This window comes from Coptis chinensis, chromosome 9 (genome assembly GCF_015680905.1).
Source record: "Coptis chinensis isolate HL-2020 chromosome 9, ASM1568090v1, whole genome shotgun sequence".
Taxonomy (NCBI): domain Eukaryota; kingdom Viridiplantae; phylum Streptophyta; class Magnoliopsida; order Ranunculales; family Ranunculaceae; genus Coptis; species Coptis chinensis.
The window spans coordinates 72,464,784-72,536,872 of NC_141464.1; the positions used below are offsets into that span (position 1 = coordinate 72,464,784).

A 72,089-nucleotide genomic window follows, 5' to 3' on the forward strand; every position below is an offset into this window, starting at 1 on the left:
ACGTAGGCAGTTCGCTCATCAACGAACTCGGTCTTATCAATATCCAATCCCCTTCCTCTTCCACCCGTATATGTAAGGGAAAAACACGCCTTTACAGGCACACTTGGTAAGCAAGTAAGCAATTGATCTTTATGGGAAATTAATACGTACTGAAGAAATGTTGATGCTAGTTAGGGTACGTGTGCGTGGAGATTGAAGCACTGAAGGTATTAGAAATAGCTTCGTTTGTACAGGTATTTTATTATTTGTTTCTATTTTCCTGTTCACGTATATAGTGAGGATTGATATCAATTTTAGGAATTTGTAATCTCTATATAAACCATTGTATGAGACCTAGAAATATATCAAGTAAATATTCTCTCAAATCATTCTCTCTCTCTCATTTATCATGGTATCAGGCTATTAGCCTAATTTCGATCTAAACCCTAACCCTAACCGTTCTAAGCCTCCGTCTTTTTTCAATTCTCAATGGCCAACGCCTCAAACGTACACCAATAATGACTCTCCTCCAGGTTCCGATAATCTTTTCTTTGTACACTACTCAATTAGTCCCACGGCTATTCTCGTCTCTTCTCTGTTATCCAATGACAATTATCCTACTTGGTTACGGTCTATCTATCTCCAGAGCCCTTCGAGCAAAGAATAAGTTTGGTTTTGTCGATGGCTTTGTCACACCTCCCACTACTCCCAAAGAAAAATCCAAGTGGTCGCGATGTGATGACCTCGTTACTCCAGATATCCGTGGAAGCATTCTCTATGCTAACTCTGCATCCGAAATCTGGAAAGATCTAGGTGACCGTTTTTCACAAACTAATGCACCCAAGGTCTTTCAACTGAAGGATCCCGCCACTCTTCTCAAACAAGACAATCGTTCGGTATCTGTTTACTTCACTTTGTTTTAATCTTTATGAGATGAATTAAATTCTTTGTCTACTATGCCTGATTGTACTTGTGGTCATGCATCTATTTTTGCCAAAGAGATTGAAAATGGTCGTTCTATGAAATTCATGCAAGGCCTAGATGCTCGTTTTCAATCCATTCGCAGTCAAATTCTCTTAATGGATCATTTTCCTCGTATGTTCAAGATTTATTCTTAAATCCGACAGGAAGAGAAGCAACAAGAGATTTATGCACTCTCTCTTCCTTCTGCTCTAGACGCTGCTGCTTTGAGGGCTTCTTCTTCGAAATCAGGCTTGTCTAAACCTCCGGGTTCGAATGCCTTACTAGCACGCACGCCACCGGATCAGGGGCAAGCGGCGCGACGCTTAGTCCATTTTGCAATCACTGTAACCGAGTTGGACATCATATTGGTACATGTTACAAACTGCACAATTATCCTCCCAAGCCTGCTCAAGCCAATTCGGTTGCTACGGACTCTAATTCTCCTATTTTCTCTACATATACTCAGCCGTTGGACATCATATTGGTACATTTCAATTTTTGTAGAGTTGGTAAGATACTCAGCGGTGTGTCTATTGTGTACAAATCCTTGTTTAACTAGTGTGTGTGCTACAATTTGGAGCTTGTACACGAGAGTTGTAGTACTTGAAGATTCAGTGATTTTAACGTCATTGCGAACTTTAATTCGTGATTCTGCACGTCTTCAGTTCTCATAGCGTTCCCCCACGTTTGACTCTCCATACGCTATTTTGTTGGGCTTCGTTGTAACTTGGAAAAGCCCAAACAATCATATTTAATTGGGCTTTTCCCACTTCTTCTTCTCCACTTAAACCTCTGCAAATGCTGAAGCTCAAAAACCTTCGACAATGGTGCCATTCACCTTTTCACGTCAACTTACGTGCACTGAAGCAATCTACCTCATCACTTGAAGAAGACATATATGATCCACCTTTTACTCCAATACACAAACCTTCAAAGCCCAGTAAAAAACCCCATCCTCAAAATCCCATCAATTCTTCAGAATATCAAAATCCCACTTTTCAATCTGACCTGCCCTTTGATTTCAGATACTCATATTCTGAAACTAATCCTTCTATTAAACCAATTGGGTTTCGAGAACCGCCAAGGTTTTCGCCTTTTGGGCCTGGTAGACTTGATAGGAAATGGACTGGTACTTCAGCTCCAGTGGAAGAAGTAGTGGATATGGAGAAGGTTTTGGAGGAAAGGAAGTTGGTCATTGGAGAACCATTGAGTGATGAAGAAATTGAAGTGCTTGTTGAAAAGTACCGGCATAGCGATTGTAATCGACAAATTAATTTGGGTAATACTCATTCTTATCACATTGTTACTTTTGGTAATTGTGTATGCAGTCTTATATGTTGCATGTGAATTGCTTTTGAGAATTTTCGTAGTCAGTATTCACACAACAAGGGTCAAGTAAGTTAGATTGATAGCTAGAGAAACAGCTATTTGAGAAAAATTGTGGTTCAGTAAAGCCCTTAGCGTGAAATGGGGTAAGTTGAATGAGTGTTGTGCATATAGTTTGTTGCTTGGCATATTTGTTGTGCAATGGTAGGTCTGAAAATGATAAGGATGTCACATGTTTTTTGCGCGAGATACAACTTTTTGCCACTCCTCTAATTGTAAATTTTGATTAGGTTAATACAGAATAGTAGCTACTACCTAATCTATGAAGAACCTGAAATGCTGTATTATAAAACTTAAAAGAGACTGATAATCAGGAGGTAGTTTCTGAGACGAGGATTTTAACTTTTAAGTTGTTAACTTCAAGAGTGCACTTGTGCAAGAGTATTTACTAATACTGATATTAGACTGCAATTGTTCGGGTCATGTGCAATGAGTCACGTAGAAGATACAAACACGCTGTGGAGTTCTAGAAGCATTTTTGTTAAGCACTAGTCGAGTAAGATGAGATTTGGTGATTTCAGTAGATATAAGAACATTTGGATCGAAAGACTTTCTTTTTGATTAACTCCATTGGTTACTCAGCCGACTAGAACTTTTTAGAGTAAGGTGTCTTTGTGCTCGTTCCTATTAACGTTTCAAACAATTGCTTGACTGCTATAGTAGACTAGTTTTATTTGGGTATGAACCAGTTTTGTGGTGTTTTCTTTTGCTTTTCATATGTTTTTTCACTATCCTACTCGAGGAAATTCTTGAATGGAATTATTGGATGAGTACAATGCTGTGTGGTTTTTAGGGAAGGGAGGGGTAACACACAATCTATTGGATGACATCCACAATCATTGGAAGAGAGCTGAAGCTGTGAGAATAAAATGCTTAGGAGCCCCAACGCTTGATATGGACAATGTTTGCTATCACCTTGAGGTAAGATACTTTTGACTCTTTCTTTTGGGTTCTTGAAGTGTTTTTCCCTGATGAGATTCCTTGGGTTATTTGTAGGACAAAACTGGTGGAAGAGTTATTTATCGGAATATTAATATTCTTCTCCTGTACCGGGGTCGAAACTATGACCCAAAGGAAAGACCAGTTATACCTCTGATGCTATGGAAGCCCTTAGCACCAATCTTTCCAAAGCTTGTGAAGAACGTTGCTGAAGGCCTAACATTTGAGGAGACAAAAGAGATGAGGAACAGAGGGTTAAATGCTCCTGCTCTAATGAAACTCAGTAAGTGGATTTGAGTTTCAAGTGCATCTTTATCGACCATTAGGAATTCCAGTTAATTGATCTTCTCCTCCTTCAGCCAGGAATGGGGTTTATGTCTACGTGGTAGCGAAGGTTAGGGAGGCCTTTAAGACTGAAGAGGTTGTGAGGTTAGACTGTTCACATGTGGAAACTAGTGACTGCAAGAAAATTGGAGTGAAGCTAAAGGCATGAAATTGCACTTGATAACAGTTTTCCTTTATTGCTGCTGTGTGGCATATTTGTTATTTCTTCTCAGTGTGGACATAATTTTACTGGATATACTGAATAAGTAAATGGCATAATGTGCTTCTTTTGGTTCTCAATTTCAGGAACTGGTGCCTTGTGTTCCTATCTTGTTTAAAGATAGCCAAATCATTCTTTGGAGGGGAAAGGACCAAGAACAGAGCGAGAACAAGAACCCGGATGCTCTGAAGGAATAAACCATCTATCTCATTGTTCTGGCCAATTGAGAAGCGTTGTTACAAAATTGGGGCGTTAAGGTGCACGACTGCATTATATTCTACAACAAGAAGTCGGTGAGTGGCTCTTTTATACAAGTATCAAAACGACGCACAGCCCAGGAGATTGGGAGATTGCGCAGATGGCTTCTTTGCTAAATAAGATAACGTTTGTGAGTTAGCCAAGGCTTGCGGTGTGGGGTATAAAGATGACATAAATGAGTTGGATTAGTTCTGTGAGCATCATGGTCTAATTCAAAGTAAATGCTCGAGCATCATATCCTTATTCACAGGAAATGCTCTGAAGTTAAACAGAGATAGGTAACTACTCTGCAGGTTGCTCCTGTTGCAGTGGCATTGTTAGTGTGGTTAGACAGAACCAACATCAATTTGAGAGGGTGTTTCAGCTTGTTGCGAGGTCATATTACTAATCAAAGGTCTTCTTATGTGTACTAAAGGATTTTGGTCCGACAAAACCATGTTTGCATTGTTTTAATCAAGGCCCAAAATTTCGATATCGGTTAATATATCGGTGTACCCAAAAACTGATATATATCGGATATATCGGTTTTTTTGGTGACCAGTCCAAAGTTTCTAAAATATCGGATATCTCACCGATATATCTCGGATACACCGATATATCTCGGATATATCGGATATTTTGGAAATTTCAATATTAAATTATTAACAATTGGTCAAAAAGTCAATTGATATATATCGATTATCTCGAAAATATCGATTATATCGGCGATATAAACTTTCATATCGGAAATTCCGATATATCTCGGAAAAAAAGGGGTTCAATATTCGGTGGATATATGTCGGAAATATCGATATTGGTGTACCAATTTACCGAGATATATCGGCGAGATATCGGATATCTCGCGGATATTTTGGGCCATGGTTTTAATTACACCAAACCATGTATTCAATACAATAAAATCATTTTTCAATCAATGGTTCTAATTTGTACGCAAAGTTCTTGGTGTTTTTATTTGCATAGGCTGTCAGTTGTTTTTTGCGATCAATAAACAAATGTTCCTCCCCAGGCATGAGGCATCATGAGTGCTTCTTATTTTTTCTGATCAAGTTTTGTATGTAAGAGAGTTTTGATCAGGGTATTGCTTGTTAATTTGTTACGTAGTAATTGTCTAAACCTTTGTAAATCAAACCCCGGCAGTAGAAGGAACAACAAAACATAAAACTAATAAAACTTAAAGAGACTGATAATCAGGAGGTAGTTTCTGAGATGAGGATTTTAACTTGTTAAACTTCAAGAGTGCACTTGTTGCAAGAGTATTTACTAATACTGATATTAGACCGTATTGGTTGGGTCATGTGCAATGTAGACACTTAGAAGGTACGTACACACCGAGGAGTTCTAGAAGCATTTTTGTTAAGCACTAGATGAGTAAGATGAGATTTGGTGATTTTTGTTAAGCACTAAATAAGAACACTTGGATTGAAAGACTTTCTTTTGGATTAACTCCGTTGGTTACTCAGCTGACTAGAACTTTTTAGGGTAAGGCGTCTTCGTACGTGCTCGTTCCTATTAATGCTTCAAACAACTGCTAGACTGCTATAGTAGACTACTTTTATTTGGGTATGAACCAGTTTTGTGGTGTTTTCTTTTGTTTTTCATATTTTTTTTCACTATCCTATTCAAGGAAATTCCTGAATGGAATTATTGGATGATGTCGCAACCAATCACCGCGACCTCTAACTTTACTGGTACTCCGCTCTATTTTGGATTGGCTACACTAATTAGATTGCCTACGTACTCATTTCGGGATCAAGCCGCCGTAGTTCACCTCTCTTTCCTCACCCCTTTCTGCCTCCATTATCAGCTCCCTCCTCTTTTTTCCCCTTTCTTTTATATCACTCTCTTAGGTTTACTCATGGGGCATAGTATGGTTCTGGGCCTATTCTCTGGGCCCAATATATACTATGGTCTCGGCTTTATCTCTTAGCCCACTACCTATACCATATATCCCTGAATATGGCTACTACATATGAGTAATTGAGTACACTACTGTGTCTTTTTTAGGGAAGGGAGGGGTAACACACAACCTGTTGGATGACATTCACAATCATTGGAAGAGAGCTGAAGCTGTGAGGATAAAATGCTTAGGAGCCCCAACGCTTGACATGGACAATGTTTGCTATCACCTTGAGGTAAGATACTGTCTACTGTATCTTTTGGGTTCTTGAAGTGTTTTTTTCCTGACGACGTTCCTCGGGTTATTTGTAGGACAAAAGTGGTGGAAGAGTTATTTATCGGAATATTAATATTCTTCTCCTGTACCGGGGTCGAAACTAAGACCCAAAGGAAAGACCAGCTATACCTCTGATGCTATGGAACCCTTGGCACCAATCTTCCCAAAGCTTGCGAAGAAAGTTGTTGAAGGCCTAACGTTTGAGGAAACAAAGGAGATGAGGAACAGAGGGTTAAATGCTCCTGCTCTAATGAAACTCAGTAAGTGGATTTGAGTTTCAAGTGCATCTTTATCGACCATTAGGAATTCCAGTTAATTTATGTCAACGTGGTGGCGAAAGTTAGGGAGTCCTTTAAGACTGAAGAGGTTGTGAGGTTAGACTGTACACGTGGAAACTAGTGACTGCAAGAAAATTGGAGTGAAGCTAAAGGCATGAAAACTGCAAACAGTTTTCCATTCTTGCTGCTGTGTGGCATATTCATTATTTCTTCTCAGTGTGGACATAATTTTACTGGTTATACTAAATAACTAAATGGGATAATGTGCTTCATTTGGTTCTCAATTTTCAGGAACTGGTTCCTTGTGTTCCTATCTTGTTTAAAGCTAGCCAAATCATGGGGAAAGGACAAGGAAAAGAGCGAGAACAAGGACCGGGATACTCCGAAGGATTAAAGTCAATAAACCATCTTTCTCCTTGTTCTAGCCAATTGAGAAGCTTTGTTACAAAATTGGGGTGTTAAGGCACCGACTGCATTATATTCTACAACAAGAATTCGTTGAGCGGCTCTTTTATCCAAGTATCAAAACGATGCACAGCCCGGGAAAAAAAAATAGATTGTGCAGATGGCTTCGTTGCTAAATAAGATAAATTTGTGAGTTAGGCAAGGCTCAATGGAATGCTTGATATAGTGAATGGCCTTGACGGTTTGTCTCCACCCAGTGTCTCTTTGGTTGCATCAGTCGAAGGGTATGAAGCTGGTAATGGTAATTATCTCGTGGCATCTTCTGATGACTTATGGAAGGTTGTTAGGTTTTTTCATGACTTCATTGAGGATTTGCCCGTGCCGTGCGGCACAAATACGCGCGCCTTCGGCGTCCACCCCTCGTATGGCACAAAACGCTGGCGGGGCCCCGGCCAGATCCGCCCGTCACGGCACAGATCCCGGCAAAACCCAGCCCAAGTCCACCAACTTAAAAGCCCAAAAAGTGTAAAAAGGCCTAACATAAAAGGCCCATCCCAAATAGTTATAGTGTCCATTCACAAAGTGTAAAGGGCCCAATGTTAAAAGCCCAGCCCATGTAGCCTTTGTTGACCAAATAGTTATAGAGTGACTTAACAAAGTTGCACACACTCCATCATCTTTTAGATCCTCCATGTCATAAAATTAATCCAAAGGTTAGGGGGAGGTGTGGTTGGTCCGACACCACCCTATTTTGTTATATAGATTGAGGATGAATCATATCGCTTTACTAAAACATTTAATGTTTTCAAACTAGATTTTAGTAAGTCCAAGTGGCAGGGGGTTGAGGATATAGGCAATCGTGCATTTTTTGTGGGCAATAATAATTCTTTCTCTATTGTTGCCTCGGATTTTCCAGGATGCAGAGAGAATTGTATCTACTTCTCTGATGATGATAGAGATTGCATTTACAGGGGTCATGATAATGGTATATTCAACTTGAAGGATGGTAGTATTGAGGCAATATCTCCAATTGACTCCAAATATGTTTGTCCGCGTCCTATGTGGTATACAGCAAACTGATGCCTAGTAAAATAGACAAATCATCGAATAAGTAAACTTTGATCTTCTTATGTAATATATGTTGTTCATGTATATATAATTATATATTAGAATTAGTTATGAAACCGATATATATTATAATTCTTCTCTAGGTCTCTAACTTTGGTAAAAGAAAAACAAACACAAGTCAATTAGATAAATAGTTAAATACAACTTATACAAGTAAAACCCACAATTCTGTTTTGAGTGAAATCAATGCACTTTTGCATGGAGTCACTCCATTAGAAGACAGTACAAACTAGATCTTCTCGATTGTCGAAATTACAAAGTTTGAATATCTTTTAAAAAAAGAATCATGTGTTTTTTTTCTTTTTAGATTTATGTTTAAATAAAAATTAGGTATTTAAGAACAATACGGATTTGAATTTAAGTACAAATGAAGCAAGGGAGCGAGGAGAGTAGCTAAAATAAGGGCTCTTTGCCCGATTCTTTATTATTGATACGTTGATAATTAAGTGAGTCATATCCTCCAAGATTGCAAGGAGGATCTATAGTTGAGTTTATATATGTAGCTCGTTGTATTGTGCTTTGTTTTTTTTTAATGCTTTAGTTTTGGATAAACATCCGTTACATACTCGGCCTGTGTTTTTCATCCACTTCAATTCGTTCCTATACCATACATTGCGTTCTTTAATTTTGATTTTAAACCGTAGTTGAGTTTTCATTCCGATATTTAGTTTAAATCGTGCATACATGTAAGTTGGATTTGAATTTGATATGAGTTTGAACTTTTTGAAAATTGGACTTTAATTAATTTCCATTTCGTTTTTTGTTTACTCTTTCTGATAATCGAATTTGAGTTACTATATTCAAATTATTTTGTCTAAAATTTCAAACTCGATCGTCTTCATTAATTAACTAGGCGATATGATTACTATACTTTGGTTAAATTTCATGGTAACTTCAAAGTCTGAAGCTACCTCAAGTTCAATCACGACCCATGTAAGCCTACATTTTTCAACTACTAACTATAGACACTACTTACTTAATTAGTTGTTTTTATCAATTTTTAATTTCGTAGGTCAAATAATATTGACACATGACTCTATATACATCGTTACATTAAAAGTTTTCTTATACTAACACAAATACACGCGATGTGATTGCATTACATCTTAACAATGTTAATGGTTGTTGGTAAAAAAAATTAATAATAACAATGCTAGATGGTCTTTATTTTTTTTTTATTAAAAAGGTCATAGATAAAGGTGTTTACTTTAGTTATATAGTGTAAGGAATACAAAGACAAGTCACTCAACCCCGCCGCTTTCAATCTAGTCCTCAACCCTCTCTTGTAATTCTTGAGTATTTTTCTTCTCACTATACGATTCAATTTCTTACTTTCATATATAGTCCTCAACCCTCTCTTGTAATTCTTGAGCCTTCTTCTTCTCACTATACGATTCAATTCCTTACTTCATAGATACCATACAACATGTGCCTTTTTGTAAGATTCAGGTAACACATAGATTCAGGTCACACCTTTCAAAAGAATTTGTTTTCGATTTAGTATCTCTATTTTTTTTTTGTCTACCCATAAATAGTTTCCTACATTCTATCCTTACTTTCATTTTCGCATTATATTATCATGTAGCATATTTGCATATTCGAGTGAAAACAACATATATAAACGTCAACACCACTCACACTTTAGAAGATAGACAACATTTACCTAGTAGTCTTTTAAATCTTAATCGATCTTTAGTCATTAAATATACCAAAGGTGAAATAATTAACAACTACTACCGTGAAAGACAATAACATGTGATGAGCTCCTAAACCCACAAGGACATAATTGTTTGCGTTTCTCTATTGGTGTTGGTGGGAGTGTTGTTATCACAAGTTCACAACACCTCATCCTTGTTTTGTCCGCAAATTAGTTATTTTATCTTTATTTATGATTTCTAGTAGTACGTTTAGGGTTAATTTCAGGTGCAAAGTGTTAGGTGTATAGGTTGTTGTGGGGTTTTTTCTAGTCACTTGTTATGCTTGTATTTGTTGGGGAACACACCTTTTTGGTATCGATTTCAATTTTTTTTCGGTAATTGTGGAAATGAGTTATTGCTTTTCTTTTGTTATTTCAATGTATTGTCACGGTTTACTAATTGAGATTATCCTTGTGCATTTACTTAAACTCGCTAATCACATGTCATATTATATTTGTTGTTTATTGCGAGTAACTATTACGTATTCAACCTCCATGAGGACGTGATTTGTTAGGATTATGAGCTCTCACTGGTTTCAATTATTTTTTAGGAAACATTCGTGCCATCTTTACATTTTTTTTTCCCAAACTTCGAATATTTTATAAGCTTGTAACTTAGTTTTGTGTGCTCAATGTTGTTGTTATTGGAGAGTAAAATAGTAATGGCAACATACTCATATTATGTTTACATGGAAAACGAATAGAGAGTGACCAAACAAATTAAACCTCCTTTACAGTTGGGCTGGTATTGGATCTAGCTTTTGGGGGGCTAAAATCATGTCAACGCGCTGTTATTTTTTATTGCCAATGTGACAGGTAGCAATTTCGTTTACCAACGCAGTGCCAAACACCTATTTCTATCTCGGCAATTGTTAAATTCTCAACCAAAATATTCAGAAATTTAGCAATTACTCACACGAGACAACTTTTGCCGTCCAGATGTTGGTCAGGTCAACTTTTGCCGTCCATAAGTTTTTCATTTTTTTTAATTAAAAATTAAAACGGCTAGATCTTGTATCGTTGAGCCCAACAGATATATTTAGATCTGTTGGACTTGTAACCTATATATATTGCATTATGCCTCACTCAATTTTCACCAATTCACAAAGGTCTAAAGATAGAGGAAATATGGGAGGTAGAAATAGCCAAAACCAAAACCAAGAAAATAGTCAACATACCCCTGTTTAAGGTCCTTCAAAAAATTTCACAGTCGTAAAAGATGAAAATTTATGTCATAGTTGGATTTTTTTTTCAAAAGATGTAGTTGTTGGAACGGGGCAGAATAGATTTGTTTTTTTCTTTAGAAAACTGCTGAAGAACTGAACAAGCGTATGAGCCAGCTTGGTTATGTAGGCCAACCACAAACTGGTGGATCGGTTCAAGCTCGTTTTCACCAAATCCAACATGCGGTAAGTTTATTTCAAGGTTATTATTATGATTAACAATCGAGAGTGAATGGTAGTGGTACTAATGCGAATAATACAGTGTCACGAGCTCATACTATTTATTTAATTGTTATAAATGAACCATTTAAATTTGAGCATTGTTATTGGTTTTAATTTTAAGTCTAAAATGAAATCACTACTATCAAGCTAGAAATGATATTGGTTCAAAAAAACAGAAAACCACTTCTAGTAGTGATGTTAGTGGTGGCGTCAGTGGTGGATTAGCCACTAACAATATTGGAATAGCCAATATTTCGTTAGATGAAGAAAGTCAACCATCAAGTGAAGTGCTCGCATTAAAAACACCCAAAAAGAAGGAAGTTTAAGAAAAAGAAATGTTGATGAAGTTGCGTACCAATTGACACAAACTCTAGAGGAAGTCGGAGGCAATCAACTTACAATTGTAAAATATCTGCAAAAACAAACAAACTTAAAACGACAAATATTCCTCTCAATGAAAAATGATAAAGAAGAGGAAAGATTGAGACTTGAAGCACAGAAATAACAAGATATCATGATGCTTGATTTAAGCAAGTTTAGTGGTATTCAACTTATATTTTGGAAACCTAAGCAACAATCTATCTATTGTAAGTGGCTTGAACAAGAACAAGGTATTCATACTGCTCCTTCTGTTCCTCATTATCCAAAATGTCCAACCTCTCCTACTCCATACACTCTAACCCCTCATACTCCATACATTCCAACCCCTCATACTCCATATATTCCAACTCCTCCTTCCCAACAGTTTGGGTCATTTTCTTCTTCTGGATCAACAAACAGTGTTAGTCAGTTTCGTGGTAGGCGAACCCGCTCTCCCAATCCATTTCTGAGGGATGAAAATGAAAAATATGAAGCTGATGATTTTTAGTTGTAACATTTTTAATTTGAAGTAAGTTGTAACAATTTTAATTTAAACAATGTGCAAATTTCTACCAAATTAACAACAATCATATTCAACAAATCACAATCTTATTTAAACAAAACAAATTTGATAAAAACACACTTAAAAAACACACTTAACAGAAAATACAGTTAAGACAAATCAAACTTAAACAAATTTATTAGTTGTGGTGTGCAGCATATATAACGTGCTCAATGATGTTCAACTAGATCATTATTCAATTGTTCATTAGTAGCTCCACAACAAATACTTATAGTCCTTGCTACCATGTTTTGCACAAGCTCATGCTCATTACTCTGCATCTCAACTTCATGTCGCAATCATTCATCTGAAGGTGGTTTCCACATTGGAAGTTGTTCATAACGCTCATTCTCAACAATCATGTTGTGAAGTATAATACATATCTTCATTATACGAGATAGATCTCTTCTATCCCATTGACGAGTAGGCTTGCTAACAATTGCAAATCTAGCATGTAAAACACCAAAACCACATTCCACATCTTTACAAGCTGATTATTGCGCTTTTACAAAGTTAATATCCATGGGACTAGCAAGAGATGAGATTGTTTGAATCAGTGTAGCCTATGGTTGATATATTCCATCAACAAGGTAGTAGTAGCCCATGTTGTAAGGATTGTTATTAACTTGATAAACACAAACTGGAGTTGTTTCTCGATCTGACTAAATTATCAAATAAATGAAAATTATTTAACACATTAAAATTATTACACGATTCAGCCATTCCAAAGTATGTGTGCCAAAACCATAGCTCCTTATCTACAACTACCTAATTCACATGGCCCAAATGAGTTCCATGCCACTCTGGACAATTTTTCCATACCCAATGCATGTCTAAACAACCAACATACTTTGCCAACCTCGTTATTCACCTACTGCCCAAGCAAGCCTTTTACATCTTCCACTCGCTTGGCTAAGCAATCATCTCCCGGGTTCTCTTCTCTGGGCTTGGTTCATAAACAGTCTCTGCGTGGTATTTCTCGTTCAAATAGATACTCTTCGATATCTAAATTCTCTGCCAAATGATGGCTACTAAAACAAGTATGCAGTTGAAGGAGTCGAAATCCAATGTGGAAAATAAGAGCATGAAGGTTACAACAATAACGGGTGGGGAATATGGTTTTGATTGGAGCGAGCTTCTTGAAGAACTTGTATATTCAATAAGCCAAAGATTTCTTCTTCCTGATATGATCCGTTTCGGTTGTGTATGTCCATCGTGGAAATCTGTTTCGACCCCGGCACTACGCCACAAAGGTCGTCTACCATGGCTTGTAGTTCCTTATATAGAAACGTTGGCGAATTTGACAACTACTGTCGGGATGGTCTTCTCGGGTTTTTTAGTATTTTAGATGGAATTACTTACAAGATAGAGACACCAGAATTACGTGAACGTCGAATTTTGGGAGGTTCCTTTGGATGGTTCACAACAGTTCATGGAAATTCAGAGATGCAACTTTTCCAGCCTTTAACCAAAAAAATTGTGTGTCTTCCAGCTCTCTCAAAGTTCCCTTTCGTGGCTGGCACTCGAACTGACGATGAAGAAAGACTCATATATTCCCTCTTACTGCCCGACGAAACAGTTATTGATGTTGCTTCGGGATATATGCGTGATACCCTCCTTTGTAAGGCAATGACTTTTTTTTATCCTGATAGATCTTCTTCTCACCCTTCCATAGTCGTAGTGCTCCCGGGGATTTTCAGCCGTTTGCACTTTTGTAGACCTGGGAAGGATGACTGTTGGAACGTAATACCGAAAGGGGATTACGGTTACCATGATTTTACGTTCTACAAAGGCAACTTTTATGCTCTCAGAATCAATGGAACGCTTGATATAATGAATTGCCTTGATGGTTTGTCTCCACCCATTGTCTCTTTGGTTGCATCAGTTGCATCAGTGGAAGACTATGAAGCCGATCATTATCTCCTGGCATCTTCTGATGACTTATGGAAGGTAGTTAGGTTTCTTCATGACTTCATTGAGGATGAATCATATCGCCCTTTACTAAAACATTTAATGTTTTCAAACTAGATTTTAGTAAGTCCAAGTGGGTGGAGGTTGAGCATATAGGCGATCACGCATTTTTTGTTGGCAGTAATAATTCTTTTTCTGTTGTTGCCTCGGATTTTCCAGGATGCAGAGAGAATTGTATCTACTTTTCTGATGATGATAGAGATTGCATTTCCAGAGGTCAAGATAATGGCATATTCAACTTGAAGGATGGTAGTATTGAGGCAATTTGTCCAGTTGATGCCAAATATGTTTGTCCGCGTCCTATGTGGTATTCACCAAATTGATGCTAGTTTCTCACAAGGTATGCTCGCTGGTCCTACAGATAGAATTTTCATCGGATAAGTTATATTATTTCATCATTTTGCTATTGTTATGTAAAAAATAAGCTACGGTGTTGGTTTTCTATTATGGTGATGCTGTATGCATGTTTGTTCATGTCCTGGTTTCTTTCCTTCTCTTCAATGCAGGGCTGGGTGCCTTGTTCCTATCGTGGTGTAAGGTAGGCGGTCATTGTTAAGATGGCCAGGAGCAGGAGCAGAGCCAGACTCTGGATTCTCTTAAGGAATAAACTATATATAGAGAGTAAAATAGAGATAGAGAGTAAAATATGTTGACTTTAGCTCTACTTTATTGACTTTAGCTCTATTTTAGCTCAACTTTATTGACTTTAGCTCTACTTTATTGACTTTAACACTACTTTTAAAGGGATAGAGAGCCATTGGACTCAGCCTTAAGGAATAAACAGACCAAGTCCTCTTAGTCGTTCCTATATAGACCAGCCTTGTCTGTTCCTCTTTGGTCTACTAAAATAATGGAGTTCAATACACATGATAGAGTTGAAGTCGTAGGGCACGGGCACGACAAGGAATACAATGGTTCCGTTTATGAAGCAACAATACTCACTCGTACGTCTAACGGTCACTACTTGGAACAACATCAAAACATCCCTGATACAAAAACTGGACAACGTATGGAAACTGTTGGTGTAGATCTTGTACGACCCTTACCTCCCCAGCCACCAAGTGGATCATTACAAGTAGATAGACTTGTTGAGGTGTGGATTAATAGTAGTTATTGGTTAGGCAAACTCGTGAAAATTGAGACTGGGGGGAAGTATACTGTTAAAATAGTGAATAGTAGGGAAGAGAGGGTTTTTCGAGTTGCTGAGATCAGGGTTCATCAGAGTTATGTTAATGGCCAATGGGTTTTACCTTATATTATAATGTTGTTTGAGGGTTTGGTTGGTTGATGCAAAATATCCACCTTCTGTTATTGACTTGTTGTTAGTGTGGAGGAGTCCCAACTTCTGAAGATTATTCATGTAGTTTGTCATTGTTTTCAGTTAAGTAACAATGTTTTTCGTTTTAGATAATTAATTCAGTCTTATATTTTGATTGGATTTAATTTCTTTTAATTTCGTTTTGCATAACTGAGAATGAGGTGCGATTAAAAAAAAATGGGAGATCAAACATTGTCAATTTGTCATTCACGGCTATACTTGTTCTAGGGAAGTTCTTGTGTTTTACTTGGGTGGACTAGAAATTGCATGCTATTCATGCCTGAAAGTCTCCCTACCACTCACTTGTATCTACCCTAAGTCCTGAACTCAGACACCTCCACCAAATACAGAGGCCCCTTTCTAATCCACATGACCACATATCATCTTAATTTATCACTTTTAACGCCAATCAATTGCTAAATCATTAGAACCATGTCTAACTTCTGACCGTATCTCAGGCTTAACTACTGCTCAATAGTCAATCTAATTGAATATGATTGCTATGTTTATTTTGGGACCAGATACCAGTATACCACTTAATCAGACAGAACATACTACAGGTTTGCAGAAGAATTCTTTTACATACGCTGTAGCACACTAATTCATGAGAAAATACAACAAACTAAAATTCAAAATATAAAATCTAACAACACTAGCCTCATGTCTATCATGTCTAATGAATCAAGCTGCTGGTGCTAAAATTTCATGTCTATCAGGTAATTCAGCTGGATAAATACGAAATCGTCCTGATCTTGGTACTGTAATTGTTAACAATCCATCTTCAAAACCAGCTGAAATTCCTCCAATATCTACCAAACAAGGAAGTCTAAATTTCTTCATGAAGCTCTTTGCTGGCTCTCTTGACTCTACCACTGTTTCTGTTCTTATTATCAGATATCTTGAATCCTCTACTTCCACTTTAATCTCTTCTTTCTTCACACCTGTTTGAACCAAATAAAAAACAGTTAGCATGCAAATTTTATATAAAACAAAAAAGTTGCGGAGAGAAAGGAATGTTATTGTGGTAGAAAAAAATACCAGGAAGGTCAGCCTTGTAGATGTGTGAGTCTTGTGTTTCAGTCCACTGGACATAGTTTTCTAAGGAAATTGAAGGAGAGAAGATAAGAGGTGGGTTGAAGAAGAAAGGCCAAGGAGAAGGTTGGAAGGTGGAGAATTCCATTTTGTTTGTTGAGTTGAGGAAATAAGACAGGTTGAAAACAGATGCTACTGTTGGTAATGGTTGTTAACTGATATGAGGCTGAAACACGAAAAAAATAGCTAGGGAAATAGGTTCTTGACGTTTTATAGGAAATATAAGTATATGACAAATGGCCAGTGTCAGATGTTTTTATCATATCTAATTCTGAAGGAATGGAAATATAAGTATACTAGCCTCTTTCTACGTGTCTCTGCCACGTTAACAATCCCCAATTTTATTTTATTTTTCATTAATTTATGGACGTGAAACTACTATCATTTTACTTCTGTGAAAAGACAAAATAAAAAAAAGGATAATCTTGGACATACTATAAAAACACTCCCGGACGCAACTTTAAAATAAATAAATAAAATTGTTTAAGACATATTTAGATTCCTAAATTACTTTTTTTTTATTAAGTATATCAAAGACAAAACAAAACAAATGTTTATCCTTCCAGCAAACACAAATCCTTCGCACTTATTTTCTTTTTTTTTCTGTCATTTTTTTTTCTCCTTTACGAAAGGAATTAGAAAGAGATAAAATTGTAGAATTTAGTCTTCTTCCTCCTCTCACTCATCAACCATTAATGTATTTTTTCCTCATTGTAGCTCCTTGCTGTCTTTCTCATTTTCCGCTTGAGAAATTTTCAATATGATATATTTCTACTAAACTCCTTTTAACCCTTCTACAATGATAAAGAAGAAGTAATTGCAATAAGAAAAAAAAAAATCAAATTTGAAGCAACTTCTAGAAGAGGAAAAAAACAATTTGTTTTTTTGGCATTCTTTTACCTTTATTAGAAATTCTCTTATTGTGTAGTGTGCTGTAGTAACACAAAGATTCTTCAAGGTCCAGAGTATTATTTTCAATTTTTTTTATTTATTGTTTTCTTTTGGAATGAGTTTCTCGATCTTTTTGTTTTTTCTCTTTCTTTACCCCTATTGAAAATATCTCAAATTAATTTGGAAGATATTATTAGATTGAAGTGGTTATTGAGGGATGGCAAAAACTAAGTTAGTTATGGGGTACGAGAGTATTTTTATGGGTATGTCTAAGATCACCCTAAAAAAAATAAAACAAAAAATGACATGAGCTGTAATATTCGTTTTTGGCAAGGGGTAAAATCGGAAAACAAATTAATAGCGTGATGAATTTACTGTTGAAGCCCTCGTTTTCTTTATACGAGTTAGATGACAAATTGCAGGGTCCAAAGATTGCAATATCTTGGCAATTGGTGGTATATAATGGATCCAAATCTAACACAGATATTTCAGATGAAGATCAACCTGTTTTTTTCAACTTTTCTTTGATGTGTGCCTTGATATCAAACATGGATCATAAATTACAAGAAAAGTACCTCTTGTTCGCGCTTAGCATGCTTAAATCTATTCTAAACTTCCTATCATGGGTCGGATATCGGTCTAATTATTGTGCATTTTCCCTAAGGTCCATTATGGGAAAGGATTTCTCGTTCAAATAAATACTCTTCGATATCTCAATTTTCTGCCCAATTATGAAATTGAAGTAGAAGTCAGGCAAAAAAACAAGAAAAAGCTGCTTTTTCTTTACCGCTTTTACTCTTCATAGACGTTAAGGAGAATTGCTAGCGTCCTCACCCTTTATGGGGTAGGACCGTTCTACTTCTTGAAAAACAAAACAATTTGACCAACTGACCTATTCTAGTGGTTCTATTTCAATTCTAAGAGCATCTTTAGCAGTGATATCAACCTAGCATCTTTCAACTTTAGGAGAGTTACATGTTGATGAAAACACCAAAAAAATACCAAACCAAACACCAAATCGACTAATATTTGGTTCCAGGTTTGATGTTGTATCAAATCACTTACGCGGTTGTAGGAACACCATGCGGTTGTAGGAACACCTAAAACCGCGTGCTCTCAATTACAACTATGGGCAAAAAACGGCCAAAAAATGGCTATATCTTTCTAACCCTATAAATTGAAACACTCACTTCTTTTCTCTATTCTCTACTCTCTACTCTTTATTCTCTACTCTTTACTCTCTATTCTTAAAACAACAATGAGTCAAGAACCAAAATCAAAATCAAGAGGGGCTTCATGGATACAAGAAGAAGATATTGCTCTCACCAATAGTTGGCTACAAGTTAGTCAAGATGGTGTAGTAGGAAATGAGCAAAAGTCGAACGATTTTTGGGCTAGAATTCTAAATGCATTTCATGCAAATTTAGGAAGAATGACCGAACGCAACTTGACGAGTATGAAACACCCCTGGTCTATTATTCAAGCTAATATCAACAAGTTTCATGCTATTATTTCTAAAATTCAAGCATCTCCTCCAAGTGGCTATAATAACAATATGATGGTAAGTATTTACTTTTTATTTGTTATTTTGATTAACAAATACATTTTTCAATTCTAATTTAGTTTTTACTTAATTGGTAGGTTGAGGAAGCAATAAGTGCATATGCGATGCATAATAGGGTTTGGAAGTGGATGCAATGCTATAATATGGTGAAAGACTCACCCAAATGGAAGAGGCTTCTGGTTGAAATGATTTGCATCCCACCAAAAAAGTCGAAGTCAAACAGTGGGGAAGGAGGTTCATCAATTCCAATATCAACTGCGACAACTCAATCAATGGATTATGATCCACACCAAGTTCATGGGCTTGAGGATAGACCTCTTGGAAAAAAAGAAGGCAAAAGAGAAAAAAGAAGGTGATTCTAAAGTGGAGGAATCCGCTAAGAAACTTGATGCTTTTCTGATGGAACTTTCTAAAACCACCAAAGAAGGCTATGAATTGGAAGCTCAAAGACAGTTGAAGAAAGATGAGATGGAATTCGAAAAACTTCAATTGAAGAAAAGTTCGATGGATTGGAAGCTTCAAATCCAAAAAGAAAAACTTCAATTGAAGAAAGATGCGCTCCGAGTTCGAGAAGATGAAAATGATGCGAAAATATTAGGAATGAAATTAGAAGGATTACCCGAAGACGAGCGCGAAATTTGGCAACTCAAAAAGGCAGAAATTTTACAAAAAATGAATAATCGACTTGGCAATATCACTGGTAGTAGTCAAAGTAGTGCATAGTCTAAATTTGAATTTATATGTCTTTTAATTTGAGTTTGTATGTTTTTTAATTTGAGTATTTTAATTTGTCTTTTAATTAATGACGTACTTTAATTTAAGTTTGTATTTTAATTTTAATTAGAATGTACTTTAATTGAATATTTTCTTTTAATTTAAAGTTGATACTTTTTATCATTCTAAAAAAAAATTGTATTTTCAAAATTCTCATATACAGAAATCCTTTCATAAAACCACAAATACATAGAAATAAACTTGGAACACAAATACATAGAAATTGAAACGATAAATAAACACAAAGTCTAAATGAAGTGTAAATAAAAATAGAAATCAAGTCCGCTTTTACTACTCCACAAATGCTCAACCAAGTCATTCTTCAATCTATCATGAACAACTTTTGAACGAACCCTCTCAACGCCAGATGCCCAACGAGATAGAACAAAGTGGCGTTGATCTTCAGGAGCACCTTCTCTACTTGGTATTTCTAAATCAGGAATATCTTTGCGGGATATCCGTTTAGCGTTCATCTTCCACAAATCATATTGTGTAAAATAATGCAAGCCCTAATAACTTGATAGCCATGTTCTTCAAATACCATAACCTGCACGGATTCGCTAAAATAGCCCAACGCGACTGTAATATATCAAACGCCCGCTCTATGTCTTTTCTAGCAGCTTCTTGCTTCTTTGCAAAATGTTTGTCTTGTGCAATAGTCAGTTTAGCAATCATTTGAATCAAAGTGGTATAATTAGGATAAATACCGTCAGCCAAGTAATAGCCCATATCATAATGATGGTCATTCACAGTGTAGTTACAAGGAATAGCTTCATCATTAACTATATCATCAAATATTGGTGAGCGGTCAAGCACATTAAGATCATTATGAGAACCCGCCATTCCAAAAAAAGCATGCCAAATCCATGCGTCACGATCGGCAACTGTCTCCAAAATCACTGTTAGTTTATGCTTATGGCCAGTGTGAGACCCTTGTCACGCGGATGGGCAATTCTTCCATTGCCAGTGCATGCAATCAATGCTTCCTAGCATTCGAGGGCCATCCGCGTTCCTCGGACTCTTTAAGCAAGCGTTGAATATCTGCTGCGGCATTTGGTTTGCGCAAGTATTCACCTCCAAAAATTCTAATAATTCCATCACGAAATAGCGATGCATTCATGAACAGTTGGCTCGGAACATGTAACATATCATCTACTAGATCGGCAAATCCATAAGCAAGCATTCGGCATTATAGCAAAGAATTACTTTTATTTTGGGTTAATCCCAAACTTACCCGCACAATTAACTTTTTGTTGAAAATATGGTACATTATGATTAAGATGATTGAAAATACGAATAAATAATGACTGACCCATACGAAATCGGCGTCAAAAGTCGTGGTCACGAAATATAGGATTTGCGCCGAAGTAGTTAGCATTTACATAAGTCAGTGTTGCCTCATACTGACGAGGCTTATATTTTCTTCCTTTCTTTGAATCACCATGTGGTCTATAAGAAGACTCCGCTTCTTGCTGACGCAATAAACTCAGACGATGTCGAACCAAAGGTAGAGCAATAACCACTAATTTACGAGTTTTAACTGCAGTGTTATCATTTGAAGAGCTCGAGCTCGATGAAGAATCAGAAGAAGATGAATGATCCATTGAAAAAATCTTCAAGAGTTTTGGTAGTGTTTTTTTTTTTTTTTGGCGAGGAGATGAGTTTAGATGAGAGGAACATGAAAAATGAAGAGAACATCGCAAAACCAAGAAAGTTAAATGGTTATAGCATGCGGTTTTTGGAAAACCGCGCGGTTTTGGCAAAACCGCGTTGGTTTGGACCTGTAAGATGGGCTTTTATGGAGCGGTTTTGGCAAAACCGCGTGGGCTATATGGTGCGGTTGGCGAAACCGCGTAGTTGCTTGGTTTTTTTTTATGTTGCTCCTAAAGTTCCTTGGTGTTTTTTTGGTTCAAAATTTTGGTGTTTTTTTTGTTGCTCTCCTAAAGATGCTCTAAGACAATATAGTGAGTTGACTCAATTGACTCACTTTCTTTCTTCTCCACAGTTGACACTATTTTTTCCACCCATCTTTTCCCTCCTCCTCCACCACCACCATCATTGCCCTCCAACCACCACTGCCTACTATAAACACATATGAGCCATTTTTGCCTTCTATCACCATTAATTAATTTTTGAGGTTATAGAAAGAAAACCCACCACAAGAGCATAAAATTAGATGCCCCAACACTTTTTATTCTTAATTGAGAATATACATGGAGATCTCAAAAGAAAAAATATAGGGAAAGAAAGTGAACTAAATAATCATGTCCAAAATAAGAAAAAAAAAACGATTTTGGGTATTTGCCACATAATTTGAACTCAAAATGTTCAAAGTGAGAAAAGCAATCTGAAAATCTTATTTTTAGCTCCTTCAATTAATGTCACTGTATATTGGTAGTATCACTTGTGGAGGTGGTGGTGTTTAGAGAGAGTGAAAAGGATGGTGGAGAAGAAGTTGAAAAGAGTAAAGAGAGAGTGTGTGTACATATGGGAAAGAAAAGAATAGAAGTGACTAGTTCTACAATTGTCTTTTGTTTTTTATGAAGTAGAACGGTCCTACTCCCATAAAGCGAGAGGACGCTAGCAATTCTCGACATTAATCTTAACAAATATAAAAGCATAATATAAAGGTTAAAACAGTAAATCACAGTATTTAATTTCGTATTTGCTCTTTAAAATTTTAATACCAGCAGACTTCTCTCTCTAATCTCTCCTGAAAAGTCATTGACTCGAAACAAGTTGTGAACGAAGAAGTACAACTCCTTGATTGGTATGATAATGATTCGGCATATATGCGTGATATCCTCCTTTATAAGGCGATTACTTCTTTTGATCCTGATAGATCTTCTTCTCACCCTTCCGTAGTTGTAGTGCTCCCGCTGCTTTACAGGGTGTTGTACTTGTGCAGATCTGGAAAGGAAGACTGTTGGCACAAAATACCAAATATTGATTACGGTTACGATGATTTTACATTCTACAAAGGCAACTTTTATGCTCTCAGGTTCAATGGAATGAATGGCCTTGACGGTTTGTCTCCACCCACTGTCTCTTTGGTTGCATCAGTGGAAGGGTATGAAGCCGGTAATGATAATTATCTCGTGGCATGTTCTGATGACTTATGGAAGGTTATTAGGTTTTTTCATGACTTCATTGAGGATGAATATCGCTTTACTAAAGCATTTAACGTTTTCAAACTAGATTTTAGTAAGTCCAAGTCGGTGGAGGTTGAGGATATAGGCGACCACGCATTTTTTGTTGGCAGTAATAATTCTTTCTCTGTTATTGCGTCGGATTTTCCAGGATGCAGAGAGAATTGTATCTACTTCTCTGATGATGATAGAGATTCCTGTTATAGGGGTCATGATAAACTTGAAGGATGGTAGTATTGAGGCAATTTGTCCAATTGACGCCAAATATGTTTGTCCGTGTCCTATGTGGTATTCACCAAATTGATGCTAATTTTGTTTTTGTTTGAAGGGTACTTTGTCTGAATGCTTCATGATGGATAATTATGTTAATTGTTGTATAGATCTTTTTTTTTTAAATAAATCTTTTGTACTTGATTTTGTTTTTGATTTTATGTACTTGGCTGGTTTTTCTTGCAGTCATTGAGTTTAGGTTTCTCAGAAGCCTTGAGATGGTGTTCTGACTTCTGAGAAGGTTTAGATCGAGTTGATAAATATTAACACTTTAGTGGTACTATAATTAAGACTTGCCCCCTCAAATTTAGGGGAATTAGACTCTCCCCCTCCGGCCTAAACTCACACACTGTCTCAGTTAACACTTTTTTACTATTATCTTGTGGTGAAATGTCCCAATTACTTTTAGGTATTTTAGGTATTTGGGTTTTATAGATCTACACCCCTATTTGAAAACAAAATTAGACTTGCCCCCCAAATTCAGGAAATAAGACTTGCCCCTCCAAATTCACACACCGTCTCAGTCAATGCATTTTTACCGTTATCTTGTAGTGAAATGTCCCAAATGTTTTTAATCTCATTGTGAAGCCACGAGATTAAAAATGGTAGTTGGGACATGTGTGATGATTTTTTCTAATCTAGAAACACAAATATTTTGTTGATGATCAAAGAACAATGAAAAGTATCTTACGTATCCTGGCTGTGAGTATGTTATGTGCTAAATGTGTGGGAGCATGAGGTAGTGAGTAATACTTGCTGTAAGTGGGTTGTGGTCATTATGTGTTAGTGGGTAGTTTAGTTGTAGTTGCAAATTAGTATGCAAGTCTTATAAATAGTTGTAGCCATGGACTGAATTAGGGATGAGAAGAATATTATTATAGTTTGCACTTGTGTGTGGATTAGGAGGTCAAAGACTCTTCAATAAGCCTTATTTTTATTTGTTTTCAATACAATCACGTCAAGATTGTATCAAGTGGTATCAAGAACTAAGCATGGAACAAAGGGTGGAAAATCTGGAGAAAACCATGGCAAATATGGCGCAACCGTTCAAGTTTTACGCCGCTAGCTTATGGGATTGAGGAAGAAGATCAGTTCTTTCAACCTTGAGGACAAGGTTGTTTTGAAGAGGGATGAAGTTGTTATGTGCTAAATGTGTGGGAGCATAGGGTAGTGGGTAATATTTGTTGTAAGTGGGTTATGGTCATTACATGTTATTGGGTAGTTTAGTGATAGTTGCAAATTAGTATACAAGCAGTCTTATAAATAGTTGTAACTATGGACTGAATGAAGGATGAGAAGAATATTATTGTAGTTTGCACTTGTGTGTAGATTATGAGGTCAAAGGCTCATCAATAAGCCTTATTTTTGTTTGTTTTCAATACAATCACTTCAAGATTGTATCAGAGTATCCTACACTTTAAGTTTAACGCTCGGGTATTTTGTCACTTGAGCTTCTTCACAATAAGAGTATCCTTATATAAATATATTGGCTGTGAGTATCTTACACTGTAGGATACTTAAAGTGTGTTATGGTACTTCCTACCCACACTAAGACCATACTCAAGCGTTAAGAAGATATTGTCACGTGTCACATATTCATTTGCTAAAATATGTACACACAAGACATTTCACCACGATATAACAGTCAAAATGCTTTGATTGAGTCGGTGTGTGAGTTTTTTGGGGGGGGAGGCAAGTCTAATTTTGTTTTTAAATAGGGGTGTAGATCTATAAAACCCTTTACACATAAAAGGGTAGTTGGGATATTTCACCATGAGATAACGGTCAAAATACGTTGACTGAGACAGTGTATGAGTTTGGGGGGCAAGTCTAATTTTGTTTTCAAATATGGGTGTAGATGTATAAAACCCTTTATTTAATATGAGTTGGAGCTTTATGTTATTTTTTAAAAATATTTGTTTAATAGCGTTTGGAGTTTATGTTTATCTACTTTATTATTTGATTAATTACCGGTTGGAGTGTTATGTTAGCCTGCTAGGTGTTGCCCATGTCTTTGACACGGATGACATTTCCTAGTCTTTGAGCAAAACTTAAGTATGAGTATCGATTTGCCAATAAGAAAGATATTATTTTTATTATCAAAACTTTAGTATGCATATCGATTTGTTAATGGGATAGATATGATGTTTCATGATTATAATGGTAATTGATGACTCCACCACTCCCAATTCAAACAAATACTTTTGTAGACTTACTATGTGTATATTCATGGCTCCTGTGGCATTGTTTCTCCCGCCTAGCTTATAGAAAGCTGTAAACTTGTAAAGTTTAAATTGGACACTACTCGAAAACTCAAATAATTTTCTGACAATTATAGTGCTCAAAATGCCTTAAAAAACTTTTGATCCTCACACATACGTAGTAAATTTTCTACCCCTTTTAATATGCTTTTAATTTAGCATGCATTCCACATATTGACAGTGGAATCACCTTTGACACTTTAATACTTAGAGTAGGTAGTCAGTTAATTAATTAAGCAAAATTCAAAGAATAAGAATTTTCCAGGATTAAAAGCACAAAGAACCTGAGATAGATGGAATTTCTCAAACACAATATATACCTTACTACCAAATTAAATATTACAGCCCAGTCAGATAAATCTCACATTTTGGACATTGTTGAAATTAGTTAGCACACATATAAATTACAAATGTTGTTTCTATCTAAAATGCACATGTTGCTGCTTCATTAATGCATGACTTACATACTTCTTAGCTCTTTGAAAAGCAAAATAGTTGTATGCTTCACTAAATCTTTTATTGTGCTTTCACATTCATAATTAGAAATAGCTAGCCATCCTTAATTTTCCTCCCAATACTTGAATTGAGTCCTTTATGCATTCAACACTCTACTTTAGTTGTTGCTTGTGCATTTGACACTCCCTTCCAAACTCTTATACACAAATAGATCTGCACGCAAAGCTTGAACCAAGGATGTCTAAAAGAAACATAATTTGGCATGTGGCATATCCTTACCAACTCGAGACTGTTGGAAATGCATGCATTGTGGGCTCTTGACTGAAGATTTGTCTGGTGCAAAAAACCTAAACCATGCATTATCGATTTAGTAAATGAAGAACATAAACTCATGTAAAGACCATCTCAACGCTAAGAAAAGAACTCTTAGACCAAATCAAATACCATGATAAGTAGAAAATACAACTGATTGCTTAGAGTAATATTATTTGCCCATTTGTCTCCAAGAAGAAGACAAAAAACTAACTGAACAGACACCTGTTTGGCCTTTCCAACAATGAAAAAAACAATCCAACTAGATTAGCAACTTTTAACATATTTGACTATGAACAACATGACACCAACATGACAATGGGAGAGAGCTAAACTTGAGAGCATTTTCTTTCAAGGTCGATATGTGGTTTCAATTCCCTCCCCATGTAGATGGCCGGAGTTGTTCTTCATTCTCTATGTTTTCATTTCAGTCGGAGAGGGTTTGAGACAGGTAATTTTTTTTTTTTTTTTTTTTTTGGTAATTAGACAGGTAATGAATTGTTGGAGCTAAAAAAAAATTGGGGAATTCATCTTGTATATTTAGAGTGGCCAAGTGGCAAAGCTGAATATGGAAAACAAAAAGTGATGTGATTTATACAAGCTGAGTTTTACAACTGGCATTTTTGTAGTCACACCACCATCACATGTACCCAAAAGACGTCACCGCTTCAAGTCCGAATTTCAAAAATCAATTGCACGGAGAAAAATACCGTGCATTCCAGCATTCTTTGTGCCTGCAAGAGAGAGAAAAAAAAAACAAAATCAAAATTTATTTATCCCTGCTAAGTGCTAAAGGTGCAGACTAACAAGCTCCATTCCATTCCATTCCAACATTCTCTATGCCTAAGAGAGAGAAAAAAAAACAAATCAAAATTTATTTATCCCTGTTAAGTGCTAAAGATGCCGACTAACAAGCTCCATTCTATTCCATTCCAGCATTCTTTATCAATACTAAGTGTAAAGATGCAGACTAACAAGCTCCATCCCATTCCAGCATTCTTTGTGCCTGGAAGATATTGGATCAAGTATCTTCTGTTAGAATCACGAGAGAGGATGGTAGCTATGTAATACGAACCGATTGAAAAGCCATTGTGGCCAATCACCTCACCTCGACAGCGCCATCAGTACCAAACTGGTATTCCATGATGTTTGATATTTGGATTTTACAGAAAATATGAAAATGAGTAGATTTCCTACAAGAATTGAAACAGAAAGAAAAGGGGAAGATCTAATAAGAGAACTAATATAGGAATTCAGACTTTTCTTTACCGAGTGGTGGTTTCTTGGGTTATCAGGAAAGGAGAATATTTCCATTTCCCATTCACATAGTGAAGGCTGGGCCTGATTCGTGAGATAGTATAGTCCCCATATTTGCAATGTACATAGGCATCCTTAAAAAGCACCTTGTATATGCCATTATAAATCCCCATCAACTTCCCCTTCCACCAACCCTGCCACTCCCAAACCTCCACGTTCATATCTGGTTCGTACATGATATTCAACCCTTGAGTTGGTGGTATAGGACGAAGAAAGATCTCGTCGATAGTTTCAACAATTGTACCTTCCACGAACGGAACGCAGCGATATTGGATCAAGTATCTTCCGTTCGTATTACGAGAGATGATAGTGGCTCTGTAATACGAACCCATTGAAAAGCCATTGTGGCCAATCACCTCCACAGTGTGTACCAACTGGTATTCCATGAATCCATGATGTTTGGTGTTTGGATTTTGATCAAGCTGAAACTTGGTAGTGAAACTTGTTTGTGAAGAATGAGAGAAAAGAGGAGAAGGAAGTTTGATTCTTGAAATGTTGAAGTGATGAAATTTTTTAGCAAAAGTGAGGAAAAACAATGGGTTTTTATTTATTTATAGGCATGATAGTTGTAGACTTTAGCTGTTGGGTTACTTAATTCCATTCACTACCCCAGTATTTCACCCTCTAACGGTCGGAAATTGAGGGTAAAAAGGTCTGCATATTTAACACTTAGCAGGGATAAATAAGTTTTGTTTTTTGTTTTTTTTTCCAAAAATGCTTTCTCCATATTTGATTCAATCTTGAAGATGCAGTTTGTTTGTTTGTTTTGTTTTTTTTTTTTTTTTTTTTTCCAAAAATACTTTCTCCATATTTGATTTTGTTTTTTTTTGTTTTGTTTTGTTTTTGTTTTTTTTTTCTCGTTATTTTTATCTCTCTCTCTTGCAGGCATAGAGAATCTGGAATGGATGGAATGGGGCTTATTAGTCTGCATCTTTATCACTTAGCAGGGATAAATAAATTTAGATTTTTCACTATAAGACTTGGTTAAAAGTTATGTTTTGTTTAGTATTTCATGCCTTTGCTAGCCTGGTGTAGTTATACATATACAAGTTTTTGTTGTTAGCATGCTTGTTGAGAATTTTTGCTGGTATTAGTCTGCATCTTAAGCAGGATAAATAAATTTAGACTTGTCAATATAATGTTTGTTTAATATTTAATATATACATGGACTAGTGCATGGAATATCATATAATGAGCTTCTGAGTAAATATTTTTCTTATTAGATTGATCTTTCATCATTGCTGGTTTCTACTTTCTAGGATATGGCCTTCAGGGACTGCAAGTGTAGTTTTTAGAAAATATGGTCAGCTGCTAGGTTGGAAGGGGAGAATTCCATTTGTAAGACAAATAGCATGAAAACAGGTGATGTTGTTGGTAATGATTGTTAACTAATATGATGCTAAAACATGAAACAAATATAATAGGTAGGTGCTTGACTTTTTATAGGAAACATTTGTGTGGTTATTTTAAGTACCAAGGAGTAACTATCCAGGGAAAAAGTAACTCTAGAGGACACCTTTTTTTTTAATTACTCACAAGTACTGTCACACCCCGAATTTCGACAGACTTCGGAAAAACAATATTTGTTTCCGACTCTTCGATTTTCAAGGTGTGATGCACTCTCAACTTCCAAAACCCAAAATCAGTTTAAATATGCGGATAATTAAAAACCAATAAAAATTTTCGAATAACCAAAAGTCATCTTCATTACAAAAATTCACAAATATGATTAGGTTACAAATCTCCTTTCAATAACTCTTTAATTAAAATTACAAATGAAAATACAAAAATATTGTCTTAACTGAAAATCTATTTTACCTTAAGGGAAAACAAAACATATCCTGAAATGCGACGCTAACGTCAAACCACAAGCAGAACCAACCTTCTTCAACATTAAATTTGTCAAGACTTATCAACTATGTTCATTTAATGAACACACCCGATAAACAAACATGCAAATCGGGTCAGCATTATAAACAATTAATGCTGGTGTGAGTAGCCCTAAAATACAAATTATACTTATACAAATATATACACAATCCATAAGGCAGTTAGTTCCTCCACCGAGGTGCCTTAACTTCTAACGACTAATACAACATCCTTAAGTACAATAATTTAGGCAGGTAGTTCCTCCACTGAGGCGCCTTAACTTCCCACTACCCACACAACAAACTATACGCATAATAAATAAGGCATGTAGTTCCTCCATTGAGGCGCCTTAGCTTCCCAACCATAATACAAAGACATTTAGTTCCTCCACCGAGGCGCCTTAGGTTCTAACTAAACTAAAAACCAGCCAAGCATATTCTCTACTTACTACATTTCATGCTTAATTACAGAGTGAGTCGTCTCTGCACAAGTAATTAGTTTGACCCACCCTTCTGCAAAACTATATACAATAATATATTTAAAGATATATTATTAACCAATATATTACTATAATTATATTATTTAAGGTTTTTTTTGCGTGTCCCTAAAATCACGTCGTATCTATGTCTTACCTAGTTTCCCTGGCTACCACAATTGCTACCCAACGCCGAACATATACATCCACATGCCTCCCCTCACATAATGAACCACTCCATGCGTAGCTATCCTAAGCGGGATATCGCATACCAGGTAACCCTCGCACAAAAGTCATTATGTGAGTACTGCCACTATTCGGCATAAAAATATCGCGCATCTCATTCAAATTTTGCAAACGGAATAATCAAGCCACTATTCGGCTACGTGATAAGCACCCAAAACTGTAATATCAAACCCCGAGAGACATAGCATTTTGGTCGATTATGTGTTTAATAATCATGTAATAATTATATTTTCGTGATTTTTGCGAGGATTCCGCAATTAAAATAAATATAGTGATAAAACATGCATCGGAACGGGAATACGGGAATAATTGAAGTTTCCCACTCGACCCCGTGAAGCCCAACAAAGCCCGACTAAAGCCATAGTTTCCAAAAGAACGTAACCGGGCTGAAACGGGCCCACATATAAAGAAGCAAACAAACTTCAAGCTCAAATCGGATAAATCTAGATGCCGACGCGTTGGCTAGTGAAGCCGCCAAGTAATGTGAATACGGGAATATTTGGAATTCCCACTCAATCCCCGCGGAAGCCCAACAAAACCCGACTAGAGCCAAGTTTCCAAAAGAACAAAACCAGTCGTAACGGGCCCACATATAAAGAAGGTGAAACTTCCAAAGCTCAAATCGGATAAATCTAGGTGCCGCCGTTGGCTAATGAAGTCGCCATATATTCGGCTAATTTAACTCTACTCAAAGACAAAAGTCGTAAAAATGCCAAAAAATCGGCTATCGCCATCGGATTTACTAAGTGGACACACTCTGGGCCCGTAAAGCATGATGAGTCAAGATAGGTAGGTGGCAAAGGATGGTTTCAAATTGATACCACCGGCAAGAGAGAAGAAGATATCGCACCAATTCAAACCGGTGGTTTGAATTGACATAAGCTAAAACAAAACCTTAAATCAAGAAATGACAAAAATTAAAAAGGTTGAAAACAAAGTTTTGTTTGAACCATCCAATTAGCATAAAACAAAATCTTAAATATTCACGGATCACTCTTGTATCAGCATATATATATGAAGGGTCGCCTTCATTAGAAGGCCTTCAAAGATATTAATGCTTTAGCTACTTTTAGTTTTTTTTTCTTCAAGACTTACATTCCGCCATTTCCATTTCAAAGCAGCCTTTTAAATATCGTAGTTATTTTACCCTTAATAACAGATCATTTCTTTTCTAGTTTAATTTCTCGCCCCCGCGATTTATTTACTTAATGTATACAACAAATTTTATTATTCCTTCTATGATGATGAAGCTAATCCCCTCGTGGGGAGGGTTATCTTTTCGTGTGAAAACGGATTGACTCGTTAATATTCTAGAATCACTACTTAGGAGTTAGGCATAGAATTAACATCCGGTCCCAAAATGATCGAGACTATACAAAGTTGGATCAGCCGATGCTCCAGACAGCTTCGCTACGATTCTCTCTGGTGTCGACAAAATTCTCCACTTGGGTCCAAATTGATGATGTGAAATCGAGCCAGAGCTGAAATAATATACCGTAGATGAGGTATTATTGAAACTCCTTATGCTAGTGAAATGCGACCTAGAGATGTGGGCATGCACTAGGGATCCATACTGATCGATGTCGCCTCGAAACGAGATTTAACTAGAGATGTAGTGATTTGGTAATAAAAACTATTGAAAAATGATTCTTGCATGAGCATGATTAACTCTCTCCCTGTTTCTCTAATTTTGTTTACCTACATTTAATCGCCGTAGTAATTTACATTACCGTTAATTTAATTAAAACCAACTAAAAAAAAACCTAAAAATCCTACTCACTAAAAGTTGTAATTCCAGTTGTGAACCTATTCGAGCCCTAAGGTTTGGACGATCCCTTACTCGACCTATCCTACCAATCCCACGTGAGTAAGGTAACTTGACTAAAACGCACGACTATACTGGACGTTGGAATTTGACTTTGGACTTGGGTCTTTGGACTTGGACTTTGGATCGTGTGGACCTCGGACTTAAGAAAATAAGTAACTAAAACCAAATAAACGCTCAATAAAAAATAAGCGTTTATCAAATCAAATGGCACCGGCCCCGAAGGGACTCGACTTAACGTAATAACCGGAATACATCCATAAAACCCTCCCTTACCTCCTCATCTTTTTAATTTTCATTTCATTTACAATATTAACGAAGTTACGGAATAGTTTACCTCAACTTTTTCTACTAACAAATATCCGTGGAACCAAGTTTGTTTATTTTCATTAGCACCTAAGTACTCGTAGGAATTTGAAGCATCGAACAGACAAAAGAGTCTCGGACGAGACTGAATTAGTAGCAGACGCGTGAGACTAACCTCGAGTATCAACACTCCGGTTTTCAGTGCATGTGCCACTTTCCTTTTCAAGACTTTTTGGGCTCTTTGGTCCTGTTTTTTACTAGTAAGCATAAGCTCGAGAGTAGTCGATCACTATACAAGGAATCGCGGGTGTTTGGGTTTCAAACTCTTAAACTCCTCAAACTTTGTCGAGGATATTATTTGCTATAACCCGCTTTTACCTCGTATATTTGTATGTTGGCATGAGAACTCGTGCATGTAAAGGTGGTTCGTCATCACATATTCACGTAACATAATTAATATGATTCAATATATTTTGATATACGCGTGAAGGCCAAACCACCTGCTTAGAATATTTTTATATGTGTATGTTACATCAATTCACGTACACGGTATTCAATTGCATGAGTTCGTTCTCGACATCCCCCTAGCTCATATATAACTTACAAATAGTTGCACGTATAAGTAATATAGATTTGCATGGGTAGACTTTCTGCGTAAACTAGTATATGTTAGTTAGTTTCTATTTTGGCATCTATCGTTTTTAATTGCATATTTCGTAATCACGGCTCCATAATACACTAATTACGTAAATTAAAAAAAAAAAAACCAAAAAAATAAAAAAATAAAAAATAAAAAATCATAGTAATTAAAAATTTCATCTAAATCATCTTAATAACACCCCGCATAATACACCATCATAAATCATCATCCTATTCCATCAGTGCCTAGGAAACTTGGAAAAAAAAAATTGAGGTTGCTCAATTAAGGAACGTATAGCACTTAACAACCTCCCTCAATTCTCTCGGGTGACGACGGTCTGGCCGGAATATTCACACGCTATCCTAGCTTCCTTGCTCGAAGTTAGCAATAGCTCGTGAAGACGCGGCTTCAACTCCCCTCCTTCCTAACTTCTAAAACCTCCGGTCATTATTCGTTCCTTATGAGCACTAAATTAAAATTTATATTTGTATGAGACTACGGTCGGCAAACATAAGGAATTAGAACTTACATATCATCGTCGAAAATACAAGAAACAACTGTTTATTTATGTTATCTCCTAGGCATAGTTCCTTCTTCCAGTAAATCAACCTCGTCAAACATCTCCGTTTCCATTATCTCCTTTAATTATGGGTGAAGAAAATCTCACAATCGAGAAACCCTTTCGGATTTCTATATCTTGCCTTTACAGAAAGGACCGCTTCTCGCATTAAACTCGACGCGATTGTAGGTGATTTTTCAGATTTCGGCCAAATATTTTCGGTTTGTTACTGTTTACCATGGTTTAGACCATGAAAAACCGTATAATCATCTTCGCCGGATGCAACAAGTAGTCACCACTTTCCGCCATCCGACCGCTACCAACGAACAAGTCTTGCTTAGGTTGTTTCCCTTCACCTTACCGATAAAGCTTCGGTTTGGCTCACGGACAAGCGCCCGCCAATCCATTGACACATGGGCCAAACTTGTTCAAGCATTCATGATAAAGTTCTATACTTTAAGAAAACTACGTAAATGCTTCAAAAGATTCAATTCTTTTCGCCAAAGACCCCGTGAATCCTTTTCGGAAGCGTGGAACAGATTTATCGATCTACTTCTCGAATGTCCCCATCATCAACTCAACACCGGCCAGATAGTCCGTTCATTCTTTAATGGTCTCTCCGACCATCAAAAGGAAACATTAGATATCATGAACGGCGGTTGTTTCATGGACAAGGGCGCCATTGGAAGCATACACTTTTCGGAGAAACAGCCTCACGAAGCACCCATTGGGGAAACACCGATTCTTCTAGATCTTCTAAAGACACTCCTACCAAAGTTACGTCTATGTTCGAGGTCAAACCCGATCCGAATTAAAAACTCTAATCGAGTCCCTAAACAAAAAGGTCGATGCTCTTTTCGATACAAGTAAATGAACAAAACCCAAAACAGTCATGGCCGCCAACGCTTCCCCATGCCCTCTTTGCTTAAGTCCCGAAAGCACGCCGATTCTTATTGTCCTTTGGTATACGAAAGTGTCCTCCCCAACCTTCAAGAGGCTTGTGCTTTCAACATCCCTAATGCACCTTGGCGACAACATCCGAATTTAGCTTGGGTACCCCCGTCCAACAACAAGCTCCTTCGTGTGGCAACAACGTTCTCAGCACGCGACCACCCGCGAAAACTACAATTCCTATCGTCAAGGAAATCCTCCACAATTTCAGCAAGGGCAAAGTAATTTTCCCAACAACGCAAATATGGGGTACCAAAACAACCGCGAACCTTGTTCCCGCTAACCAAGGATATGGCTACCAAAATCAACCCGTGAATAATAACCGTGAACTAGTTCCCGCTGCTCTTTTGGTATAATCCATAGCCGATAAAACGGTGAAACTTTCTTTCGACATACATGAATCAACGTAATCAAATCCTAGCTTCTATCCAACAGTCTTCTTCAAACCGTTAGCTCGGGATAAAAGTCAAAAGCGGCGCGGTTCCCCGCCAAGCGGTTCCAAACCCTAAGCCTACAAACACCGCCTTTGAACTCAACAATGCACGGGGACCTAGTAATCCAAGCCGGGGTGAGGTAAATGCCATCAAGATCGTTTGTTCCGGCCGAACCATCGACAATAATATACGCCAGATGCCGACGAGGAATCGACGGAAATCACGACCGACGCCCTTCCAACTCCTACCGCAACCTATAACGAACGAAGTTGTACCTTCAAAATCTACACCTACGTCCCTAGGAAAAGATACCATCGATCCTTATACGCCGATTCCGTCCAAAAGCTCCGTTCCCGCCCGTTTGGTAAAGAACAAACATGGCGAACATTTTGATGTGATCCGTGAAACCTTCAAAATTTAACCATAAACTTACCTTTCCTAGATGCGCTTAAAGCATTTGCCCAAGCATGCCAAGTTTTTGAAGGACATGTGCACCACCAAACGACGCATTTAATGTACCTCAACAAGCGTTCCTCATCGAAAGCAGTTTCCCTCGATTACCACTACCAATGGTGTGGTAAAGTATAGGACGTGTCGAATTAACCGTATTCATGCGTTTGGGCGACAAGTATACCGCCATCGCGACTTTTTTAGACCTAGGTGCCGGTGTTAACCTACTTCCCTACTACTTATTTAAGCAGTTAGGTCTTCATGAATTGAAACCTACTAATATGACTCTGCGAACTCGCGGATCGCTTCCATCAAGTACCCAAAAGGCATAGTAGAAAACGTTATAGTAAAGGTCCAAGATTTTACTACCCAGTTGACTTTGTCATTCTACATCTTGAAGTAGCTTTGTGACTCCATCCCTATCATCTTGGGACGCCCTTTCCTTGCAACCGCCAACACTCTCATAAATTTGTCGGACGGTTCAATGACATTATCTTTCGAACCTTTCTCACAAACTCAACGTGTTCAAATTAATGAAAGCGTTTCCGATCCTATAATGGAGGGCTTAGATTAGCTTGGTTGATAGTCCGGAACATGATTATTTCACAAACTCTTTTCCCCGCACGAGATACACCAATTTCTTTCTTTTGATAATCCGGAGTTTGACGATGACTCATTACATAAGGGATGTCCATGCATTATTAGAGTCGGGCACCACTATTTGACCCTAATGCTTGGTGCAAACTAATTCAGAAAAACCGGATTCGCTCTTTTCCATTGAAGAGATGATCCTCACGAATCCTTGATCCCCAATCCCCAACTCCGGATTTAAAACCTCTACCCCGATTTGAAGTATGTGCATCTCGATCCCGATGGTAGTCACCCTATAATAATTTTCTACTCACTTGACTACGCATCTAAGAGACACGCTTTGATTCATGTCATTCGTGAACACCGCTCCTTATCGGATGGTCCTTAGATGATATCAAGGGGATAGACCCTAGCATATGCACACATCGTTATACATCTTGATGACGCGACAAAGACATCGCGAGAACCACAACGCCTTTAACCCCGCCATGAAGGAAGTAGTGAGAGAGGAAGTTTACGTTTACTTGACGCGGGTATCATATACCCTATCTCGATAGTGACTGGGTTAGTCCCGTCCATGTTGTTCCCAAAAAGTCCGGCATTCAAGTTGTACAAAAAATAAAAATGGTGAGTGCATCTCCACTCGCATTCCTTTGAAATGGAGAATTTGCATTGACTATCGCGAAACTTAAAGCCGTAACCCGTGAAAGATCACTTCCCTCTCCCATTTATTGACCAGATGCTAGAACGTTTAGCCGGTCATGCTTACTACATCGTTTTCTTGATGGCTATTCCGGATACTTCCAAATTGTCATCGATCCCCGATCAAGAAAAAGACAACTTTCACATGTCCCTTTGGAACCTTTGCATACAGACGAATGCCTTTTGGTCTTTGTAATGCCCCATGCACTTTCCAACGCTGCATGCTTCACATTTTTAGTGATATGGTGGAACGTTATATGGAAGTCTTCATGGACGACTTTTCCATTTACGGAAATTCCTTTAACGACTGTTTATCCAACCTTTCTAAAGTATTAACGCGTTGCGAAGAGAAAAATCTGGTACTCAATTGGGAGAAGTGTCATTTCATGGTTACCAAAGGACTTGTTCTAGGTCATATTGTTTCAAAAGACGGGATAGAGGTCGATAAAGCTAAAATTGTTAAAATTTCTTCGCTACCTTTCCCACGCATACCGCGGATATCCGTGCCTTTTAGACTAATTTTGGGTTTTACAGAGATTCATTCAGGATTTTTCTAAAGTTGCTCGACCCTTTAACCAATCTCCTACTTAAGGATGCAGATTCGACTTCAATTTCAATTGCAAACAAGCTTTTGATACTCTAAAACCGCCTCGACTACCGCTCCTATCATTCAACCCCGATTGGTCTCAACCATTCGAATCGATGTGTGACGCTTAGCGACTTTGCTATTGATGTCGCGGTTAGGCCAACTACGCGGACGACAAACCCGTTGTCATTTACTACGCTTAGTAAAACTCTTAACGACGCCAACGTAATTATACCACAACCGAGAAAGAGTTCCTAGTCTGTTGTCTATGCTTTGGATAAGTTTCGCCTCCTACCTAGTTGGAACATCGACCATCGATATACCGACTATGCCGCAATTCGGTACTTACTCGCGAAAAAGGACGTAAAACAACGATTGTTCCGCTGGATCCTTCTCTTACAAGAATTCACCCTGGAAATCAAAGACAAGAAAGGAACCGAAAATGTCGTAGCCGACCATTTATCAAGGCTGGTTGGTGACATCGATAGTGATTCAAGCTATCGATTGATTCCTTCCTGCATCTAATACTTGTACTCTATTTTCTCATCTCCATGGTACGCGGATATCGTTAACTACCTAGTTACTGAGGAAGTCCCCTCCTTTTGGTCACGTCCTGATCATAAAAAGTTCTTATCCACTGTAAAATATTATTTCTGGGATGAACCCTACCTCTTTAAGTATTGTTTCGACAACTCATTCGTCATTTGCATTCCCGACCGGGAACACACCGACGTATTATCCTTTGCCATGAACAATCTTTAAGGAGGTCATTTCAAGTGGAAAGAAAACTGTGGGCCAAGGTGTTACAATGTGGTTTTATCGGCCTAACCTTTTTCGCGATGCACACCTAACATTGCGTAGCTTGCATTCGTTGTCAACACCTAGGTCGAATTACCAAACGAAATATGATGCCCCTAAATCCTATCTTAATTGTGGAAATTTTTATGTTTGGGGCATTGATTTTATGGGACCCTTCCCTATTTCTCAAGGTTTTCTATACATTTTAGTCAGTTGTAGACTATGTGTCCAAATGGATTGAGGCACTCGTGATGTCGCTTCAAATGACCATAAGACCGTCGCGGAGATTTGTAAAAGAAAACATTTTCTCGCTTTTGGTGTCCCCAAAGCTATCATTAGTGATGGGGTACACATTTTTATAACAAAATTTTGGGTTTTAATGAAGAAATATGGAGTTACTCACAAGATTGCTACTCCATACCACCCAAAAAATAAGTGGCCAAGTGGAAGTCTCCACAGAGAGATAAAGTCTATTCGAGAAAACTGCCAACCCCTCAAGGAAGGACTAGTCTTCCGCTTTATCGGATGCCTTGTGGGCATACCGAACAACATTTAAGACACCTATAGGGATGTCTCCTTACCGCATTGTTTTTGAAAACCTTGTCATCCGCCGGTTGAACTTGAGCATCGTGCCTTTTGGGCCATCAAAAGCCTCAATTACAATATCATCGAGGCAAAGCAGAAGTTAAAAACTGAAATTAAATGAGCCGGAGGAGATTCGAGTGATGCTTATGATCTCTCAAAATCCTACAAAGCTAATATGAAAAGAGTGCACGACAAGCACATTTTTGGCGTAAGGATTTCAAAATTGGCCAAAAAGTTTTATCAGATAACTCAGCATTACACATCTTTCCCGGTAAATTGAAAACACGATGGTCCGGTCCTTTCATCAGGTCACCGTGAAACATTATGAGGCAATCTCTTTGCTTAATCCAAAAGATAATAGCAAATTTCAAGTCAATGGACAATGCCTAAAACATTACCACCTAATTACGCCACGGATGTTGAACGCGGACTCTTCTTCGTAATCCAAAGATACACGACTAGATGTTTCGTTTGGCATACTCAATCTTGTTTCTATAGAGGGTACGCCATTTTGGTAGCCGAGCCATCTTCTATCTTATGATCTCCAAAGTTCTTTGAAGTGTGTGGTTGCAAACGCCGGAACCTTAGTCCACGAAAAACTCTTTTACGTTAATCGAAGTATAAATGTCCTCGCGAACACGAAAGCAAACGTGCTTTTCGTAAACGATGGGTACCTAAAACTTCACCTCCTTCCTTCTCTTCCCTTTTCTACTCTCTACCTCGCTAACTTCAGCTAATCATTTGGTGTAAGTCTCACTCATCACTTAATAGGAAATGGTCGTAGTTCTTTTGCTCAGAAACGACGCGGCGAAGGATGGGCCGGTGTATGCATTGCCAAACACCCTTCTTCGCCTCAGGCCCGTGACTTCCTATCCGATACTAGCCGGTTTAAGGTATACTTTTGTGTAACACCAGCCGCGCAGGATAATCTTTGTCGCCGCGCCGTTTCTCCAATGTGTTGGGATTCGCCTTAAGAATCGGACGTTAAAAGACTCGATTCGCCTCGGTGAGGATCTGACGTTAAAAGACTCACCTTGTAAATATGTTTATATTGTTGCCTTTTCCCTTTGCATTAAGTTTTGCACATGGGATTCGTGTCAAACCTCAGATGTTGCATACTTGGAACACAAACGGGCAATGGATTCCACCAGACCAACCCTAGAATTGATTACTTTGAGTCCCTTGGGGCGGTTTGAGGATAGCCGTATGTAATAAGGGCAATTTTATTAGACCGTAGCGCGCACGGTCCAGGATGGTACCATCCTTCCCCTAACCCCCATAATACATAAAGGTGAAGCCACAGTCTGGCTGGATTTGGTTCGCCCCAGAGCCGACATGACATCTGTCTATGATTTAAGATGGTGACTCCCCTGGACATCCAATGTTTTTCACGTATATCTCCCTTGTATGTAAATAAAACCTTTACACTCTCCTTTTCTAGTAAAAATAAAAATAAAAATTGTGACTTTCAAGAATGACTCATACAATTGGATAGAATTTTTGGTGCCGATCATTTCGATATCTCATTCATCCAATTCGGAGTCCAAACGAGTCATGGGTACGCATTTAGATTTTTAGGTTTAAATCAAGCTTTAGACTTGATTTGGGCTTCGAGAAAATTTTTGGCCCAACCAAAATATCGATTTCTCGGTCCATTTAAACCCAAAAAACCCGATAACACGCGTCACAAATACACGATTCGTCTTCCTAAAAAACCGGATCTTGCCCCCTCTCGAATTAGTCTCGAACGAGACAGGCCCACACTAAAACCAGGTCTCGCGCGAGACCCTCACAGCTCCAATCAAGATTTCCTTCCGTCAGATCATCACAATTCTCCCTCTCATCAGTAATCAATAGCCATCCTCTCTCTACGACCAGCAATGGCCGGAAACAGGCAGATTTGTGTTGAAATTTTTTTTGGGAATTTGTTTGAAAACGGGATGTTTGCTCCATTCTTTGATCACGAAATTCACTCTAGAGGATGGGAGAGTTTGTTATATGCCAATGGAGGGCTTTATTCTAAGGATTTGGTGATGAAATTCTACGACAATGGAAGCTTTAATGGCGACCATTTTTGGGTCACCGTCGAGGGTGTGCCACTTAAGTCACACCGGTGTTGCTCTCAGGGATCACGGGCATTCCAATCGGTCGACCACGCATCGACTTCGAAGAGCAGTCCGTACCCACGGACTTACGACCTAATGCTCGACACGCTTAATCGAGGGAGAGTACAACATCGACGGAAATGCGCCATCGGTATTTCGGTCGACGGAACCAGCTAGCGATGACTCAATGGTCGGGATCGAACGTCATTGGCACCTTGAAGCCTTCCGACATCAACAAGACCTTCCTCCACCTTCTCCGGATCCTCTAGGGAGCGAAAAGGGTAACTTCTGCGTGATCGTTACCTTTCTTTTTGATATTATCACACATGCCACTCTTAGGTCAGCCCCCCTTGCCGTTCTAGTAACGCAAGTCATGATTAATCGGGATTTGCCCCGCCACCCCACTACTCCCTATACCACAATATGAGAATATGCTGGTCTTTAAGAAATGCATACAAGACCCTTTGGGAACCCACAACACCTAGGGCTGCCGAAAGCACGTAGCGTAGGATCCTCTCACCCACCATACTTTGATGAGACTGCCATGAGTAAGATCAACCAACCCATGAGAGGCCATGCGTCTTTGCGGAGCTGGGTCTAAGAGACATGTACACTCGCCCGGTATCGATGAGACGCACCTTTGGGCGAAGTTAAGGACAGATATGACCACTCGCCACGAAGTCGATGATGCATGAAAGATGGGCTTAATTCCAGCGAGGAAATGAGAGCCTCCATGATCGTGATTTTCAGATTAATATGCTTACTCGCCCGAACCGGCCAGCGAATGTTCATGGCGAGCCAAAGATCGATTCCAGTGCTCGGTGATGGATACTCTTGGTGATATCCAGAGCAGTTAGCCTCCACGGAGCTCAGTCGCGACAACGTCAGCGGGACTCCTCGGTTCTTCTTCTGCGCCCGAGGATTCTCGCCACAAAGACAGGATCATCAAGTGAGCTAGATTTATTTTTTTTCCGGTCTTGTATAATATTTATATATGATATTTTATTTACGTGTTTGCATTTTCTAGCTTAATAGTAGATGGTTCCTAAATATTTCTATCTTGATATATTAGCTATATCTAATATTATAGTATATAGGTAGGAACATATATTGGTAATAATAAATTATATACATATATATAATATATATAATATATTTCACATGTCATACTTAAACAACAAACTTTAACGTAAGTAACACGTTCAGAAACCGATAATGAAAACGCATCTAGAAAACGGTCAGAAAACGGTCATGAACCACATCTAAAAAACGGTCAGAAAACGGTCATGACCACATTTAGAAAACGGTCAGAAAACGGTCATGACCACATCTAGAAAACGGTCAGAAAACGGCAATTTTCTTTCTATAAATAAGTTCAACTCTTCCTCCATATTCACTCATTTCATATTCTTCCCTCTACACTTCTTATTCTAAAAACCGTTTTTGGATCACTCCAAGCTCAAGATTCATGGATGCACTAGAAAAGTTTGAGCAGCAGCAGATTAAATATGCTACTCAAGTCTTCATGCTCGGTTGTTTTATTATAGTCATGTTGTTCATGTGGCATATAGTTCTATCTAACATTTAGGTTTGTATTTAAGTCATCGTATCATTATGTTGTGTTTCCATACCGTTGTACGTTCTTACATCTTATTGTAATCATATATCTACAGTTTCCTTGTCTTTCTACTTATGTTTTTCTAAAAAAAAAAAAGAGGCACTCCTTGTCACATGCCCCAATCTTCTCATCCACACTACACCCAGAAGATATCTTAGAAGATACACATGGCCTAACTACCCCGCGTGACACCTCAAACGTATCTTTTACACTTTCGGATGGGTGCCTATTTATAACAAGGATAGACACCTCAAAAATTTAACTTCCCTTTTTCCAAAAAATAATTTTTCACCACTCCATCTTTAATGGCCCTCACTAGAAGTTTCGATTGTTCGAGCAAAATTTTATGGAAAATTTCCAAAATGGTCTTTTTTTCATCCTTTTTGACACCTTTGAAATATTACGCCGAGGATGGTACCCTCTTTTTACACCATAAGCAAACATTTTATTCCAGAGAATTGGTCTTGTTATTTTATAAAAGCGGTTATTTCCAAAACGGACAATTCTTTGTCCGTGCTAATAACGGATGCGAGCATGAATTGACTATGGAAATCATCTCTCGAGGTACTTCAAATTCTATTACAAACCAAGGAGTACACCTTCAGGATTCACCTTTCGATAATATCCGGCATCTGATGTTTGCAACTATCCTTCACGGCGAATACAACCGTATTGTTTATCAGCGATATTTGCAAAAGAACCAATTATCTGTGATCCAATGGGTAGCTCATAATGTCATCGGCACGTCCAAGACTTCCAAAATAACCAAACCCCTCCTCCATTTACTCGGGTGTTTGCAGACTAACCGCAATGATTTTTGCATTATTAAATTTCTCGGAATGCGATCGCGACGCGTGCGGGAAAAAGGCAGCCCCTTTACCAACCATTGTGACACTTATCATGATACATTGGGTTTTTCTAGTACTTCTCCTCACACACCTCTTTGAACAGCCTAACATTCTTACCATTCACTCAAGATGTAGGAACGGATTTTGGAACCCCGACGTTGCAAAGAACCATGTCGGTGCAGGAACCAACGAAGATTGTTCCACCGATAACATCTTTCATGAAAATGCATTATGCAACGCATTTAATCCCATGGAAGGGCTTCGCTTAATTCAACAAGGACTGATGACATTATTCAAACGTCAGAACATTATTATCACCAGCCTTCTTGAATTTCAGGACCTGCGGACAATAAACGAAGAGGAACAAACACAATTCTTGCACAGCCACAACCAATTCTTGGCAAATCACACTCTCATAATGGAGAACCACGCCGAGATTTACCAGACAGAAAGCAAAATGTTGCAACAGGCTGTTGCACGGATTGACGGCATAGAAAATCTTATAAACGAATCCCTCCCACAAAAGGATCCTCGCCGTTACTTGGGCCAATGAAACCATTTAAATTTTGCAATTTTATATTATTTATCATTTTCTTTTTCTTTTTTTAATTTTCGTATGGTAATTTGTTTTTACTTAATTATTCTCATCATACTCTAATATTTGTTTATCCTTGTCTAAACAGGTCACATTTTTTCACATAATGGAAGCTCCAAAGATGATTCCAGAACAATCTTTCCATTCATTGCTGAATTCTCCGGCATATGGACATCTTTTCAGAGACTACATCACTCAAGTTGGTTGGAACTCTCTCATTCTACACCCGAGCGCACATACTCCCCGTGTTTGGCGGTTTATTTTTATGATAACATGGAAGATCTACCACGGTGTCCGGGGTTTCCCTTTGAATGGGTTTACACTCACGTATTGGTAACACCCGACACGCTTTTATGAGCCAACAGCGGTGGCTATGGCTCTAGACCTTCCTCCTCTTCACCGGATCTCCCCATTCAATACATGATAGAGAATGACCTTAATCACTATTCTAGGGAAGATTTTGCTTTGCCCGGTATGGCGATGGTCTTGCCCACGCCAAAGAACGCGCCGTTAAGCCGGGCAGATGGCCGAATTCACTATTCCACTAGCCAAGATGACCATGAATGTTGGAACCGCCATGTTATTTATTCTTCGAACATCATGGGGATTGGCATTTTTCCATCGCATCAAAGTCAAGATGTAAGACATTCCATGCATTGGCCCAAAGAACATACCACCTTCGACATTACGTAACTAGTAATTGAGAATCTTAAGAAGGCTTCGGTCTTTTCGGCAACACTATATCACCCCGCCGATTCAAAGATGGGATAGTGAGGACGTACTTCCTCGAAGTTTGCGACCACCTTCGTGGATTTGGGTAAAGGTCAACTCTATGTGTCCAACAAACAAGATAATTCGTTCTTTCGCGATTTCGGACATGGACACCGCAAGGTATCTTAAGAAAGTTCGTTCTTTCCCGATGATGATAAAATGATAGCTCATCTAGACAATGCAAAGAAGAGGAAGTGGAGTGAAGTCCGAAAGCTATGATAGATTGGCGGGATGCGAAGGAATGGCATTTCTACAGGGATGAGGCAAGGAGGGACTATCCCCCAGTTCAAGGATGGGGCAATGTGAGTTAATGCATGTACATATTTGTTTTACGTTTTGATGTGAAATAAATAAATAACCTAACGGTGTGCTACTCTAACAGTGTGCTTCTACTTTTATGATGTATAATATATAGTGTGTTACAATAAATTTCTATGGAAGATGTCAGCTATATTTTTGCTCAAGCCTCTCAGGTAAACTCTTTCTTCCTCTTAACACTTTGAGGACACAGTGTCCGACTGTTTGGGGGTGGTGAGAACCTTTTGCAAAAATTAGGCATGCATAGTTGTATATAGTTACTTAATGTCTAAATAAACGTATTTAGTGACAAATTCTCGTTTTTTCTTTCTATGATGAAAAATATTTAGAAATCTCACCCTAGCATCAAAATTAGGACTTGTTCTTAGAAACTTAATTTTAATGTATGCAATAGTTTTACATCTTTTCATGAGCATTCATGCACCGACTATCATTAAATGTACAACAACAAGAAGTTTTTCGGGACCCACGGTTAGACAACTTAATTTCCATATCCCGTAAGAATCTAACCAAAAGCCTCAAAATGTATGATATATGAGTAATGACACAGAGGAGTAGTTCTTCCGAATAGAGAAGTTCACGCGTCTACTTACTTGATCACTACCCAAATCCTAGGCGAGAATTTAGGCCTTCTTTGGATCGATATAGCCAAAAATTCGCACCTGTAAAAAAAAATAAAAAAAATAAAATAAAATAAAAAATAAAATAAAATAAAATAAAATAAAATAAAAATAAATTACCGCTAGTCGCCCCACTGAACCTTTCATTAATCCTATCTACTTCACCACAAAAAAAATAAAATAAAATAAAATAAAAAATAAAATAAAAAAAAAATAAAAAAAAAATCATTACCCATCTAGTAACCACAAATAAATAAGCCTACATAGATGATGAGTATGAGAAATATGATGAAGTGCAGAAAAATGAAGAGAAAAACCTTGTCACAAATCAAAATCAGTTACCTGTTTCAAAAGAAAAAGAAAATAGAAATATGTTTCCAAAAATCAAAAGAAATATCAAGGTTAGAATTCCCCCCAAAGATCAAATCAAAAGGGAATACAAAAGCTTGAAAAATCCAAGTATGGAAACCATGTTAGAAAAAAAAAAAAAAAAAAAAAAGATTTCTCTAGTATAAATATCTCGAAGACCTTATTCTCTCATACTTATTATTTTTGAATTTTCCATTCTAGTTTCTTTTACACTACCACCTAAGCCCCATAACACCTAATAAAGACCTCTAGCTCAATTAGGAATATGATAGTATGATAATAAGTAGTAGTTGTGACTTCGACCTCGCCCTCCTCGATTGTCATTGAGTATGAGGAAACGCGTGCTGTGCTCGCATGACATGGAGATAGCAAAGCTTGAGTGGAAAAATAAAGAGAAATTGTGTTTCGACACATACACCGCGGAGAACCTACTTAAGGACGCTTATCCAAAGGATCCGTAAACGCCCCCCGCCAGACATTTCATTATTAGATCACTGCATACATGCTCATACGTAGATGTTTCGATTATTGTATGTATATTAACTTGAATTTCGAAAGAATAAAATCCTTGTTTCCCTTACTAGTGAGATGTCTAGATACCTGAGATTAATTAAGGAAACAAGCCTTTGTTACTGAGTCGTTGTAGTATAAATGAAGTTTGTGAGTATCTTCTCTGGAAAACTCTCACGAGGCTATAACTCGTCCACTAGGGAATTCCTAGTGGTTCAAGGGAATTCCTAGTGGTTCAAGGCCTTGTTGCATACGGTCAATGCAACTGCACTCTGCGAAATGAGATTTAGCTTAGGACAACATATTTTTGACCACTTATCGTTTTAATGTCTCTTCTTTGCTTGAGGACAAGCAAAGTGCTGTTTGGGGGTGGTGTGATAAGCACCCAAAACTGTAATATCAAACCCCGAGAGACATAGCATTTTGGTCGATTATGTGTTTAATAATCATGTAATAATTATACTTTCGTACTTTTGCAGGATTCCGCAGTTAAAATAAATATAGTGATAAAACATGCATCGAAGTACGGAAATACGGGAATAATTGAAGTTTCCCACTCGACCCCCGTGAAGCCCAACAAAGCCTGACTAAAGCCAAAGTTTCCAAAAGAACAGAACCAGTGCAGAATGGGCCCACATATAAAGAAGCAGCAAACTTCCGAAGCTCAAATCGGATAAATCTAGATGCCGACGTTGGCTAGTGAAGTTTTGCCAAGTAGAGAAAGAACTGGGAATATTTGGAATTCTCACTCAATCCCCGTGAAGCCCAACAAAGCCTGACTAGAGCCGAAGTTTCCAAAAGAACAAAACTAGTGCAGATAGGGCCCACATATAAAGAAGCAGAAAACTTCCAAAGCTCAAATCGGATAAATCTAGGTGCCGACGTTGGCTAGTGAAGCTGCCATAGCGACGGCTGATTTAACTTCAAGCAAGGACAAAAAGTCGTAAAAATGCCAAAATCGGCGCCGCCACTGGATTCACTAAGTGGACACACTCTGCGGGCCCAGAAGGCATGATGAGTCAGCATAGGCAGGTGGCAAAGGATGGTTTCAAATTGATACCACCTGGCAAGAGAGAAGACACATACCAATTCAAACCAGGTGGTTTGAATTGACATAAGCTAAAAACAAAACCTTAAATCAGCAAAAGGACAAAAATTAAAACAGTTGAAAACAAAGTTTTGTTTCGAACCATTCAATTAGCAGAAAAACAAAATCTTAAATATTCACGGATCACTCTTGTATAAGCCTATATATATGAAGGGGTCGCCTTCATTAGAAGGCCTTCAGCATATTAATGCTTTAGCTGCTTAGTTTTTTTTCTTCAGTACTTACATTCCGCCATTTCCATTTCAAAGATTTTAAATAATCGTAAGTTATTTTACCCCTTAATAACAGATCATTTCTTTTCTAGTTTAATTTCGTCCGCATTTATTTACTTAATGTATCTGGCCGGTTTATTATTCCTTCTATGATGATGAGCTAAATCCCCCCGTGGGGAGGGTTATCTCGCTTCGTGTGAAAATCCGGATTGACTCGTTAATATTCTAGAATCACTACTTAGGAATTAGGCATAGAATTAACATCCGGTCCCAAAATGACTGAGACTGTACAAAGTTGGACTGCTGATGCTCCAGGACAGTTGATAAATGTAAAAATAGTAGAATCCTAATATCATGTTAACAACACTAATACGTAATCCTACCGTTCTTACGTTTAAATCAATTCTTCTTACTCTCAAGTCATAATCATGCAATATAATGAGTAAGGATTCGTTCCACTCTTAAACCCTCAAGACTTAAATTGAATTCAACTAATCAAACCCAAAAGGAACAATGGTGAGAGTAATGATTTGATGTGAATTTTCTATTCTACCATTCCCAACAATTGAATCAAAACAAGACATAATATAAAGATTTGAACTTTATTTGTTTAAACTCAATTTGAAACTACTCATGCAATAATTGAATTAAACTAATAATGACAAATAAGTAAATCTAAGGATTTAAGCTAATAAATAAATGAAAATGAAACTAGATTATGGAGAACTAATTAACTTTATTTATCTAATAGAACAATAAGAACAAGATATGATTGAATGAATAACAACTATTTTATTTATCTAATGAATGATATTCAATGATTTAAATAACTAAGCTAAAACAAAGAATGAAACTAATTAATGGAATGAAAACTAAGTAATTAACTAATCTAGATCTAACTTTTTCTAACCCTAAACTCCATTAACATTAGCTTCCTAACCTAACTGCCATTAACAAAGAGTCAAGCTTTTGTTTTTATACTTCCAGATCCAAAAATTGTACATGGGCTTGGAGCCATGTTTTGGGCCGGAAAATCGGGCCCAAAACCCAATTTTTTTAGTCCAAAATGGGCTCTTCAGCTGCAGTTGGCTTCGACAGATGTTTCGTCCACTTCTGCTCCTCTGATTGGGCCAAGGCTTGGACCATTGGAAAGCTCTTTTCGAGCCAGTCGTTTTGACATAAGCTACTCCCAATTCCGAGATCTGAGTCCAAAGATACGGCCTTCGGAAGTTCTGCTGACTTGTGCACTATTTCTGCCCGTGTTGACTTTTCAGCTTTTGACGGGGCTTTACAAAGGCTTTGTCTCCTTGAATCTTGGCCTTTATTCACAGAACTCCTTAGCAACCGACCTTTGCTCCTTTATCTCGCTAAAGTGGCACATTTCAGCACATAATGGACTTTGAAGCCTGAAATGCATAAAAACACGTAATCAGTATTAACTCTTAATTATTATTCACATAATTGGTCTAAAAGTATGATTGTTAAGGGGTTAAAACTACAGTTTTGGGCTCTTATCAAACCACCCCCAAACAGCATTTTGCTTGTCCTCAAGCAAAGATGAGAAATTAGAATAAGTGACCAAAAATGGAGTTCTATCTACTCTCGTTTCGCTGAGTGCGATTGCATTGACCATATGCAACAAGGCCTTAAACCACTAGGAATTCCCTAGTGGACGAGTTATAGCCTCGTGAGAGTTTTCTAGTGAAGGTACTCACAAACTTCATCTATACTACAACGACTAAGAAATAAAACTATTGTTTCCTCATTCATGTCTCAACTATCTATACATCTCACTAGCAATTGAATAAGAATAACCAAGTCAAAACCTAAACTAATATATGCATAATAATCAATCATCTATGATACAAATATATATACTATGAGTAATACTATGAAATGCCTAGCAGGTTTCGTTTATGAAAACTTCGAATAAGCGTCCTTAAGTAGGTCCTCACATAAATGTCAAGACAAAACCACTCGATTTTTTACGCTGCTCAAGGTTAAGCTACTCCGATTGTGTAGTGGGCACACTTTACCTTACAATCTCAATGACAACAAAGGAAGCGGTCGATCAAAAACACATCCGCTACTTACTATCACACTAACCTATTCCTAATTGAGCTAGAGGTCTTTATTAGGTGTCATGGGATTAGGAGATGGTTTAAGAAGGAAGGAAATGGATATTCAAAGGACAAGTCCGAGATAATAGAGTCTTCATATTATGTAACTTAGAAAACCTTGTTATTTTCTTTTGCTTCTATACTTTGTTTCCATCCTTAGCCATATTTTTTTTTTTTCTTTTCTTTGGCTTTTGACTCCCTTTTATTCTATTTTTGGAGTTTTTATTTATTTCTATTTTTTTTTCTTTTCCTTGGATGGAAACTTCTTTTCTTTTTCTGAAGCAACTAACTAATTTTTGTTTACACAGATTTTTCTCTTCTTCTTTCTTCACTCATTCTATTCTCAGACTTATTCTAGATTGGGTAAGTTGAATTTTTTTTATTTTGTTTTGTTTTGTAATGTGGTAAAGAAATTGTGGTTTATGGAAGGCTAAAGAAAGGCTCGAGGAGGGGCGACTAGCGGAAAATAATTCATATGTTTGAATTTTTGGCTATATCAATCCAAAGAGGGCCTAAATTCTCGCTTAGGATATGACATAGTGATCAAGCAAGTGGACGTGTGATTTCTCTATCGGATTTTACTTCTCCCTTGTGTCATTTCTCAAATGTTTTATTTCATATAAGGCTTTAGGCTATATTCTCACAGGATTTGTAGAATAAGTACTCTAGCCTAGATTTCTGAAACTTACTACTAACAATCATAGATACTCATGTAATATATTTATAGATAGATGCAAAGATTATTACCTACTTTTTTTTTGCATGCAAGTAGGATGTTTTATTAATTGGTAAAAAAGAATACACCTCGGTCAAAATGGATTTACAAATGGACTCTAAAAATCAAATCTGTAGTAAGTCGGTGAGGACATTCTAGGGACCTAATGAAAGGGGGTCTATTGGGACTCAATAGATCTCTCCTTTTGCAAAGTTGCACCATGTTTTTTGCTGCATCGCCCCAAAGTTTGCTTTCTCGACGAGTGTATGTGAGATTTTCGGTCGGTAATCCTTGATGCTCTATACCACCGTGCTCACCGGCCACCATGGGACTTCTCCTTTTGGAAAGCTAAAACAAGCGCCATAGAGTCACTCTCTATCCAGATTTTCGCCATCCTTTTTCCACCATTTGTTTGACGCCGGGCCAATACCATCGCCAAACTTTCAACCTCATAGTTTGTAGTGACCCTAGACCTTGTACCAATGTACCCGGAACTTCAGCCGTTATAGCTCCTAAAATGACTCCCGCGACCCTTTCGTTTCACGGGTTTCGAATGCCGAACCATCCGTGTTAGCCTTGACTACTCCTATATCGGGGAAGGATCAAGACACTTCCCCGATTTTTTACTCATCGGGTCGCGACTCTTGGTTGATGTTGGTGGTGTAGAATCGAAGATCGGGCGAGAATTGCTCATCGTCCCCGATAATAGGATGCCATTTGCTCTTACCCCTTTGATGACTTCGGCTTTTTAGCCTTTCTTTGGTTTAGCTTCCCATCATCCCAAAAATGCTATTACGAGCTTTCCATAGTTGGACTATGATATGGATAGCCGCAACATTTCGAGCTGCCCGAAGATCGGCCGCGGTCCTCTTCTTCTGCCTCCATGATTGCTTTTAAGGTGGTGCTGCGGGTTTTACTCCAAAGTAAAGGCGAAGCCCATTGCCGCGATCGTAGCCTCTTCTTCACACTCCCGAGCATATGCTTCACGCTTTCTGATTCCTTCCCACAGAGCCTACATCGCGAAGCAAGATGGACTCCTTTTCTTTGCACTCTGTCATCAGTTGGGACCACTCGATGTATCAGTTTCCAAGCTAGACCAGCTTGTCTGGGGTGGATATGTCGAGCCCACACCCACTTATACCAGCTGATCTTGTTTTCTTTTTTTCTAATCACCTCGAACCCTTGTTTCACTGTGAACATCCCATCATGAGAGGGTTTCAGATTCGGTATCGCGGCGCTTCTCTTGTTGGTGGGTTGAGGTGTTGGACATCGATGCCGCTTTCAACAAAGACTTCTTGGATAGGTCTTTGCGATATGCCATTTGTTGTTGATGATGAGGTCCGAGACCTTTGCGAGAAGTCTCTCCGGTTTATTCCCTGAACCACTTACGCCCGCGGTTGTACATTTCTGCCCAAGGTTCTAGCCACAAATTGATGCTTCTGCCCTGCCCCACAATCCATCCTAGGAAAGGCTTCATTTCCTTTAATGCCCATTTCAGTCCCTGCCATACTGATGAATGCTTGTGGTATGTTAGGTAATTGCCATCTCTCATTGTGCATTTTGCTTCATGAATGCGCTCCTCTGTCTCCCTCATGCAGAAAGCTCCATGCTAACTTCATAAGGAGTGCTAGGTTCAGCTCCTTGAGCCTTCTAATGCCGAGTCCCCCTTCCTCGAGCGGCTTACAGACTTTTTCCCATTTTAGAGTGACTGCCTTTCTCACCGTTGGATCCCCAGACCAGATGAAGTTTCTTATGGCGAGTTCACATTCCTTTATGCATTTATCGGCCATTTATACACCGACACATGTTGTATACCGGAAGATCGCTTAATATTGATCGCGCTTAACGACGCCCTTGGAAAGACTGACATCCTACCAGCCCATCCGCTAGCTCTCCTCTCGATTTTATCCACCAAAGCTTGTATTCTTGCACGCGAGTTACTCTGCTTTGGAAAATGGGTGCTCAAGGTATCTCTCCGCAATTGGCGGTGGAATTCAAACAGGGAAGCAACTCGATTCCTCTTGGATTCAGACATGGCGCCCAAGAAGAGCTTGCTCTTTGATGGATTAAAAAACTGCCCTGCTGAAAACTGGTAAAGATAGAGCATCTCCTTAAGCAGTTTGAGGCCTCGTATGTCTCCGTTCACAAAGATGAAAATATCATCGGCAAAGAGTATGTGCGTCGGGCTCGGACAATTTCCAGCTGCCGTCATATGCTTTATCTTCCCCATATGGAAGAGCCAGTTTATACCTCTGCTTAGAACATCTTCAGCTATGTCGAACAGTATAGGAGAGAGTGGATCCCCTTGTCTCAATCCTCGACCAGCTCCAAAAAAGCCACAAGGACCCCCATTTATCATAACAGAGATATGCGCACTTTTTAGCAGCGTATAGATCCATGAGCACCAAGTATTATTGAACCCAAATCGTGATAGTACTTCAAGTAGGAACTCCTAACCGAGCCGAATCAAGCGGCTTTGAGTAATATCGGTTTCATTGCCAAATTCCCACCTCTTTTCTTTAGGTCCGGCTCATTCATCATCTCCGGGGCCAAAGCTATTCTTTTTATTGCTGTTTTGCCTTTAATGAAAGCTAATTGCTCGCCGCTTATAAGGTGGTTTAGGATCGCTTAATTCTCGAGAGAGGATTTTGGTGATGATCTTGAAGAGGAAGTTGCTCAAACATATCGGCTGAAGTGGTTAAGCGCCTCGAGGTTGTCTTTCTTCGGCACTAGGACGAGAAAGCTAGAATTCATACCTTGAGGGAGTGTGTTATCCCTAAAGAAGGATATGATAGCATTACATACGTCTTCTTCAATAATACTCCAGTAAGAGTGATAAAAGCATCCCTGAAATCCATCAGGACCTGGGGCACTGTTAGCTTCCATGGCAAAAACCGCATCTTTGACTTCTACCATTGTGGGTATGGCTGTGAGAGAAGCATTTTCCTCGTCAGTAACCAGTTTGGGGATGAGATTTAGCAGGAAGGGACTGATGTTGACTTCTGAGTACTTGTATTTTTCCTCGTATGCCTCCACAATGAATTTCTTAATTTCTGCCTGTTGCGTCAGCTTGTTTCCCTGGTCATCTTGTATCTCCACAATTTGGGATTTAGCCAATCGCATCTTTGTTATGGCGTGGAAGTACTTTGAGTTTCTCTCCCCTTCCAGAGCCTCAGTAACTCTTGCTTTCTGTCTCAGAGTCAGGATTTCTGCATCTTTAAGAGCTTGAATCGCCATAGCCTTTTCTACTTCTTGATTCTGTAGCTCAGAGTTGAAAGGATCCTGTTCCTGCTCTTTAAGTATGGACTCAAGCTCTCCCTCTAGCTCCTTCAAATGCTGTTTTGTATTTCCGAATACCCTCCAACTCCATTCCTTAAGAACAATTTTGAGGCGCTTTAGCTTTTTAACCACTTTTCTTATGGGCGCATCGTGCAAAGGTTCCTTCCAGCTCCTTTCAACCACCTCTCTTAGATTTTCATGTTGAACCCATGCTTGCTTAAATCTAAAAGGGATGTTCGAAGGCTTTGGAATTTTAGTGTTCCAACCCACAATCGGACAATGATCAGAGTGTCTTCGTTTGAATCTCGCTTCTCCGGCCATCAGCGACATCCAACCACCTTTGGTTTACTAGCATTCTATCAATCTTTTGGTACATTCTTCTATGCCCCATTCTTTTATTGCACCAGGAGTATTTGAAACCCATGGTTGTTGAGTCAGTCAGAGCATTTGAATGTATAAAAGAATTAAAGTCTGACATTGCTGCTAAACAAGGCGTTCCTCCTCCTTTGCGCTCACTTATTTCAGAGACTATATTGAAATCCCCTACCACAGCCCATGGCTCTGCAGCCAATCCTAGCTGTGTGGCTCGCCAAAGTGCTCTTCGATGCCATATGCACTAATTTGCGTGGACGAAGGACAAAAGAGATTACCCGTTTTCAACGTGATATCGTTGTTGTGAGAGAGCATACAATGTCACTACCTTTCCCTCCCTCCAACAAACCCAAATATTCCCCACTTTACTAGGAGAGTCATTATGCAGAAACATAGAGTCAAAACCCAATCTGCTAAGCGCTAGAGGTAGCTGAGCAGGTGGTCTTATTAGAGGCTCCGCAATACACACAAATTCTGGTTGATATTCCTTAACAATATCCTCAAGGTACATCCAAGGATTTTGTCTTCTTATTCCTCTCATATTCCAGAATAGTGTATTCATGGGATGATTTTATTTGGAGATCCTGGCCCTAGTAGAAGGTGGGGTAAGGACCTGCACCTGCCACATAGGCTTGTACCCTTTCTTGTTCTTTACTTGCTCTTCTTCCTTTTCCATCTGTTCCCCCCAGTTACCTGACTCCAAAATCTTTTCTGCTTCTACTAGAGCCTGGAATCTGTTACCTTGTGGGCTGTGTTGCGTTCTGCGGGTGAGTTGTGTTGGCTCGTGCCATCGCATCCCCCGATTTCATTTTTCTGCATTCCCATCCATTTCCATATTGTGCCTCTCCTTTCCATCCTCTATATTTGGGCCCCTTATTCAGCTCCATTTGCACTTCAAACATCTCACAATGCATTGTACTTGTGGTTCGGGACCGCCCCAAAACCTCGGGATTAGATTCTAAGGTTATCCTTAATCGCTTTGTTTCTACTTGGTCAGGTTCGGGCCGCCGCGCAAGTTTGTGTTTGATTACCCCCTTCACTCTCCGAAACCTCGGCTTTGCGGTCGGCCCTCTTCTACTACAACATCCGTTTCCCTTACGTTTTACCTCTACTTTTTCGGCTTCTTGCTGCCTTGGCTCATGCTCCTCCACCAAAGAAAGGATGAAGTTCGAGTTAGGAGCTTCCTCATTTGATTTTGTTCTTTTTAGCCATTTCTTTTTCTGATTTCGGCCATGGGTTTAGCCCTCAGCCGCTTCACCTTGGGAAGAGTTGACCACCTCGGTTTCACCCAACGACCCGAGCTACCTTTGTTTTCCCTGTTTGAGCGGTCCTTTTCAAGAATCGGCGTGAGTGACCAAGTGACCAACTCCTTTGCAATGGGTGCAATAGTCAGGAAGTTTTCCCAGCACTTCTTGCGGAAAGGCAACTCCATGCTTCTTTGATTCGACCCAAATTTTGTCGGGATTTTTTTGAGATCTCTATGTCGACCCAATACACTAAAAGTACCCGGCTTTCGCATTCTTTGTGGTTTAGTCCACATGCATTGGACGTCCTAGTGTTTTCCCCATTGCTAGGAGGTTCTTAACTTCCCAATATTCTAGGCTTCGGCCAGGGAATCTTACCGGACCATCGCGTGACCGGGTCTCTCCTTCTCACAATGGTGAAATTTGGAGTCCATTTGCTTTCGGTCGTAGAGCACGAGAGTCAAACAACCAAGACCCTTGTTCCCGGACCTTTGTGTAATCCTCTTCCTTATCAAATTTAAACATCAAGTATCCCCTTCCCGGGGGAGTTACTAGGCATTTCTCGATAGCCCATTTATCGATCACTAAAGCTTTGACCTTGTTCAAGTCCATTTTAACTAAGTAGCCTTCTAACCGGCGATTTCAAGCAAAATTATTGAATACCTCTATCCACTTCTTCTATCGGACATATTGTTGGGTACTCCCCTTGCATTCGGAGTTGGAAGTGAGGATCGTCAATACTCGACCATACTTTGGTTTACTTTGGTTTCAATTGCTGCATCACGACTTCCTAGTTGGTTTCCCCCGCCACTAGGAGAAGCCTCAATCACACGCCTTGACCCGTTCCCCACCCAATGGCGTTCATTAGAGATTACTCTTTGCTTTGAAGTTGCATCACTATTTCCATTGAGGCTAGCTTGGTTTATTTTGTTTTTGCTTTTCACTTTTTGGAATACTTGGATTCTCAAGTTCATATAGATCCATGCTTGTATCTATTTTCCTTTTTGAGAACTATCACCGTAAGTCGATTGTAGGATTTTGCCTGGTCGGGAAAAGAGTCTCCCTCTAGGGAACTCCCACAGTTTGGCTGTGGAGGATTTCACCTGAAAAGAGAGAGAGAGAGAGATGACCCACCTTTGCCGGAACTCTCACTGTTGCTCAGAGGAGGATTTTACCCGAAATGGTGGGAAAGAAGAAGGTACAGAGGATAGAATACGCTCACCAATTTTTTTTTTAACTAAAAGCGGCAAAATATTTGGAGTATAGGATCATAAAGGCTTCTTACGTTATGTTACACCCAGTCTCCCTATAACCTAGATATTACCTACATATTAACCTAAGTTTCTAACAATTATTCTGATGCAAAAGCTACGTGAGACTTCTAGATTGTTAAGAGCATAGAGAAAGAAAACAATACCAATATTCCTAAGTGTATAGCATAAACTTATTTATTTATATTTTTGAAATTTTTAACTTGAAAACAAATGCATATTATACATATCTATATCCTAATAGATGCCTTAATTACGCGTATTTCTATGCCCCTGAACAAGAAGCATGCTTTGTCCTCAAAGCATTTAAATAAAAAGGGTAGAAAAATACCATGGAAATCGTGAAATTCGGAACATCTGCAAAACAAGGTTAGAACATACTAATATAGGAAATAAAAACCGACGCGAAACTCATATAAGAGTTCCACCCATTATGGGGTTAGCAATTAAATTGCTTGGGACATAGCGGATACTAAGCTGAAACTAAAAACTTACCTCCACTCAGCGTTTACTCGTCATCCTCCTCTTCTATAAAAAGTGAGGTTCCTTCCGCGATCCTGCCATGCCATTATAATTTGCCAAGCTTGCCGTTATTTATCATCTACGGATCTAACCCCGTTAAAAGCGCCACTTGGTCGGATGGGGTGTAAGGTGCAACTTCGATGAGGTTGTATCCTCCACCCTTGCCAAGTCGTTACGCGGAAAGATCGAATAATAGAATTGGTGGGTCTCACAATGTCGAGAGCCCTAACCCGGTCAGGTGAAACGGGCACAAAAACAGGGAAGAAACATAGTATAATCTGGCAAACTAATATAGGCATAAGAATATACTTATGCCTCATGCTATGGGCTCGTGCTAAACTAGACATTAAGGTCTTAGGAAGGCCATATAGCAGACGCGTTCAGCTAAAGCAAAGGAAAACATCGCAAGTGGCATCATTCGCGAGAAGAAAAAATGTCACTCCCTAATATGTTTAGCATGATAAAGAACATTACCGTATCACATTAAGGGACAAGCTACCAAGGGCTACGTTATATGTCCCTTGGTCCTCTACACGGAAAATCTTTGGACCTATAAGCCTCATGCAAAAGTCATAAGTGTAGACATGCATATTATCTATCAATAGCATCATGGGTCTTGTATTTCAGATTGGGCATGGCAAGTCCAAGAACAAATGCTCGCAAGAACCATAAAAGCGGTTCCCACCCTACGTGTGTGATCACCTCATGAAACCAAGCACCATAAGTAGTGCTTTGAAACAAATCTTTGAAAGACTGTTCGGTATTATTGTAGGAGATGTCATCTCAAAACTACGCCTCTGGAGCAATTTGGAAATCACCAGGAACAACCCTTGAGAAAACCTGGAAATTTCCGGTCTATGGAAGTCGGTAGCGAGTCGCTTCTACTTGAAGTAGCGAGTCGCTCTGTACAAAAATTCTGAAAAATGTGTAGGAGAGAGCCTCCTCGGAAGCCTTGGCGCTTTGAGGTGCTGATTTGTGAAAATGGTGAAGAACAACGGGGAAGCGTGGGAGTGAAAGGTGTGAGATGGAAGTTAGGTGTAGTGTGGGTTGTGAGTGTAGAATGAATGAAGTTTTTATAGGTTTTGAATTGTTAAAGCGAATCGGTAGGTTGCCAAAAGCTTTAAGGCAATTTTAGGAAACAATAAAATTTTCGAACCGAAAGCGGAAACAACTCATATTCTTGATTCTATAACAACCCTAATATCTTTTATCTTTGGATTTAGACTAGTAACTTCTAAACTCTCTTAGATTTCATCATACCACCACATCTAATCATAGGTATGTCAATTCACGACAATATTCTCAACCTTCACTCCAAAACAAACTCTAAAATGGAGGATCTTCTACAAATCATGATAGAATAAATAATACCACCCCAAACAATTCGGGAAGGTGGGATTAACAATAAAATCCATGCACAATTTGAAAAGAACAACATTATATTAAAATTGAAATTCAAACAACATTTAACTACCAAATTCAAAGTTAACTCTGAATTTAACAACGTAACATCCTATCTACTAAAAAATAATAAAAGACAACATCAAAACAACAAACAAAGAGAAATCTAGCTACTCTTAAAGGGAGCGAGGTGGGGATAAGAATAGGAAGTTTAGTGATCAAGCATGGAAAAACCAAACACCCACCCCCAAACAAATTTTTGAAAATAGGTTTGTAAAAATTTGTTTTAAAACGTCAGGTCTTTTAAAGTCGATTCCCTAGACTTAAAGTTATATATATGTATTTACATGCGGTTTCCCATATATCAATAATCTAAAAAGTTGTGGGTTTTTCCACAAATAATTAACATGGAATGCACCATCAAACGTAATTAAGCACCAAGATTTCCTATGACGTAGCTTAGTGGAATGAGAGTAAAGCCTTATAGATCTAAAACCTAATCGAGCATCTGAGGTTTCTTCTTTGTCCTCCCACGAAGGGATGCCAAGTAAATGAAGCGTGAGAAAAATTGATGGTTGTGGAAGATATCGTAGGATGTGGATAATTTTGAGAAGGAAAAAATGGAAAAAATGAAAAAAGTGTCGGTGGCTTGTGCTTGGGTGTTACTTCTTTACTAGTTGGTTTTAGATAGTTATGAAGCATAGGAGAAACGCCAAGGTCAAGTACAAACTCAATGGTTCTTTGAAAAGGTAGAGGCGAGGGACATGCGTGATGGAAGGTGAATGAGTGACATGAGGATGTGAGGTGGGTGAATGGTGTTCAACTAGTGTTCTTAGGTCTATATCATCGAGGCCTTAAGATATGCAAGACATTCCTCAATAGGTGGGTAAGAAGAATCACGGGATAGAGGTGAAAAAAATTCTTCTTCCGTCATGGCGTCAAGAGATAAATGGATGTCAATAGGAGAGAACTTCATGAGGTGAAAAGAAGGGTTGCAAAAGAGTCGAAGGAAATCCTCCTTGATGTTATCTACGTCTAGGGAGTAGAAATTGTGATCCTTGTCTTCTTCCATAAGAGGGGTATCTACTAGTGTGTGGACTAAAGTGTCGGCCCGCACTAATGTGAGGTACAAAACTCTCAATGGACTTCACTTCCCTTCTCTGAGGCAAACCTAGTTGTCCCTGTGTTTGTCTAAACATGTTAACTTCTCTGAGAAAGATTTCCAAAAGTAAGAGTCATTGAGCCATCCCGACAATTAATTTGGGCATTGGCGGGTTGCCAAGAAAGGGCCTTTAAGATGATGGGAATGGAATCATGAGCAACTTCGTGTCAAGAATAACAAAGTTTTTTGGATAGTAAAAATCCCTGAACTTTAACGAGAATATTTTCAACTACACCCCTTGGGATACTTAATAGAACGATCAATTAAGCTGCAAAGTCATTTTGGTTAGTTGAAGTTTTGTTAGACCTAGTTGTTTATATAAATAAAAAGGGAGTAAGTTAACACGCGCGAGGTCTAATAAAGCGGTTGTTATGAAGGTATCACCTAAGGTGCATTAATGATAGAGACGACCCGGTCCTTGTACTTAACAATTCCGTTATGTTAGGATAAAAGAGGGATATTGTTGATTAAGAATAATTAAGTAGGGGTATGTTGGTTTTCCTCTTCTTGGTGCACAACTCTTTTAGAAACTTAAGCGTGTTCAGGTAGACTTTTTATAGCTTCTAGAAAATGTAGGTTTATAGTCAAATTTTTAAACACTTCCCTAATCTCATCAAAATTCTCGTCCTTTTTAAACCAACTAGTAGTCTTTGGGGATATGGTGCTTTATCACTATTTTTAGCGAAGGGATAAAAGTTTTATTAGTCTTTCCTTTATCTCTAGCCGTTTTCCAACTAGGTGTCCATCTTGGAACCTCTACAGGTGTAGGGTCTTCACTTTCTATTATTGGGTCTTGTAATGTTTTTCCCTTTTGGTTGTGGTTTAAGCGGTACTTCTACGGTTGTAGGGTCTTGAGTTTCTATTATAGTATTTGGTATGGCATCATTTTTAGTTTGCGGGTAATCTTTAGGCATAGTCACTTGTTTATCAACTACTGCATACGAGCGAAGGGTAGTGACTGCCTGTAGGTCCCCTGGTTTATATTACCATTACAATAAATCTTGTTTATTTCAAAGGCGGTGTTTGTTGACTTAGGATTAGGCCTTTGCTTGACTTGGAAACACGCCGGTTTGGTTATTATTTTGGTTAGAAGACATGTCAATAACCTTTTGGCACAAAGACTGCATCATTTGCATCGTTTGTTTCATCATATTAGAGTTTTGATCATCTTTGATCTTTCATCAAGTTGGAGTTTTGTTGCATAATTTGATTTTGTTTCTCCAACAAGGTCACTACTACTTTGTCGTAGATGGTTGTATTGGAATTAAAGCTTGTTGGCGTTCATGTCTTGATGTTGATAGTTATGGGTTATGGGTACTAAACCTCTATTACGGTCACCTAAGTTCCCTTGTCCTTGATGTTGAGTTAAGCTGGTTGAAGTGTGATGGTTGTGGTGGTGTTTGTGCATAGACAAAGGAGAGGACAATAGAAGTCGGAATGCTCAAGACTACAAATGACATTACAACGAAAGTAGAGTTAATGTTCATGGTGGAGTGGGTTGTTGTTGAAACGAGATGGCATCTACCTTTTTAGTGAGGGCATCGATAAGAGTTTTAAGCTTCGGGATCATGTTTAACCTCAAGAGAAGAAGGAGAGGGCGGGAGGAATCGTTTCCTCCCCAATTGTTGTTCTTCTTAGATTGATCTTCTAAGAATTTATAAGCCTCCAAGGCTCCTTTACTAAGAAAGCTACCCCGGTCATGATATCTAGAACCTCCTTATGATAATGTGAAAGCCCCTTGAAGAAAGAGCGAACAAAGCGTGTCTTTCGCAAGATTATGATCTTGGGAATTCAATGAGAAGATCGATTGAACGATTCGGACCTCACGAAAAGGATTCATGAGGATTAAAGGTGAAGAAATGAATCTTGTGAAGCATTTCATCTGCATTTTTAGTGGTGGGTAAAATTGTTCCATGAACAATTGAACAAGTTGAGCCCATGAGTCCACGAGTTTGGCGTTTAGGCAGTTAACCAAGACGCCGCCTTTGTCGGATTTAGGGTGAAAGGAAACACCCTAAGTTTAACTTGATCCGGACTTACGTTAGGATGATGGAATGTAGTGAGAACTTGGTCTATCCTATCCCATGTGTTGGTAAGGCTTCTCGTGGTCTAAACCATGAAAACCGGTAACAAGTTAAATATATTAGGGGGATTCGAAAATCCCCCACTAGGTTTGCCAAAGAACGATGCGACTTAGGGCCATCGTTTAGGGCTTTATAAAAATCATAGAGAGGAGTCTCTTGTTCTTTAGCCATTGATGCAAGTGTAGTGTGTGAAATTCTAGATAGGCGTATTGTATTTATTTCTATGAAAAACAAGCCTGATTATACTAGAATTAAAACTCCTCCGACGAAGAGAAGAGGAGTGGAAGGAGTACTGAATGCCTCCTTTCTGGCGTTTGAATAAGCGTCTTGTATCTGCGATCTCGGTGTATTTAACAAGTTAGAAACACTGAGTAACTTGAAGACATAAAAATTTGCATTTACCTATGAAAATTGGGCTGTTCACACTGAATTTTCCCTTGAAGGCGCGAGTGCCCTCTGTTTGGGCGCGGGTGCCCTTTGTTTTGTCGAAAGTCCAGTGTTTTGGGCGCGGTCGCGCTCGGTTTGGGCGCGGGTCGCGCTCCAGAGTTTTCAAGTTTTAGGCCTTTTATCGTACTACAAAAAATCTGAAATTTTTACAGTAATTTGCTAAGACGTCTATCAAGTAGCCTATAAAATTTCAGATCAATCGAAGCTGTGAAAGTCCCTCTACAGCCCTTCAAAGTTTGCAAAACGGTTTTCGGATACAATACAAACAACCGAATGGTTAACCCATCAAAACAAATCCAAAAATTGCCAAAATTTTACTGGAGACTCCTGACAGATCCTAATTGTTCCTGTAAAAAATTTAGAGCAATTGAAGTTCTACAACCTCTCCTTATTGGCTGGTGTTCCAGATATTAAGTGTTTGCAACACTGCAGAAACACACTGGAAACACTCTACTATTTAGGAGGTCAAAACAAATCAAAAACTCATCAAATTTTTACTACAAACTACTGACTTAGGATAGATACTCCTGTAAAAATTATAGAATTTTTAGAACTCCCTAAGTAACCTTACTCATCTGTTTTTCAAGAACATACGGTGTGAAAACTGAAATGCAGCACTGTAAAGATCGTATTTTTTTTCACAAGGTAAACCAACTTTGAAAAATCTGAAAATATTCCAGTAAATCAACAACACATTAAATATTATGTATGAAAATTTTCAGAATTTTCGAAAATTTAGAAATACCTTCACCGCAGTGTTTTTCTCTGTGAATCAGCAACCCCTATGCCTGAAACAGAGTGAACAGTTTCGAAAATTCAAGAAACAAGAATGAAAAATTAAAAGGGTGGGTGGGTAGAGAATGGGGGATTGCCCCTTGGATTCAAGCAATTAAATTCTTGTCTAGAACGAGATTAAGATGGCAGCGGCACCATTTGATAAATATAAAAATAGTAGAATCCTAATATCATGTTAACAACACTAATACGTAATCCTACCGTTCTTACGTTTAAATCAATTCTTCTTACTTTCAAGTCATAATCATGCAATATAATGAGTAAGGATTCGTTCCACTCTTAAACCCTTAAGACTTAAATTGAATTCAACTAATCAAACCCAAAAGGAACAATGGTGAGAGTAATGATTTGATGTGAATTTTCTATTCTACTATTCCCAACAATTAGATTTGAACTTTATTTGTTTAAACTCAATTTGAAACTACTCATGCAATAATTGAATTAAACTAATAATGACAAATAAGTAAATCTAAGGATTTAAGCTAATAAATAAATAAAAATGAAACTAGATTATGGAGAACTAATTAACTTTATTTATCTAATAGAACAATAAGAACAAGATATGATTGAATGAATAACAACTATTTTATTTATCTAATGAATGATATTCAATGATTTAAATAACTAAGCTAAAACAAAGAATGAAACTAATTAATTGGAATAAAAACTAAGTAATTAACTAATCTAGATCTAACTTTTTCTAACCCTAAACTCCATTAACATTAGCTTCCTAACCTAACTGCCATTAACAAAGAGTCAAGCTTTTGTTTTATACTTCCGGATCAAAAAATTGTGCATGGGCTTGGAGCCATGTTTTGAAGGAAAATCGGCCCAAAACCCAATTTCTTTAGTCCAAAATGGGCTCTTCATTTGCAGTTGGCTTCGACAGATGTTTTGTCCACTTCTGCTCCTCTGATTGGGCCAAGGCTTGGACCATTGGAAAGCTCTTTTCGAGCCGGTCGTTTTGACATAAGCTACTCCCAATTCGAGATATGAGTCCAAAAAGACGCCCGAAAGTTCGAAACTTGTCTCACTGCATTTGTTTACGCCGGTGTTGATTTTTCACCTTTTGACCGGGCTTTACAAAGGCTTTGTCTCCTTGAATCTTGGCCTTTATTCACAGAACTCCTTAGCAACCGACCTTTGCTCCTTTATCTCGCTAAAGTGGCACATTTCTCGCACATAATAGACTTTGAAGCCTGAAATGCATAAAACATGTAATCGGTATTAACTCTTAATTATTACTCACATAATTGGTCTAAAATATGATTGTTAAGGGGTTAAAACTACAGTTTTGGGCTCTTATCAGCGATCTGTGCGACCAACAAAATGTCTCGCGACTCTCGGTGTCAATGACTCTAATTGGTCCGGTGATGTGAAATCGAGGCGGGAGCTGAAATAATATACAGGAGATGAGCTATTATTGAAACTCCTTATGCTAGTGAAATGCGACCTAGAGATGTGGGCATGCACTAGGGATCAATACTTTTCGGCGTCGTCTCGAAACGAGGCGAACTAGAGATGTAGTGATTTGGTAATAAAAATGTTGAAAAAAAATGATTCTTGCATGAGCATGATTAACTTTCTCCCTGTTTTTCTCTAATTTTGTTTACCTACATTTAATCGCCAGTAGTAATTTACATTACCGTTAATTTAATTAAAACCAACTAAAAAGAAACCTAAAAATCCTACTCACTAAAAATTGTAATTCGGTTGTGAACCTATCCAGAGCCCTAAGGTTTGGACGATCCCTTCTTCGACCTATCCTACCAATCCCACGCGTGAGTAAGGTAACTTGACTAAAACGCACGACTATACGGACGTTGGAATTTGGACTTTGGACTTGGGTCTTTGGACTTTCGGACTTTGGGTGTGGACCTCGGACTTAAGAAAATAAATGGCTGAAAACCAAATAAACGTTCGAATAAAATAGCGTTAATCACTACGCCAGAAGGGCCATTCAGATTCACTGAAACGCCAGAAGGGTCAATCATATCACATACGCCCATCACAAGGGCCAAATCACATGAGTTGTGGTAGCTAGGTTCTAGGATTTTCGTTATGTAATTTATTCAGGTGTCATACATTCATGTCTCATAATAATTTTTGTTCTATCTCATGCCAGTATACTTAATTGTACTAAAGCTCAACGTTTCTCGTTATAATAAAATCTACATTATCACGTGCCAATACTATTCATTGCACGATATCCAAGTATCTCTATATCAAATCTCAAAACTTATTATTTCACGTACCAATCATATATTGCACTACACCATATGGAATATCTCAAGCCTTCATAAATACTATAATTCATTTAAGTAGCAACTCATAATAGTAATCAATCATGTAATATATTCGTTCAATATAGTTATGTGAACTCAATTCACCATCAAAGGCATGCATTATTTCCATTTGTGCACAATATAAATAGTATATAAATAATCAAAATATATGTCCATTCTACCACATAACGTCACAATAACGTCACAATAGCTCCAAATGTACCGCATAACATTTTTATAGCGGTTTAGGAATATTATGTCTCCTAACATTTCAATCTCGTCACTTGTCAAAAATACACAACATCAACGTTAAATCTTTCTTAGATAATGACTGACCAATTATACAGGCTTTCGCAATATTCTATCATTGGACTTGTCCATACAATTTACAATATAAAACGTAGCACAATTCCACAGTCAAAAGTCCACAATCATAGCCCAAAACCAAAACCCAAAAGTCCAAACATTTAAAGACCTAATTGGACCCATTTTTAAGTCATATGGACCGGTCCAAACAAAAATAGAACTGGCCCAAACAAAAGAAATGAAACTAGCCCAAAAACTTAAACTGAACTGGCCCAAAACTAAATAATAAAATCTGGCCTAACAACTAATATAGAAACCGACCCAAAACAAAAATAGATTTTTGGCCCAATGCCCAACCGAAATAGACTTGCACTGGTGAGATGGGGAGCACTGGATCTCTCTCTTTGTCATCTCCTTCCCAGCACTAGCAGCTAGTTTCCCAGCCACCACAAACCTCCACACACCACCCTACACAAACCCACCGAAATTGGTGAGGGTGAAAAACCCCACAACATTAATTAACAAAGAAACTCCCAATTTCCAGTTTCGAAATCACTCCCCAAATTATGGATCCGACCGCCATTAATGGTTTCTTCGAGCTTTGACAGCCCCTTTCCAGCTCCCATTCAAACAACAATAACCAAACCTCAACCCCTTTCTACCTCCAATCTCCAATCAACACAAAAACAACAATAACAGTTCACATTCATTTTACTAGCAATTTCTTTGAGCCGCCATTAACGCCCTTTCAAGCTCTAACAGTCCCCCGACATCACCCAAACATCAAACCAACAATCCACAATCAATACAACAATAGGAATTTAAAACCACAACAAAAAAAAGTAAAACTATGAGGGACGATTTCTGTCTCCTAGGCTTGCGCCACCATTAACGGCCAATCAAACTTCTTCGAAAGTTCAATTTTAATTTCCGGTATTCAACAGAGTTTAATTTAATAATACTACACGACACCGAAAATAACAAGAGAATGAGCAGTAACAATGGATGGAAACATTGGACATACAAATATGTTTGTATACACGTAAAACTAAACTATAGGTTCGATGAAAAATAGCAAAATAACTACTCACCTGTATCGCGAAAACGTATCTAGAATATGAAAGAAAACCAATTTTCGCCAGCTAGAATACACATGATCCGTGCTCCGTTCTTCTTTGTTTTAACTTGTCTAGTTCTAATGAAAAATTAGTTTTTTTTCTTAAAAACCTCCATTTTTGAAAAGTCATCCCATTCTAAAGAATTCTACCATATTTTACTTTAAGAAACTTTCCATATTTTCTCCCATAAATTTTGGAATTATTATCTCTTTGTTTCCTTATTAATACAATCTCTACACATTATTTTAAAACTTAAAAACTTTCCTATTAAATCCTTTTCAAACCAAACAAACTATTTTCCTTTTTTTTTCCAAAAAGTCAAGCATACATATTCACTCCACTTAACTTAAGACTTAGTCAATATTATATTATTATTATTATTATTATTTTGTAAAATAATTAATTTTGGACATTTAATAAAATGAGGGTGTTACAAGGACCGGGTAGATGAAAGATCAAGTATATCTTTGACGCGCAATTAAAAACTGCTCAAGTAGATAAAATGTCAAGTATACCCATATTACGAAATAGTAAACGGCCCAGTCCAATTGGAACGACCCGATGTATATAGTACGAACATTGATTATTTATACCTATTTGGCGTATGAATAATCACTGTTCATACCTCAACATAATGTATGATCAGTAAAAACATCTATTGGAATATGAACAATCACTGTTTATACCTCAATATGAGATATGAACAATCATTGTTCATACTTATTTGGGTATGAACAATCACTGTTCATATATCAACATGAGTTATGAACAATCAATGTTTATATCTCAACATAATGTATGATCAATAAGAACACTTATTGAAGTATGAACAATCATTGTTCATACCTATTAATGTTCATGCCTCAACATAATGTATGATCAATAAGAACATTTATTGGAGTATGAACAATCATTGTTCATACCTATTTGGGGTATAAACAATCACTGTTCATACCTCAACATGAGCTATAAACAATCATTGTTCATACATCAATATATTGTATAAGGTATGTTCACCTAATTTGGGTACGAACAATCATTTCTTATTAACACTTATTGTTCATAGCAAAACGACATAAAAGGTAAAATCGGAAAATATTCATTTCAAATCCGGGTCATTTGTCCTTAAGGGTTATTTTCACTCAAAAATTGGTTTTCCGGATTATTTTCGCCCGAAATTTTTCCGTAAGAGTGATTAAAAAAATGGCTAGCTAGTTTTGAGAGTGATTTTCACTTGAAAATGGGCCTTGGGACCAATTTCTTGTTAAGTATTAGCTGTTTTTATCATTTCTAATTCTGAAAGAGTGGAAGTATATAATGATCCAAATCAAACACTGGTATTTCAAATGAATATCAACCTGTCTTTTTGAACTTTTCTTTGATGTTTGCCTTGTTACAAATTTCTTGGTGGAAACATAAGAGCATCATCAACGCTGCTATAATTTTTTGTGACACATCAGCTTTTTTAGTCGATCAAAATTGCTAAAAACGAGTCAAGTACCAACACATTTAAACAAAATTTGGGGTTTCTATTTCAGACGGGAATAGTTGTCCCGTTCCAATTTAAATTTGATTTAAACGGCAAAAGTTGTCCCGTCCCAGTTGAAACAAATTTCTTTTTAAAATGTGTGCATTCAAGCTTCCAGTAGCAATTTCCCATACGAAGAGACGAGACAAACTCAATCCCCTCACTTCAATCACCTAATCAAAGATCGTTTTTCTACCAAATTTCGTTCCGTCTTTTGCAATGGATCACCATCGTCGAGCTGGACGCAAGAGGAGTCTTTTGCATGGTTCAGGGAGTTCAAATCCTCAAGAAAATGAGGATGAACTTATACCGGAAAATGATTTCAATTTTCCGTATTGTTGATCATCCGTCATTGGCTAACGATTGGAATAACCATGTCATGTGTTTATATAGTAATTATGGAGTAAGTATGAGTTTATGAACGTTGTTCGATTGATTTTTTATTTAAAATCGTGTTTATAATATATCGTATACTAACTGTTTGATTATATGCCTCAACATGTAGAAAATGAATAGTACCAAATAGAGATGCGCAATGCCAAGCATTAAAGATTTTTGGAGACACCTAAAAGAAAGACAAGACAATATGGTACACATTAGACATTAAATATTGCAAACGCCTTTTGGTCCTCTGATATCGTGTTTGAACATTCGGACTGATTGTCTAATCATATTTGCATTGGCAGAGCGATGGTGACACACCGCACATACTTTTTACCTTCCATGTGTTGAGTTTGGTATCACGCCACTTGACTTTTCAATGTTGACTGGTTTAAGTGTGGGCGTCAAGAAACCCATTTTGTTTGATGCAAGTATTGAAGAGGATATGGGAAGGTTGAGGACTCTACTGCCTTCGTTGTTTGATTTTGATGGTGAGCTTGGACCAGGGAATATTGGTAGTAGATACATTTTGAACTCAGCTTTCAGAGAAATATACATGTTCCGATTAGATATGGATTATTGTCTGGAACATCAAATTGACATCCTATACTTAGAGCCAAACTCAGAGGCGGAGGATGAGTTTGTCAGGGTTTTTATGTTATATTTTTTGGGCCAAGTGGGTATCATGATTGGAAAATCTGGGGTTCGAGCTGGTTAGTTAGCGTCTTTGGTAGACCTTGATAACTTGGATGATTTTGACTGGGGTGGTGCTTTCATGGCATATCTGTATACTGGGCTTGATTTGTTTGTCCAGACAAATGAAATGGGAAAGCAATGCAACGGGATTACGTGGATACTACAGGTAAGAGGATTTAAGTTTTAAGATATAATATTTTATTTTGTTAGTTAAATATTATATAATTTAAGTTAAAATACATTTTCATTTGATTATTTCAGTACTGGTGGTACGAGTATTTCGCTTGTTTAAACCCTATACTGAGAAGTTATTGGGATAAGGACTTATGGCCTCGCCCACAGGGATGGGCTGCTGAGGATCACGCTAGAGTCAAAGAAGAGGTCCATAATGATCTCCAAGCTGCTATGAGCCAATTAGAAACTAGAAGTATGAGATCTATTGTTTGAAGTCTGTGGCAAGATTCTCGATATGAGCATACACATATCTTTCAGCAGAGTTCGATCATGTTGTTAAGAAGGTTCATACTAAAAGCCCCTGATATGTGTGCTTGGTTCCTTAGAGATAGGGTGACTATGCAGACCGTTGGATTTAGATATGTTCCTACTCCCCCACCCACAAACATGCGTGCTATTAATGTGCCTACCTCTTTGATTGAGAGGTATCACGCTGCGAATGCATGACCAAGTTTTATTGATTATGTTGATGTGAAATCCATTCTTGAATATGAAACTTATTGGCATAAAGTTTCTAGGGGAAACCTATCTACGAGTCCACTTTATAGAGGTGCAAATATGGATGTGGTAACTAGTCAGAGTTTTAGACGAGACGTCGAATTCCCAGAACCTGCAAGTTCCAGCAAAACATCCAAAGTATATCATGCACCCCTACCTAGTGATCCATATGACGCATGGTCATACCACATTGTTAGTTCCCAAGGAATGGAGACCACCATGTCTTTTGAGCATCCGGACAACATCTTGCCTGAGCTTGTACCTGACTTCCAACAGCTTAATGAGTTATATTTATATTTTATTATGTTAATTTCAACGCACTATATAGATTTAACTTAGATAAAATATTGACACAATGCAGGAAACATTGCGTGGTCGCTTAGCAAATGACCAAACTCAATAGTACTATGGGTATTTAGACCATGAACAAGCTGAAAGAGCACACGCTGAGCAACAACTTCATGAACTTGACCATACGATAGCAGATTTAACAAATCGAGTGGAAGCCTTAGTAATTTTATTAATTATATATTTTATATTTTCAAATATTTATTTTATAACTCAAATTTTAGATTTTAATTAAATTATATACATTACATTGATGTTTCAGAGAGTAGCTACCAAGATCATGCAGCAAGGCAATGCTCCTAAGAGAGGGAGATGGCGATGACGGAGAGGGAGTGGCCAGAGCAGTCAGGGCAGTGCTCCATAGTGCTATATTGCACTATTTTGTAATAATTTAGTGATGTCATTGTTGTTGTTGTTGTTGGTTGTTGTTGGTTTTTAGGGTTTGAACAGGTTTTTGAGAATCTTAACAGGTTTAGGTATATGAATTATGTTGATTAAACAAAGGAGGCTATGTCCAATTTTTTTATGCATTAAATTAATTATTACATTGTGTTAATTTAAAGTCAAGACATTTGGGGCTAGTGGATTGATAAATGATAAAACGATAGTTTTACTCACGCATAAATGATGAAACTTAAACGCAAGTAAAACTAAAACTATTTTCTTGTCTAGATTGTTTATCAAAGATTTTCTACTCTCAATACTATCGAAATAGAGTTGGAATAGAAGATTCGTTCCATTCCTAGTTCTTTAGAATTTGTGTTTCCTAAGATTATCAATCCTACCAAAGTCAATGAGAGTTTTACGAAGTTATACTACGATGCAAATTATACTAACAAGATATGAATTTATACGACTACGGAATACTAAATTGATACTAGATAAAGAATTAGGGGGGATTGATTCCACCTTAACTCGACTTAATTTACTAACGAAGAATCATCGTAATCCGAATTGAAATGCTTTCAAATAACAATTGGTTCTTCCTAATCCCTAGTTGTTCATGATAATCTCTACCAACTAATATCTAGCATGTAAAACAATCAAACCCATTCTCATGGTGAACTAATTGTTTTCTAGAATGGAATGAAAATTACGACTATTCTACGCTTAACAAAAATCAAGCTTCATCCAGGCTTCATCAAACCCCTCTAATGGAGGTTTAGCCTAGAATCATTATGCTATCATTTCCCAATGAAATTAAACAAGACATGATATAAAGATTCTAACTTTGCTTATTTGAATTCAAGTGGAAATTACTCATACAAGATTTGATTGAAACTAATAATGACAAATGACTAAATCTAGGAATTGAAACTATACTGATTAATGAAATGAAACTATATTATGAAGAACAAACTACTTTATTGATCTAATAAATAAATAACAATTGATTCAAATACTAAATTAAAACAAGATAATAAAAACTAATTAATAAACTAATTAATGGATTCTCACAACTAGATCTAGATTATTCTCTAATGGCTACTTGCTACCTAACTAATTCCTTGATTAAGAGCTAAGTCCTTTTCTTGAAATGGAGGAGACCAGATCCACATTTTCGTGCATGGGCTGAGGAGCCATGTTTTGGGCCGGAAAATCGAGCCTAAAGCCTAATTTCTTCAGTCCATACAAACCCCTTTCCAACGGATTTGACTTCAGCAGATTTTTCGTCCACTTTTGCTCCTCTGATTGGGTCAA

General features: G+C 38.0%; 3 protein-coding genes and 1 long non-coding RNA gene across 7 annotated transcripts; 3 read left to right on the forward strand and 1 right to left on the reverse strand.

Annotated features, from left to right (window-relative positions):
* The first annotated feature begins 1,704 nt into the window (after positions 1-1,704).
* Positions 1,705-4,526, forward strand: LOC147477879 (RNA-binding CRS1 / YhbY (CRM) domain-containing protein). Of its 3 annotated transcripts, none has more exons than XM_086584804.1 (5): positions 1,705-2,221; positions 3,122-3,249; positions 3,325-3,550; positions 3,627-3,696; positions 3,898-4,526. In XM_086584804.1, the coding sequence occupies exons 1-5, from the start codon at positions 1,741-1,743 to the stop codon at positions 3,998-4,000; spliced, it is 1,008 nt and encodes a 335-aa protein (XP_086440930.1). In that variant the 5' UTR covers positions 1,705-1,740; the 3' UTR covers positions 4,001-4,526. The 3 variants fall into 3 exon arrangements, with proteins under 3 accessions (XP_086440930.1, XP_086440931.1, XP_086440929.1); XM_086584803.1 differs by having other exon boundaries at positions 1,708-2,221; positions 3,627-3,754; XM_086584805.1 differs by lacking the exon at positions 3,627-3,696 and having other exon boundaries at positions 1,707-2,221.
* An 8,128-nt stretch (positions 4,527-12,654) lies between these two features.
* LOC147477880 (uncharacterized) lies at positions 12,655-15,525 on the forward strand. 2 transcript variants are annotated; one of them, XR_015208954.1, is made up of 3 exons: positions 12,698-14,427; positions 14,594-14,708; positions 14,838-15,525. It is a non-coding gene; the product is annotated as an uncharacterized LOC147477880 (long non-coding RNA). The 2 variants fall into 2 exon arrangements; XR_015208953.1 differs by having other exon boundaries at positions 12,655-14,427; positions 14,594-15,525.
* A 420-nt stretch (positions 15,526-15,945) lies between these two features.
* On the reverse strand, positions 15,946-16,707 carry LOC147477881 (HSP20-like chaperones superfamily protein). Its single transcript, XM_086584272.1, has 2 exons — positions 16,444-16,707; positions 15,946-16,346 (listed from the first exon to the last, which is right to left on the reverse strand). Exons 1-2 carry the CDS (start codon positions 16,583-16,585, stop codon positions 16,087-16,089), a joined length of 402 nt encoding a protein of 133 aa, XP_086440398.1. The 5' UTR covers positions 16,586-16,707; the 3' UTR covers positions 15,946-16,086.
* A 5,811-nt stretch (positions 16,708-22,518) lies between these two features.
* Positions 22,519-23,109, forward strand: LOC147477882 (F-box protein At2g26160-like). The gene has a single exon (XM_086586107.1). The coding sequence runs from the start codon at positions 22,519-22,521 to the stop codon at positions 23,107-23,109; it is 591 nt and encodes a 196-aa protein (XP_086442233.1).
* The last annotated feature ends 48,980 nt before the right edge of the window (positions 23,110-72,089 follow it).

What these genes read in the sequence shown, in the direction of transcription:
- LOC147477881 (XM_086584272.1), bottom strand. Translation starts at nt 16,585, where the DNA reads ATGGAATTCTCCACCTTCCAACCTTCTCCTTGGCCTTTCTTCTTCAAC. An exon ending in CTACAAGGCTGACCTTCCTG is followed by an intron (nt 16,347 to 16,443) that starts GTATTTTTTTCT and finishes TGGTTCAAACAG; the next exon opens with GTGTGAAGAAAGAAGAGATT.
- LOC147477882 (XM_086586107.1), top strand. Translation starts at nt 22,519, where the DNA reads ATGCGTGATATCCTCCTTTATAAGGCGATTACTTCTTTTGATCCTGAT.
- LOC147477879 (XM_086584803.1), top strand. Translation starts at nt 1,741, where the DNA reads ATGCTGAAGCTCAAAAACCTTCGACAATGGTGCCATTCACCTTTTCAC. An exon ending in TAATCGACAAATTAATTTGG is followed by an intron (nt 2,222 to 3,121) that starts GTAATACTCATT and finishes TGTGGTTTTTAG; the next exon opens with GGAAGGGAGGGGTAACACAC. An exon ending in TCCTGCTCTAATGAAACTCA is followed by an intron (nt 3,551 to 3,626) that starts GTAAGTGGATTT and finishes CTCCTCCTTCAG; the next exon opens with CCAGGAATGGGGTTTATGTC.